This window comes from Thalia democratica, chromosome 6 (genome assembly GCF_965202585.1).
Source record: "Thalia democratica chromosome 6, ktThaDemo2.hap1.1, whole genome shotgun sequence".
In the NCBI taxonomy this organism is placed as follows: domain Eukaryota; kingdom Metazoa; phylum Chordata; class Thaliacea; order Salpida; family Salpidae; genus Thalia; species Thalia democratica.
In genome coordinates, this window is record NC_139170.1 from 29,424,909 (window position 1) to 29,496,997 (window position 72,089).

General features: G+C 26.9%; 5 protein-coding genes and 1 non-coding gene across 6 annotated transcripts; 3 read left to right on the top strand and 3 right to left on the bottom strand.

Moving 5' to 3' along the window:
• Positions 1–1,601: 1,601 nt before the first annotated feature.
• LOC145839525 (tyrosine-protein kinase JAK2-like) lies at positions 1,602–18,242 on the bottom strand. Its single transcript, XM_082947123.1, has 13 exons — positions 16,815–18,242; positions 16,189–16,376; positions 15,138–15,283; positions 14,703–14,840; positions 14,190–14,451; positions 12,417–12,549; positions 10,499–10,672; positions 9,591–9,794; positions 7,269–7,416; positions 6,139–6,304; positions 4,804–5,031; positions 3,502–3,636; positions 1,602–2,286 (listed from the first exon to the last, which is right to left on the bottom strand). Exons 1-13 carry the CDS (start codon positions 18,196–18,198, stop codon positions 2,143–2,145), a joined length of 3,450 nt encoding a protein of 1,149 aa, XP_082803249.1. The 5' UTR covers positions 18,199–18,242; the 3' UTR covers positions 1,602–2,142.
• Positions 18,243–28,112: 9,870 nt separating this feature from the next.
• On the top strand, positions 28,113–28,256 carry LOC145839648 (U4 spliceosomal RNA). Its single transcript, XR_014370089.1, has one exon. It is a non-coding gene; the product is annotated as a U4 spliceosomal RNA (small nuclear RNA).
• Positions 28,257–30,929: 2,673 nt separating this feature from the next.
• On the bottom strand, positions 30,930–31,867 carry LOC145838936 (histone H3.3 type 2-like). The gene is made up of 2 exons (XM_082946554.1): positions 31,831–31,867; positions 30,930–31,270 (listed from the first exon to the last, which is right to left on the bottom strand). Exons 1-2 carry the CDS (start codon positions 31,865–31,867, stop codon positions 30,930–30,932), a joined length of 378 nt encoding a protein of 125 aa, XP_082802680.1.
• A 1,614-nt stretch (positions 31,868–33,481) lies between these two features.
• LOC145838937 (histone H3.3C-like) lies at positions 33,482–33,925 on the top strand. Its single transcript, XM_082946555.1, has one exon. It carries the CDS (start codon positions 33,482–33,484, stop codon positions 33,923–33,925), a length of 444 nt encoding a protein of 147 aa, XP_082802681.1.
• Positions 33,926–49,613: 15,688 nt separating this feature from the next.
• On the top strand, positions 49,614–53,092 carry LOC145838566 (uncharacterized). The gene is made up of 6 exons (XM_082946184.1): positions 49,614–49,723; positions 49,949–50,135; positions 51,844–52,069; positions 52,225–52,556; positions 52,637–52,781; positions 52,907–53,092. Exons 1-6 carry the CDS (start codon positions 49,616–49,618, stop codon positions 53,037–53,039), a joined length of 1,131 nt encoding a protein of 376 aa, XP_082802310.1. The 5' UTR covers positions 49,614–49,615; the 3' UTR covers positions 53,040–53,092.
• Positions 53,093–60,284: 7,192 nt separating this feature from the next.
• On the bottom strand, positions 60,285–67,407 carry LOC145838570 (uncharacterized). Its single transcript, XM_082946186.1, has 4 exons — positions 67,310–67,407; positions 65,011–65,051; positions 64,815–64,929; positions 60,285–60,506 (listed from the first exon to the last, which is right to left on the bottom strand). Exons 1-4 carry the CDS (start codon positions 67,382–67,384, stop codon positions 60,378–60,380), a joined length of 360 nt encoding a protein of 119 aa, XP_082802312.1. The 5' UTR covers positions 67,385–67,407; the 3' UTR covers positions 60,285–60,377.
• Between the last annotated feature and the right edge of the window lie 4,682 nt (positions 67,408–72,089).

Consider the following 72,089-nt stretch of genomic DNA (forward strand, 5'->3'; position numbering starts at 1 on the left):
GTTGTTTTTTTTTATACTTAAAATTATTGTTTTACTAAAACGCATTTTTATTAGCTTTCAAGTGATAAAAAATTGTAGATCATAGTTATTAAAAAAACATTAGCTTTAAGTTGTTACAAGTGTAAACATTATTATTTTAAATAAATAAATTTTAGCTATAAATAGTATTTGAATAAGAATAAACTAAATTCTTTTTACTAATCTTATCTAGCATTAATTTATTTAAAAAAAAAGATATATTGCGTATGCATTAAAACAATTTGTGAGAGTAGATTTTAATACTAAACTTAATTTCAACTTAAGTCATTTAATTGATGATAAACTAAACTTTTTTTTATATAAAAAAACGAGCTAGTTCTAAAATTGTTACTGACGGTAATTAAATTATGATTTGCGAATAAATTGATTGTTAATGTTTTTAAGAGTACTGTCTAGCAGTATTGTTTTCAATAAACAAATTTTCTAGAAAAACAGTTTATTGATTTTTTTTACATCAACTAAAATCAAATGCTAAACAAAGAATTATAGTTTATACAAACTAGTAAGATATTTAAAAGCTTTTTTTTAGTTTTTGCTAATTAAAACTACAAAAGATTAAGTTTTTGTGATTATAAAAGATGTAGGCAAACTGCGGACTAAATCGACCTGCAAAGCAAAAGTATGCGGCCTTTTTGTAGCAAAAACTTACAAAAAAAACTCTAAACTTAATGTTTCTAATATCATTGCTTACCTTGTAGCATTTTCCTTTAAATAGTATTTTTATCTTGATTACTTAACTTATTTTAAATAATCGCCGTTCGCGAAGGACTATTTTTTATATAGGGGGGGCCCATGAGTATTTTTCCTGAAACATTGCCCGCTATTTACAGAAAGTTACCGACTCCTGGATTATAGCAACAACAAAAATTTGAAAAAGTAATCAATTAGTTGAAAACTAACGAGGTTTTTCTTTGTTAATTCGATAATACAGCTCTGCGAAGTTATTCTATTGGAAAGAACAACCTTTGAAAACTCCTTAGAACTGCGTTATTAGCTTTATATGGAGAATACGTTGTAAGTTTTCAACAAATTAAGTAATTTATAAGTTAGATTTTGTAAATTATCTAAATTAATTTTTTATCATAATTTTGTAAAAACAATATATTATTTTTTGTCAAAACGTAAAATAAATACTAGTATAAAAACTTTTATTAAGATACATTTAAAAGTTTAATAAGCTAAATTTACTTTATTCGCACTAAAAAAAATCCAAGTACTTTACAAACTGTTTTTTGTCGAGTGTCAACTTAAACAAGATTGTAATTTCATGTGACCTTAAAATAAAATGTTTATAATTGTTTTACAAAACACAATGCGGTCTCATGTAACAACAACAAAGTAGTTCAAGTAAAATAAATAATATCATACGTTTAGAATATTTATATTACACTTGATCTATGATTTAGAGCTTTAGAAAGCAAGAAAAAAAAACTAGTACTTAACTGTCAAAAAAAGCTAATAGTAAAGCCCGAAAAAACATTTTAAAATGAAGGCTTTAAAAAAATAAAATTTCGTTTCAAGTACATAAAAATAAAACATTAGGTGCGAATAACATTGAGGCTTCAAATAAAAGTTTTACAATAAAGTTTATATCAATAAACTTTTAAAACATGTACTTACATTTATATGGTCTTTTAAGCAAAACTAATAAAAACGAAAATCTTTTTTTAAACTGATTGTACAAAAATTGTCATACTTTAGGTAAATTTACATTTAATGAGATCATTAAATTAAATACCCTTGTAAAAGTTTATTACAATAGTATTTGATTAATTTAAAAACTTGTAACTAAACAAAAAGTTCATAAAAAGACATAATTGTTCAAATTGGAAAAATGACATGTTTACTGATGTAAATAAACAAAAAAATAAATTCATACAAAACTTATTTACAAAGTTTTATTCTATTGATTTTAGCTCAAAATATTTTAAGCACAAAACATTTTTTTGTGCTTATCTTCAGTATTTACTTTTTGTAAGCCAAAGATATTTTTTTTCTTTTTATAGATATTCAAACTACCTTAAACCACTTAAGACATAATATTTGAGAGCTCTAGGATGTTTCAGAAACATTAAGTCAAAATTTTGTTTTTCAAACAACCATTCAAATGAGGGACCTGAACTCGCGGAACTTGGACTGCAGCGTTCTGAAGGGCGCCCTTTTCTCAGGTTGGAAGTTCCAGCACTGGAGCATCAGTTCGTACACGCTGTCGCTGCAATCAACCGGCTGCTTCAACCGCAACCCTTCCTACAATATTGAAGTTTAAAATGAAAAGCAGTGTTCAAGTGATACATAGTTATAAAACTAAGATAAACCCATAAACTTCATGTAAACTAGAAACTATTTAAATTCTTCTACAATGAGTAAAAACTAGAATTTGAAAAAGTTTATCCAACAATTCTTTTATAAGTAGGCTGTCTAAATTTTTCAAAACGTTTAATGTTTTTATTATAGTTGTTCACAAATATATAGAAACTTTTAAACTAGTCAAGCACAAAATTTGCTTTAAGATAACAAAAGATAAAAAGAAATTAATGAACATTGTTGAAGTATAATAACTTTATGAAGTTTCACATCATATATTTTTCGCTAGAAACTGTGAAAAAACATGTGGTAAAAGTATTCTTTCTTAATATTTATAATTTATATTATCTTCAATGAATTCCAGTGGTACATTTTATAAAAAGATAAGTTTTTTTAATACATTTTTAGTTTTAAACACAGGGTTTTTTTTTAAGTTAGAAAAATCTTAAAGTTTTTGCATCTTATGATCAAAACTATAATACATCAATTAAAGGTAGTAGAAACTTGACTAAAACTAATTAATTTTTAGATTTTTTCTATAAAAAAAAATCAAATAAATTATAAGAAATTCAAACTTTGATTCCTAAATATACGGTTACACTGCAAAGAGGTTGTAACAAAAAAATTGGCAATTTAAAACTGTTCCAATTTTCGCTTAAAACTTTTATATACCTATAAAAATAAACTGAGTGAAAAATTTTTTGGTTCTATGTAATAAAATATAATAATAAAACTAAAATATTCAATTTTCTCAAATTGTCCTTCTAGTACAGGGGTCGGCAAACTGCGGCCCGCGGGCCACATTAAAATTTTTATTTAATTAGTTTAATATAATAATATTTTCGAAACACAAAAATAAAATTTTAGTGTTATATTTAAAGGATATTCTATCGCCTAATTTTTTTTTGTTCAAGAAAATTGTTTTTATTTATGTTTTTCAAAGCACATAAAAAAACGTTCCTTTTTGACCTGCCGACCCCTGTTCTAGTATGTCAATCGTTATTTGTTATTTTTTGACTTTATCTTAAATACTATATATAAAAATTCATTACACTTCCAAAAATCAACAAGTCTTTCTATAAATGTTGATTTTTTGAAATTATTATAAATTCATATATATAGTAGTTTACATAGTTTTAACAACAGCAACAACAGTACCTTTAGTTTGAAATAAAACTCGTGCAGCTGGATAGGGGTGTTTCTGATTCCCGGGTAGCAAGGACTGTCGCAGTAGCTGAACATTTCCCATACCAGGACTCCGTACGACCAAATGTCAGACTCCTTCTTGTAAACCTGAAACAAAAAGTTATATTTTTCAAACATTTGTAAAGTGTTTACGATCAAAAGCGTAAAAGTACTTTTGTAAACAAATAGCATAAGCACAAAACCAGTTTAAGCTTAAAGCGCTAGAAATGTATTTAAAACAGGGTTTCCAAAAGTGGGCCTAGTGGCCCCCTTTGGAGTCATGAGTAGCAAAGGGACAAAAGGGGGGCATGAGGTCATAGTTTGAAACTTACACTAGAAATTCTGGAGTTGATGATGAAATGCAAAAAAAAAAGGAGGTCTTAGGTGTTTTTAGTGGTAGTTTTTTGAGTAATCTTGTTGGAGGGGGCCATAGCTTTTTTAATTTCTTTAAAGGGGCCTTTTGATAAAAAAGTTTGGGAAACCCTCATTTAAAAGTTTTAAAAATCTAAAATGTTTTTATAAGAAAAAATCAAAACTTGTAAGCTCTTTCAATTTAATTTCTGTAACGATTAAGTTCTCTTAAAACAGAGTTACCACTCGTTTTGTCAAAATTTTTTCCAGGCTTTCCAAATTACTTCCAGTTTTTAAAAGTACACATTTTTGGGTCTACATTTAGTTTAAAGTTAAGTATAAGGTAAGAGACTTTGTTAAATAGTATTAAAATTTTATACTATTTAACAAAGTCTCTTACCTTAAACTTAACTTTAAACTAAAAATACTGTAAAGCTACTTTAAATATGTTTATTTAATAAAAAAATCTGATGATGACAAATTTTTTTTATTTATATGATAGATTTTTTGAGTCAAATCGAAATTTTCTTACTGAACATGTGAAAACTGTTAAAATTCCAGGTTTTTCCAGATTTTTTGTTGCCTAAATTGTCAAATTTCAGGTTTTTCCAAGATTCCAGGTAAAGTGGCAACCCTGTAAAAAGAAATTTATATGAAATCACTCAAAAATTAAACTTTTTCCCAACTAAAAGTATAACAAACTTCTTAATCAATGCATAAATTCTCCAATACTTAGCTCAGCTTTTAAAAAACTTAAATTTTCATTAAACATCGCAAGTAAACCTCTACAAGCCAAATTTCTCACACTTATAATTAGTTCACATTTGTGATTTTAACACTTAAAAATAATCATATACAGTCGACTTGAGCTGTAGAAAAAAGCACGACGATTATAAACAAACTCATTTCACTTCAAAAACGAACTTTTTTATTGTCAGTCAAGCATTCAGGCGCGTACCACAACACCGGAAACTGATCGGGGTTCCCCCTGTAGTAGTACTCGTTGTCGGGCAGCAGGCGGGAAAGTCCGAAGTCTGAAATTTTTATGTGCAGCTGATGAGTGACGTCGTCTTTCGCAAGCAAGATGTTCCTGAGCGCCAAATCTCTGTGCAGGATCTTGGCGTCCTGCAAGTACACCATGCCTTCCGCTATCTGCAGAAAAACTTCTCGTGTTTGAAATCTTTTTTAACGATGAAAAATCTGAAACCATGACAGTTATAAATGCGTGAACGCAGGATTAATATAAACGAGCTACAGTTCAATTATTATACACTGTCCGGTTGTGAAAGTATACTTTAAAGTTTGGTCAACAAGACAAATGTTTGAAAGTATAAACAAATTGAATATTAAAAAATTAAAAAAGTATAAAAAACTCTTTATTAAAGTTGTTTTAATTTGGTTTTAAGCTGTGTCAAAATGATAACGCGATAAATAAAAAAAACAAGTAGAACAAATGTCACTTTAATATTAATGTCTTCTTCTATCAGTGGATAGGTTAAAAGTAGAGCAGTTAGCTAAACATTTAAATTTAATTAAATTAAGTTAAGTTAAAAACAAAACAATAAAAATAGTTTGAAATAAAATTTCAACACAATACAGACAAAAATAATTAAAAAAACGACTGTGCTTTCACTGATAACTATATAGCGTTTAACAGAAAAAGTTAATGAAGCATAGAAAGAAATATTAAGTTTAATAAACGAAATATTTTTAAATTACAATTGTCACTTATCCCTACAAACTAAAAAATAAAATCATTATTTCAAATCTTTAATTATACATTAAATGATTATTTATAATTCAAAATTTATGTTTGAAAAATTAATTTTTTTACGATTTTAACAAACTAAAATGTAGTTTAACTTAATTTAATAACTTTAATTTAGGAATACAGAAACCAAAGAAAAGTACTAACTGGTTATACATATCAGTCTGACAAATTTACAGATATTCTTGACTGTACTTGAAAAATTTTCAATAACATAAAATATATAATACCATTTCTTTGTAATTAAAAGTTTACGTTCTTACTATTCCAACATACCTGGCTTATTATTGTAATATATATGCAATTTTAAATATTTTGTTTTTTCACATTTTGAACTAACCAGCCGATTTAAATTTTCACAAGAGCATATATCACATTCACTTAAAACTCAACAAAATTTACTCGAAGTTTATTCTATTGAGTTTTAGAGTTTTTACAAGAAAAGCTTGCTGCCAACCCTTAAACAAAGTAAAACAAAAAAAATTGCCAACCTGCTCGCAAAACTTGATGAAGTCGGTTTTCAAGTTTCTCAGCGGCGGGTACCGCGTCGTTCCGCTCTGCTGCCTCCGCTTCTGCTGCTTGATCCACTCGAACAGCGAGCCCTCGGGAAGGTACTCCAAAACTATCAGCTCCGACGGCGATGTTATGCCCTTCAGCCTGAAAAATAACAATTTGCGGTTTGATTTCAAAGAAAAGTAAACTTAGAGCAGCGGTTATTGACTTTTTTATACCCCTTTTTGGAAGGTTTTACCAAATTTACCACCAATATACAAAATATTGTTTAATTTTGAGGATTTTTGAATGTTAGCTAATTAAGTACAAAAAACCGTAAAATTTAAAGAATTCATTTATCTTGAAAAAAAAATTACGGTTACTAGCTTATAAATTAAAAAGAAAAATAATAAACATTAATTTACATAACTTCTAATAAAGATAATTTACCCCTTAAAACAAGAGAATTTACCTCCCAGGGTTTTATTTACCCCAGGTTAAGAACCGCTGATTTAGAGCTTTGAATAAAATTGATTTAGTTTTGATATGTTTTAAAAGGAAGTAGAAAAAAGGTTCAAAACTTTAATAAGATTTTAAAAATTCTTAGATTTAAGAGAGTTATTGTTTTAAAACTGTATATGTAGTCCTGAAGTTGAAACGTTTCTTTTGATGTTTTCATTTAAAACAAAATCAAAAATTGTTTTTTAAAATATAGGTGTGCACGAACTTTTTTTAACAATGAAGTGTACAGAAATTTTTAAATTTACCAATGACTTTAAAAAGTTAAAGAGAAAAAACAAATTGTTATATTTTATCACAGTCTTTGACACATAAAAATAAATAAAGTTTTTGATGGTGTATAAACAACTTGAAACATGTACATCGTAAAAATATACATCTAACATCACAGTAACAGAATAATAACTTTATTTTTCTTTCTAAATTGATTCAACATAAAAATACGTGTTTATTTTAGCTTAGCAAAGTTACTTTAAAAAAATAATGCTTTAGACAGCTTTGTTTTAATTATAGTTAGCTTAAAACATTATTCATTCATTCTAAATACACTTAACTTAGTAGACAGCATTAAGCTAATCAGCATAAAGTAGCAATCTCATTTTCGACCCACCTGACCACAAAGTCGTGGTCCAAAGACCTCATGGTTTCAATTTCGTTTCCGCTCCACTGCGTGTGGTTGTTCAGCGACTTGACGGCCACCAGCACGCTTTCCTCCTTGCCCTGCGCGTACTCGAACAAGTCCACGTGGCCGAAGTGACCTGCAACACAAAGTGTACAATCGTGTATGCAGTTGCAATAAAGTGTACAATGGCGCATGTAGATGCAATAAAGTGTACAATGGAGCATGTAGGTGCAACAAATTGTACAATGGCGCATGCAGTTGCAACAAAATAAACAATGGCGCATGTAGATGCAACAAAGTGTACAATGGCGCATGTAGATGCAACAAAGTGTACAATGGCGCATGTAGTTGCAACACAAAGTGTACAATCGTGTATGCAGTTGCAATAAAGTGTACAATGGCGCATGTAGATGCACTAGAGTGTACAATGCGCATGCAGGTGCAACAAATTGTACAATGGCGCATGCAGTGGCAACAAAGTTTACAATGGCGCATGCAGTTGCAACAAATTGTAAAATGGCGCATGCAGTTGCAACAAAATAAACAATGGCGCATGTAGATGCAACAAAGTGTACAATGGCGCATGTAGTTGCAACACAAAGTGTACAATCGTGTATGCAGTTGCAATAAAGTGTACAATGGCGCATGTAGATGCACTAGAGTGTACAATGCGCATGCAGGTGCAACAAATTGTACAATGGCGCATGTAGATGCAACAAAGTGTACAATGGTGCATGTAGATGCAACAAAGTGTACAATGGCGCATATAGATGCAACAAAGTGTACAATGGCGCATGTAGATGCAATAAAATGTACAATGGTGCATGTAGATGCAACAAAGTGTACAATGGTATATGTAGATGCAACAAAGTGTACAATGGTGTATGCAGTTGCAATTGGCAACCTCTTTATATTGTTAACATATTATTATGGTTACAGCAGGTAAAAATAAATACAAATAGAAGTCGCTCTTTATTTTTGAAGCTGTCGTAAAATTGAGGTAGTACTCTTCAAATATAATAATTATATAAAAAAGAAACATAAAGTATGACATATAATTTTTTTCAAGTTATCAACAAAATGTTATAAGTTTTAAAAGTGTGTCAACTGTCTTACTTTACAAAAAAATTACATTTAAAAGTGTTCATACGGTCAAAAAAGGTTAAGGGCATAAAGGAGGGGAGAAAATACTTTTTTTTTTAAATTTATCTCATTTTTACATAATGAATTAATTAAGTTAGCAGTTACTTTTTACCGTTTGTTAAAATTCGAAGTAACTTTTGAGATAAAAGCGATCAAAGTTAGATCGTTTTATAGGTTGTTTATGGGAGTTTCAAACTAAAAAGACAAAATAGAATATTTCACTAAAAATCTATCTCCTCCTTGAGTATTTGAGCAATTGTTTTAAAACTTTCTCAGAGTAATTTTTAACAAATTTTGAACAACTTGTCGGAAACAGATTTTTAGTTTTTGTTTGTTATAGAAAATGCACTTTTTTTTTTCAAAAATTCGCTTTCTACAAGTTGTTTGTAATATTAAAAAGAACATTTCCTGAAATTTTAAAGTAAAATTCTCTAAAATAAAGGAGGAGATCGAACTTTAGTGAATTTTTCAAAATTTTATGAAAATCAAACTTGAAAATTTTTGATTTCATACGATTATATCGGATTTTTGTTACAAAATTGGTTACATTTCAAAAGTTAACGGAACCTATTTTTTATTCTTTTAAATAAGCGCCAATGTTAAATTTGGTAAATAAGAAAGATGTTGGACTCCCCCACTATGTCCTTAAAATCAATCAAATAACTGTTTTAAAATAGGCTCAATAACACTATTTACCTCAAAATTAAGACACAAATAAAAAACCATAAGTATAAAAATAAGAACAGGAGATTTTTTTTAAAACAAAAAATAAAAAAATTGTTGTTGTAAAATATATTCACCATGTGTAGCAAGCGTTTAGGTTCTTTTAAATTTCGATGTAAAATGTTACAAATTTAGATCTGTGTTTAATAGAAGAAATTTAGTAAAACAATAAAAATTTTGAACAGTTAAAATTAAAAAACTTAATGTTAGTTTTAATCGTAATATGAATTAATTTGTAAGGAAGTAGCAATGATTTTTACGCGTAGTGTTAATGTCAAGTAAATCTAAAAATTTTAGATTTAATAACAGATTTGTCGGTTGTTTTAAAAATTTTTGCCTTTCAGTATAAAAAACTTTTGAAAATTTAATTTATGTTGAGCAACAGTTATTACAAAATTATTTACAAGTAGAACGATTTTTTGTAGTCAAAGGCAGAAAACACACCTTTTCCGAGCTTCTTCCTGAAGCTGAGGTTGTCCTCGTAGTAGGTGTCCAAGTCCAGCTTGAACGGCTGTACCAGCTCCTGCGCCTGCTTCTCGTTCAGCCGGTCGTCCACTTCCGACGCCGCCCCGCCCATTAGCGACCTCAGGTGGCGCAGGATGACGCGGAAGGGAGGCCGCTTCGGCGAGAACACCGACCAGCACTTTCCTGTTCAAATTAGCAGTTCAAACACCAATTTGTTTTAAACTCAATTAAGTAGAATTATTGTATCTTTTTTGTAATTTCGAACAGACAAATGAACACCGGCCGGCATTTTCCTGGGTGAAAACAATTTTGTGTGTTTTTTTTGTTTTGTTAACATACCGGTGAAAAACTTCATGCCAAAAAGCATTCTTAGAACTGCAAAGCTTTCAAGCAGCTTTTTCTAGGTGAACGTGTTTATGTGTTTTTATTTTTTACAAACTTGGTGAAATAAAATCGCATAAAATGCAAAAAAAACATTCTTAAATTACATTTACTTAAGTGAATGTGGTTTTATTTTAAAGTTCTGAGAAAACTTTCATGCCAAAAAGCATTCCAAGAATTTGAAAATTACAAAACTAATATTTTTACAAGTTTAAACCGACCAGCATTTTCCTGGGTAGAAATATAAAATGTTTTTTATTTACAAGTTTAAGAAAAATTTATGACAAAAAGCTTTCTTAGAATTGCATGGCTTAAACAAAAAATACTGTTTATTATAATTTTTCAAGCTTAAATAAACGAGTATATTAATAAGCCCTTACTGAAAACACCAATAAAAACCACAAAATACATTTAGTTCAACTGAGTTCGAGATGTACTGTTTCCATGTAAATTTTTTGTATGACTCACGACCATCAACTTATTTCTAATCATTTATTCCAACTAACTGAGCAGTTCGTGCAAACGGTCGAACTTCTTATCACTGAACACTTGCGGTGCGGGCAATATGTTGCAAGTGGTGTACTTGTGAGTCATGTCGGCGGTAAAGTTTCCGTTCCACTCCACCGACTTTCCCATGCCGCATATCTCATACACCGTCGTGGCGAAACTCCACCGGTCGGCTGTGATTTTTTTATTATTTGTAATTAACAACTATCTTTAGAACACAGGAGATTTGAACTTGACATTACATTTTTCTAACTAGTTAATGGTGGAACTACAATTAATTTAAATCCATTTTGAACCTTAAAGAAATAAATATTTAATCAATTATCAGTTTTAATTGTGGTTAATTCAATCCGTGTGGTCATAAGTCTTACAACTGCAAGCATTAAATTCTAAAATGTTTATGTAAACACCTGCCGTTAGTATATTAGAGAGCGTGAAGCTAGACGTCAAAAATATGTATAAATATTTACAATTAGATTAGCGAATATTGACACTCGAATGTTTGCTGAGTTTGATTAAAAAAGCAGAGTTAGAGGTTTAAGATATAAATTCTTTTTTATATTTCTAGCAGTTGTATATACTAATAGTATTTAAGATACTGTAGTGCATAGATCAAAAAATTGCTTTTTTTTTCAACCATATTTAAATTATGAGGTCATAAGTCTCTCGAATGCAGCCATATAACCTTAACAAATTGTTTATTTCAAACATATATAAATGCTATTTTGAAAGATAATAGTTAGATACCAAAAAATGTGTAAAGACAAAGGCTTAGCTTGGTTTTATTTTTAGAGTGCCGAAAATTTAAATTGTAGTAATTTAAAATGTTGTTTTTTAAACTTTTAGTAAGAAGTGTAAAATAAATTATCCTTTCTAGTAGTAGTATCACTAAAATTTTAGAAACGTTATACTATAAATCGATATATTACTATAAAGATCAAGTATAAAACTAATAAGTAAATCTTAAATAAGTAATAAAAATTTACTAACGCGTATATGTACAAATTTTATTTCTATTAACAGTCTAACTACGAGAAAAGTTAAAAACTAATTTAATCAAAAAAATTATTTTCCATAATTAGGTTTTAGAAATTATATTTTATAATTCTACTTTCAGTTTTGAGTAAAAACAAAACATAGAACATAGAAGTATCAACCATACCCATTAAATATTAACCTAATTCCTACATTTTGAACTTTCGCACACTTTTACTATTTATATAGTAAACAACAAAATAAAATCCTAATAGTATGTTTATTTTAGACGTGTGCTAAACTTGTTTAATAATATTTAGTGTTAATAAAACAGTTTAACTTACAAACTGTTAATACAACTAAAACGTCAAATAAAACTATAACTTTTAGTAAAAACAGAACGCATGCTTTATTTAATTAAGGTTTTTCAAAGGAGAAAAAAATTTAAAACTCAATTGTGTTCAATTTAAGTTTACTATATCAGTATTTGTCGTTCTTTGTTTTAAAACGAACAACTGTTTGTTTTAATTTTACTTAACTCTTTTTACAAATTTACAGTAAAAAATTACAATAACAGTGTATGCTAATAATGTATTAGATGTTGCAGACGAAAAAAAACATCATTAATAGAATAATTATGCAAAACAATTAGTAAACTAGATTTAGTGAGACCAGTTTAGCAGATTAAAATTTACACTAAAATTACCAAGATATGCTTTATAACAAAACAAGATAAAGTTTTAAAAAAATATATTTTGTACCTTAGTGACAGCACTTATGAAAATTTTATTTAAAAGAACTGCAACATCACTACTGCAAAAGTTTATTAGTCAAGTTACTTTTATATTAATTTCTTTTAATTAAACAAAGTGAACTCAAAGAAGTACATAATGAAAGTCAAACAAACATTAAAATATGGCCAACATGTACAACAAAACTGACCTGCAACAGTCGGGTAAGTGGCACTAGACACACTGATGTGGGGTTTGCCGGTCACAGCACAAAACTCGTACGCGAGCCACGGTGGTCTCAAGCAAGCTTCATACTTGTTGTCCTTGAATCTGCTCAAGCTTTCCTGTCAACAAAAGTAATAACAATCCACCATTGTCTGATAAATTACGACTGTAGATAGGTCAAAAAACATTTGTTATACTACTATTTGAATATGTTAGTACAATAATTATATAAAACAAGAGGCTGAATTTATAATCATTAACAACGTTCTCAAATAATTTTTCAGTGTGTTGTTTATGCGTTATTTTAAGTTTCGAGATATATAACCGTTTAGTTATTTAAGTAGAAATAAATATTACAGAATACGGTTTATTTTTGAAAGAGAAAGCAGTTTCTAAAATAAAATTTAAAGTTATAAAAAACGTTATACTATTTTTTTCCCGATTTGATTTTAAATTTTTGTTTTAATGAATACAATTTTAATTAAACTTGGTGTTTCTTTAGCCTGTTGAAAAAAAGTATCTATCAAAAAACAGGCAATTTTTTGAAACAAAGTTAAAAGAGTTGTAGATTTTAACAAAATGAAAGTTTACCACAGGTGACTGAAGGTTTTTATAATTAATAAACCAGATTTCATAAACAAATTTTTTCGCAGGCAGTTATTGTATTTATGTAAATGTAAACAAAAAAAGAAATACTTGCTTATCACTAAAGTTAACAATTATTTAGCAACATATTTTAATTAAGGCCATAGGGGGGGTAGAAGCCATTTTTTGACCAAAAATAACATATAGACTTATATTATAGTAAATTTCATAATCTTTCAGATGCTTTTTTTAGATTTTAAAAATATTAAGTAACTTTTTTTTTATGACCGGTTATATAAAGGGTTGTCTTTATAAAGGGTATATAAAGGGTAACTTTAAAGCCGTTTTTCTCGAGTTTTTAAAAACGGGCTTTAAAATCTATCTTCTCCTTCATTTTTCAAGCAATCTTCTTCAAATTTTCAGGAAACGTTCCTTACATTATGAGAAAAAAACGTTATTTGTAAATTTTAATAATTTAAAAAAAAAAAATTATGACAAAAAAAAAAAAAAAGTGATTTTTTATCAAAAAAAAATTTTTTTTTCAAAAAAAAGGTATTTTTACTTGAAATTTTTTGAAGTCACAAATAACGTTTTTTTGTTATTGTATAAAGAATAGACTGTGAAAGTTTGAAGAAGATTGCTTAAAAAATGAAGGAGGAGATAGATTTTGAATGCATTAGTCTTTTTTCGCCGTTTTAGTTTTTCCTTCCCCATAAGGAACCTGTTATGCGGCCCGACTTTGGTCGGTCATATCTCAAAAACTAATTCGAATTTTTAAAAACAGTAAAAAGCAACTTGAAGCTTAGTAAAAACTCTATAAAATAAGATCAACTTGTAAAAAACATGGCCTACCCCCCCTATGGCCTTAAATTAGTATTGAAAGAGTATTTGCTAAACCTTGTCAAAATACTTTTATAAACTTAGACTTTTGTGTAAAAGTGTTTAAAACTTAAAGTCACGTACCAAGTCAAATATATTCCGTTTCTAACCCTTTTAAAGATATTAAGTCGAAAACAACCAAAGTAATTCGCATCAAAAAAAAATCAAATAGTTTTTAAAAAGTCAAAATAAATGTTTTTGTCCACTTTGTGTTCCACAAGATTTAGTTTACATCAATCTAAGCTACTCTTCTACAAGCATATTATTATACACAGTTTTAGATAAAAGTTCGAACTTGTCTTGAGCAGATGGTGACGCCGGGGTCGGCCAGCTTGACGTGGGGGTGAGGCTTGGACTTCATCAGCAGCACGTTGGCGCCCTTGATGTTGCCGTGGCAATACCCGTGCTCCTCCAGGTAGGTGCAGGCGTGGGCGAGCTGCCACACCACGGTGAGGAACCACTCCTCGGTGAACTCCTCGTCCACGTTCTTCTGCTGGCGGATGCGCAGGAACGAGGCGATGCTGCCCACCGCCACGTGCTGCAGCACCATCATGTTTCTGTTGCGGGGATTTTTTGAAATGTTTGTTGTCGGAAGCGTTTGTGATATCAGGAGGAAAAATTAAAAATATGCTTACAATTTTTACGGCTGGTAAAAAGTTAACAATTTATAAGGTAAGGCAAGCTTTAAGTTTAACATAAAAATAAATGTTTTTTTTTTTACATACAACTCTTGTGAGAATCTTTTTAATCTAGTTTCACTCGTAACTCTTTTCAAAACTTTCAAACATTCAACAATCCGAAAACCGACCGAATGGTGCCAATGAACTTGACTATGTGGCTGGTGTCCACCTTGCTCAGCAAATTCCTCGACCTCTCGAACGAATCATCCACGCACTGCTTCATGCAGAAGTCCACGGACCCGTGTTGGTAGCCGTTCATCGCCTCCCTGCACGTTTTATTAAGTACTACTTTGTTTATTTAGCAATTAGCCTAATACTTATAGATAACGTTCTTTTTAATAAAAGAAAAAAAAATGCATTGTAACCATTGAAAAATATGGCCAAGAGTAAACAAACATTATTTACTTATCTATGTAAAAATTTTTTTATGCAAAATAAAAAGTTTCTATTATAAGATTGTTTATCATTAAGTTAGAATTACACTGAAAATGTTTGAAACTTGTTGCTTTAAAGTTGCAGGAAAAATATTTTTATTAAAACATTCCTCTGCATTTTTTCCAAACCTGTACATGGTCTCTTTGATCACCACCAGTTTCATGTCCGCCTTGCCCCTGTACAGCTTCACCTCGGTGAACCTGCCCCGGCCCAGGTAGCTGATTATGTTGTACTCCTTGATGGGCAGCAAGCGGACCGCGATGTTCTTGTCGGTCTGTGATTAAAACTACAGGATTACTTTTTATCTAAAATCGGGCGAAACTTGGAACCTATTTTGAGGGAGGTTCGATTCACAACAATTGTGTGTAAATAATGCTTGGAAGGGTTTGTTTGATATTAATATAAAAACTTGAAATTAAAATTGAACATAAATGATTTGGATAATTTGTATATAAAATCAAAAGTTGGCTTTTAAAAGTGCTTAAAATGAGTGTAAGCATCAACATTAGAAACTTTAAATTGATTCTTTTTGATTCAGACAAAACTAAAAAGTTAGCTTAAACTACAAGCTCATGAAAAGTATACACGTAAAAGTTTTTTTATTCAGTAGTATAAAACATACACCAATTTTAAATATAGTTTAGACGTGGTTCTTGGGCATCAAACCATCCTCAAAATGGCACTTAATGGCACGAAACTAGGGTGTATACAAAAATTTTTGAGTTATATAAGTAAAATATAAAAACTTCATTACAGTTTTCAAGTGTAAAATATATAAATCAGTGATTAAAACATAAACATTCTAAAGCAAATAAATTAAATCCAATTAAGAAAATCCGGTTTTATAAGACTTCGAACTGTTAAATATTGATTATAAGAGAAAATGTTGTGCCTAACTAGTCTTAGTGTATTTCTCTATAGTTATGTTTTTTTGAACTGAATTTTATTTGTTTTAAACACGCAAAACTTTTTTAATTTAAAAAAAATCTTGGGAAGTATAATAAACATGTAGATATATCAAAAAAAAGTTATGATCAGGTTTTTTAATTACATTCTCAAAAGAATTTAGTATACAAGCAAAAAAAAAACTCACCCAGATAAAATACTTAATCAAATATAATAACAACTCAGAATTCATAGATGTTAAAAAAATACTTAGACTTTAAAAATGGCTCATACCACACTTTTAGACTGATCCTCCGAACTTCGTCTTATAATTAAATTTGTTTTTTCCTTTATTCTTGGAGGAATTATATTTTGGGCTCTGAATGGAATAGGATCATGATCACCACTCAAACAGCTTTTTATTAAAGCCTCAACATTTTTGTATTCATGTGACGAATCCTCACCATATATACCTAAAAGTCCTAAAAAAAATTTTTGACATTCATAAGTTTTTAAATAACATTATAGATAAGCAACATTGTTATGTTCAGTTTACTATTTTATTTTACTTAAAGAGGTCACAATTTTTTGTCACCGGAACCCGGTTTTAAATAAAATATTTAATTTCCACTTCTTTATTTAACATTTATAAGCTAAATTATATAACACAGAAAACTAGTATGTTAGACAGAATTATACAAACAAAATTAAACACTTTATGTTTGTTTTGTTTTTAAGTCAAATATGTTTTGATTTTAAAATGTGTGAGATTTAATATAAATAAAAACTTACTTATTATGGGTAAAAACATACACAAAATAATAATAGTTATAAATAATGAAAAAACTAAAATTTCAACAAAAACAAAAAAAAAAAGAATATTTTAAAGGATATTTTTACTAAAAATTTATATAAATAACCTTTTTCATCTCGATCCAACTTGTAGTTTTTGACTTCAATATCTGAGTCAGTGCTCAAAACTGTATTTATGTAGTACTCATCATACTTTTGAGAGCTTTGACGCAGCAAGCAGTCTCCCACTCTCAACAGCCTTTCTTCCTTTAATATTTTTTCAGCAAACTCAAAATTAATAGGACCATGACAAGAAAGCTTTGCTAGGTTTTGCACGTGTGGGGGTGTCAGTTTTTCATTTAGGCAATAGTGCGAATCAACAAGCAGCCTGTAGTATCCGTCTACACAAGTAGCAAAGCTTTCTGCTTTCAGTTCATTTTCAAAATAGAAATCCTTCATGCCTCCTTTGAGTAGAACAATGGACACACAATGTTTACTTTCTTGATCATCATTTACTTTTTCACAAATATCCATGTCAGCTATTTCTTTAAAATCTATTTTCAAACTATCTTCATTACTTGTGTCATAAACCCCTTTGTCTCCGTTTATGAGAAGTTTAATGTTTTTACTTTCATGGCTAATATCAAAACTCTCACTTTGCTCACAACCAGGAACCAACTCTAAGTTTCTGAGATATTTTGTGTAAACAAACAGAGTATTGCGTTCCTGTAAAAACTCTGTAAATATGCTCTTGAAGTGTTTGATGTAGTGTTTGAACTGTAAACGAACTCTTTTTTTGTAAAAAAAGGACTCTGTTTTTATTGCTTGTTTTATGTTAATTGGCAATAGTTTTTTGAAGTTTACTTTGTTTTGGACTTTACTGAGAGTCCAATCCATTTCATGTGCTATTCTAACCATGTCTAACACTGCAACTCCAAGCTCTGGGCTTATGTCTGTCTTGCTAGTTATTTTACTTGACTTTGTAAACTTTCCATCAATGAAGTCTCTTCTTCTTTGGTTAAAATAGTAACTCAAAACGGTTTCGTTCATGACAAACTTGGTTGAATCATTTTGAGAAGTGTACCGGTAACAGTATTGAGATTTATCTCTTACAGAGAATTCACTTAAAAAAGAAAACCTTATTCTCAGTTCAAAATTTAGCTTGCCAAACTTGTTAAGTAAATTACCAAACCGAGAGAGCAGTGGTGGGTATCCGCCACTAGATGTTAGCATTAAACTAAACAAGCTTGAATAAACTGGAGAAACAGAACAGTCTTCTAAAACTTTTATAAAAACACTGTCTAAAAAATCATCTTTATCATAAACGTAATCAAGCTGTTTAGTGTTATCCAAAAGTTTGTTAAGCTTCGCTTCAACTTTTAAGCTTTCATAGTTGTTAGGGCCACCATTAGCAATCACACTGTTAGGAATGTAATGTACTTTCACACGTACTCTAACTTTTTCTTCTTCTAAAAGAACATTGTTTGAACATTCCAAACTTTTTTCATCCATTTTTTGCCATCAAGTATTTTATATTTAACTTAAACTATGCTTGTTATTCTGAAATTAAAATATGTTTATTAAAGTTGTTACTTATGTACTTAATATAAGAAAAAAATAATAATAGTACCATTTAAGTCAGTGTTAACTGCAAAATTTAAATTTGATAAAACTTTTTCTTAAAATTTTGCAAGCTTATTGTATAATAAAAATCTTTAAAAATTGCAAATAAAAATATTAAACAAAATAAGTTTGTAAAAGTATAAAAAGAATTTAAAAATATTTCAACCTAATTGAATGAACACTATTTCTCTGTGTCAAAATGATTACACAGTTCAATAAGAAAAATAAAAAATTAAGGCACTGAGGGTTTCAAATTGACCTATTTTGTATAATTTTATCTTAGCTACAAGATACTTTTACAAGACCACCAGATAGTATAAGCAAAAATTAGTACATCTAGTAAAAAAATTAATCAGCATGAGCTACATCACATTAGCCAGAGTCAGCCTATGGGTTTTGAAAGTTTGAAAAAATAAGTAGTAAGAACCAAATAAAGTCAACAACAATATTATTAGAGTTACCACTTAAAGGTGAGAGTGACAAAAAAACAAGCTAGAGCTTATGGGAAGCTTAAAATGTCAAAAATAGTAAAAAAGGCCAAAAACTAAATACTTTAGTATTTATAAAGCTTGAAATCATAAAAAAATATGTTATGATTAAAAATCACACTTAGTAGAAAAAAGCACTTTGAAAAAAAAAATTGTTTTTAAATCATAGAAACTAGTCCAAGATTAATAAAATACTCCTAACTAGCATGAGTTTTGCAAAAAAACTGAAATAACTTAAGTTATCTTGAGCTTTTATACGTTTTTTTCTAGTCAGAGTTAGCCTTTAAGTGTAGCATAGCAACTCAGGGTTACAATTTTGATAAGAGGAAGCAGTGGTCAATTTTTTTTTCACAGGACTTTTTAAGTTGTATACTTAATTAATTTATTATTCCAAGGCTAAAATTAAAATGTTAATTTGACTGTTGTTATTAATGTTCATTTAAATTTTAACTGCTTCTTTTAATTTAATTTCCATTTTTATCAAAAAACAATTTCAAATTAGGTTTTATTATTTGAAAAATTATGAGTTAATACTAAATGATTTTTTTGCTTCATATTTACTGCATTAATTCACTGTTATATAATGTACTATTTAAATTTTCAACAATTTTGGAGATTGAAATATAGTTTAAAAAAAGAACAAATATTTGGTATTTGGACGTAAGCTGCATGAAAGCTTTACATTTCTTAAACAGCTAATTAAGTTCTTTAACCCAAGTGGGAAAAGCAAGGTAGCTCAAAGAAGAGACACTTCATTAAAGATTTGTAAAAACTTAGATCCAATCAACCAGAGAGTTAGGGAGTTGCAGCAACTTTATTTTCATAATAAATACCTTCTGCAAATCTAGGTGGCGCTCACCTGCGAAAATTAAACATGAGTGAAGTGATAATTGAGTCCAAAAATGAGTACTGTGATCTGAAGTCCTTTCAGGAGCTTTTCTGTATGACTTGAATGTGAAATTGAGAAACTGATTTTTTCTGAATGATTTGTCTAATTTGTTAATAAATGTTGGGATGAGTTTGAGAGTATTTTTAGTGGGATGGTATTTGATCATGCTCCAGTCAAAACTCTAAGTAGAAAAGAACAAAAACTAAAAGCTAAACCATGGATAAAAAAAGGTGTAAGTATCTCAATTCGCTTTAAAAACTTAATGTTTAAGTTTGCCATTAAAGATAAAACAAAAAAAAATCTGTTGCTTTTAAAAAATATTAAAATATATTAAACAGAGTAATAGAATGTTCCATGAGACTTTATTATAAACAAGTAGTTAAAAAGAATAAACAAAATAGTAAAAAATTATGGAAAACTGTGAATATTATTGTTTCCACTAAATTTACCTCTAGTTGTAAAATTAAAGGTGTGCTTGATGAGTGTGGTAAAACTGTGAATGACAATGTGTAGGCAATCTAATGAATCAAAATTTCGTAAATATTGCTGACAAATTATTAAATGAGAGAAAAGATGTTGTTGATGTAAAGAATAATAAGTATTTATCTGAAAGAGTAAAAAATGATTTTGTCTTTTAATGAAATTTCTGATAGTGAGATTCTGAATTATATCAAAACTATGAATTCAAATAAAAGTGTGCATTCTGATGTCCCTAATATTCGTTTTGTGAAGCTCAGTGCAAAAATAATTTCTCTTTATCTTTCTAAATTGTACAATAAATGTGTCGAGTATGGTGTGTTTCCTGAGTCGCTTAAATTTGCTGAGTAATCCAAATTTATAAATCTGGTAAAAAAATGACATTAATAACTACTGACCTATTTCTCTTTTATCCCCATTTTCAAAAATTTGTGAGCTTTTAGTGTGTGAGAGATTAAAAAAAAATCTGTTTTGTTGAGTAAGGTACTACATGAGAATATGGGTTTTGAAAAAAAAAGTACAACTGAACTAACTTTGAATCAGATTGTTGGTGAGTTAAGGCCATAGGGGGGCCCAACACTTTTTTTACCAAAACTAACTTTTGCTTTTATATGAAAGCTAAAAGTACAAACTACAAGCCAGTTTTTATAGAATTCAAAAATATCATTTAACTTTTGAGATACTTTGTTGTTTTGAAAAAAGTTTTCTATACAAACATATGGACCACAATTTTTTTGGAATCAATTTTCTCAGAAATTTTAAAAATCATTAAAATCTATTTTCTCCTTCATTTTTCAAGTAATTTTCTTCAAATTTTCAGGAAATGTTACTTATATTAAAATTTATGAATAAAATGTTACTTATGAATTTTAATAGTATAAAAAAATAAAAATTTTATGTAAAAATATTAAAAAAAGTCTTTTTTTCAAAAAAAATATGATTTTGCAAAAAATTTTTGAGTCCAAAATAACGTTTTTTTTTTTGTTATTGTATAAATATTAGACTGTAAAAGTTTGAAGAAGATTGCTTAAAAAGTGTAGGAGGAGATAGATTTTAAATAAAATAGTCTTATTTTGTTGTTTTAGTTTTCCCTTCCCATAGGAAGCCTATTATGCGGCCCGACTTTGACTGGTCATATCTCAAAAAATTATTTGAATTTTTTTAAGGATAAAAAGCATCTTGAAGTTTAGAAACAACTTTATAAAATAAGATCAACTTGTAAAAAACTGTTAATTGAGGCTCGTGAGAAAAAATTAATAAATTGCTCTGTTTTTTGGATTTGCCTAAAGCATTTGTACAGTTAATCAAAAAATTTTAGTACAAAAACTTGAAAGTTATAATAAAAAAGTTTCAATGTTAAATTTACTAAAAAGCTATTTATAAGATAGAAGCCAATCAACTGTTATAAATAATGTTGTGTCTGAGAGTAAAATTTTGAGTGTTGGAATACCACAAGGTTTTTATTTGAGTCCATTGTTGTTTCTTGTATATTTTAATGATATTTTTCCTCAACTGAGATAAATATGAGATTGTTTGCTGATGATGCCTGCTTAAGTTACCAACACACAGTGGGCTGAAAACGGGGATCAAGCGGCCATTGACATAAAACTGTCATAAAAAGCACTATAATACAATTTAAAGTTACTTTTAGTGTTACAATAACAATAATGTTTGTTTTTATTTAAAAAATAGTTAAAATTTAATTTCTAATGAAACTTTAAAGAAAGAAACTTAAAAAAAAAAAGAAAAGAATAATTGGCTACCTCAAGAGAGTTACATTTACTCCCATTTTAGTTTAAATATGAATGAATTTTCAATATCAAGCCGGGTGAAACTATACTCTAAATACAGTTTATTTTTAATTTAAGGCTAATCTTTGTATATCAAAGTTTGTATTATTAATAATGTTACATTTGTACTAGTTTATCAAAAAAAAAACATAAAAATTTTGAACAATAAAAACATTTATTCGTTGCAAAACAGTGCAAAAAACAAAATAATTTAGCCTGTGATTAAAAAAGTACTTTAAATTTACTAGAAAATATAAGTCAAACAGTAAGTTCTTAAAACTTCTTTGAAATTAAGTTTCTAAAATAAATAAAACACTCTATTCAGTAACACTAAGCATATGTAACAACGTTTCCCATTCTGAACTACATGATGAAAATTTTCCATCTAGCTGCAAACAACTTTGCGCAGTATGTCCAACTTCTTTACAATAAGTGCAATTCAGTCTGTCTAAAGTGTTGTTAACATCGTAGTCACTCTTGTCCCATAATCGATTTAAACAGTCTGTTAAATTTTCATACTGAGAAGTTTTCCTTGAAAAGTTCATTCTGTTTTGTCTTAGAAACTTGTTGTTAGCTTCCAATCCATTTTTGGTGTAATTTAGCAAACCTCTACCGTTGTTTTGGTCAATTAGTTCAGCACTATGTGCAAGAACAGTATGCGCAGTTGGTGTAAAGAGAATCCATTTAACTGACATGACCAGCATCATTGTTTTTTGACATAAAACTGAGTATTTCTCTACATTAATCTTTCTGTTAGAATTGATGAGGCATAAAATAATGGAAACATACAAAATAATTTTGTCAATGTTTTCTTTTAAACTAACATCAGAAATATGCTTTGTCAGCAGAGTCCTATTATTGGTGTTTAGCAAAGTTTTGACTATGTTACCTGTTGTAGAAGTTCCACCATGGCCTGTGGGATCCGGTTTTTCAAGAGCAACATTTCTTCTACACATTTCTGAATTTTTCTTTTTGACTCAATTAAATTATTAACACCTTGACTTTTAGATATTTCTTCAAACTTCGATTCTGATCAATTAAAATGTCCAGCCACAGCATGATAACATATTTTATAGATCCATCCAAAAACTCTGAGGTAACTGTGAAGCGGATGTAAAGTCAAGTGCTCTTCATTTGTAATTGGTTTCTTAGTTACTCCCTGTCTAACCTTATAGTAATTTGGTTTTCGATTTGGCCATTTCTCTTCACATATTTGTTTTGTTTGTTCAAGAGAACGATCAACAGGAAATCCAGCTTTAACATAATCTAAAGTATTAATTGTTCCTTGCTATAACTACAAAGGCAACAGAAGGCACCTCCTATTTTTGACAAATACTAACTGTTCTCATCATTCTTGGAGCTTAAATGATCTGTAAACAAAAATAAGTGAATCTATACACATTTAGAACCTTCTAGAACTTACAAAATGGTCTTTTTTGTCATGGTGAAAAACCAGGGATAGGATATTATATCAATTTTTTTAACAGAAATATTGCTTGTAAAAACCTGAAAATAGTTATATTCCACATGATAGATTTGTCTGTAAATTTTTATATAGACTCCTTGTCATTTTTACTAAATTATTTAAAAAAAAATTATATTGGTTCTAAGGTGGCAAATTGAGAAAATTAACCCTAGAGAATACCCTAAATTGCCAGAAATCATCAATGAATTTTCGGCGAGAATAGAAGACTATTTAAATGAGAAATAATATACTTTTACATTTAAATATTTAAAGAATTTTGACTTTTTTCAATCACTAAACCCAAGAAATGAAAAAACTTAAAAAAAAGTATTTGTATAAAAGCTTTTAAGGTGTTTTTTAACAGTAGATGTAGACCTTAATTTTCACATAATTTAAGCATTTTTTGAGGCTTTTTTAAACTTAAAAAAAGCAAACTTTGGCTACATTTAAGCTTACATAACTTTTAGTATACTTTTAAGCAGAACAGAAACAAACCCAGTTTTTAAAAGACAAAACCCCGCTTAAACAATTAAATAAAAATCTTGCTTTAACTGTTTAGTTGCAAAAATAGTCAATGGCCACTTGCCAGCCCACTGTGCAACATAGTGATCCTGAGTTTTTAACTAAATTATTAATAAGAAATTTGTTAAAGTTGATAAATGGTTGTGTGCTAATAAACTTTTTATTTATTATTCAAAAAATAATTTTTTGCTTTTCAATAACACTTGAAAAAATTGTTAATGTAGTGTCGAGATAAATGTTTTTGTTATTGAGCAGAGTAACATTTGAGTTCTCTGAAACCAAAATTGTCTAGGAGTTGTTAAGCTTTGTCAAAATTGAGATATTATTTTGACACAATTACACTTAAAACGGTATATTATAGTTTTTTACCCGCATATCCAATATTGTATATCTGCTTGGGGTGGTGCTGCTGGCTGTTACTTAAATCCAATTGTTTGTATGCAAAAAAAAGAGTAATCAGGTATGTTTGTCGTGTGCCTGCCTTGACTACAACAAACCCTCTGTTTTAAAAAAATTTGTGTGCTAAAATTAGTTGATGTGTATAAATTGCAAGTTTGTAAATTGATACGTAATACTATAACAGGGTTTGATGTAGAGCACAATAAATTTACACTTGCTAGCTCTGTTCACTCACACAACACAAGATTTTCAAAGAAAATGAATTTATAACCGAAAGACATAGAACAAGACTAGGCCTAAACTGCTTTAGGTATTTGGGTCCCAAGTTTTAGTCTAGTGTCCCTGAAACTTTTATAAAGTTAAAAAAAGATTGTTTTAAATTTAGATAAAAACCTTTTTGATAAATTACTAAAAGGAGTAGATATAGAGTGCTTCTGCATGTATGTTTTGTTTGTGTTGAAATTTGATTCATGTTATATGGGCATCGGATTGTGATGTGTGGGCCTTTTATTTTATGAATGTCCTAGTAATGAAAGAGTGATTGTTATAAATTATTGAAATAAATTCTATTTTTTGAAAATTTATTTTATTTGTTATCTTCTTGTTACTTTGTTAGATTTAAGATTGTTTATTCTATTTATTTTATTTGTAATTGTTTAATATTATTTAATAAATTCTACGCATTTTTTTAGAACTTGAGGTAAAAGTTAATACAAATTTATCACATTTTATTATTTTTGAGTTTTATGTTAAGTTAATACTAACAAACTTATAAAATGCTTATTATTTATTGTTGATATATATTTTTTTTCTGATACAAATAGTATCTCTTTTTTCTTCTTACAGTATTTCTTTATTCTAGTTTTTTTGTTTTATAGAACGTAACACTTTGAATTAGACATTGGTTTACTTTAGTTTGCAACAGCTAGTTGTGAATTCACACTGATGGCAGTGTTTACATGATTGGATTGTTGATGTGTTTTTTATTGCAGCATCGGCGGATACTTACTTGGAGATCTGAGCTTTATGAATTTCCCAACTTTTGTGGATTTTGGTGTTGAGATTTTAACCTTGTGAGTGTTTGCTAATTGACTGTCACCAGGGTTTTTTTTCAATAAAGGGTGAGAATTAGATTTTATTTTTATTTTAGTTAGTTAAAAATAAAAGTTCAGCTTTTTTTTTTTTGTTTGTAGATAGATTTAGTTTTATTTTTAATTAAAAAGTAAATTTCTCTTGATATATTTAAAGATAGGGCAGGTGGAATAACCAATGATGAACTCAAACTCACTCGTTAAACCTTCAGAAACAATTATTGTTGCAGAGGGGAGAGTGAGTTCTGGTGTCTTTTCTACCTTTAAAAATAGAAAAAAATGATAATATAAAAGAAAAGTAATTAACAGTACATATATCAGATTTACCTTTCTTTAGATCAAAAAAACTGTTCTGAGTGACTTTAAACTATCTTGAGTCATCCTGATTTCTTTTAAATCTTTATAAAAGTTGTTTCTAACTTTTTAAAGTTAATAAGAAATCTAGGTTATAAAATTACAAAATATTAAAACTAAGTCAACTAAATCTCTTTCAAAATCTTGAAAAAAAATATGTCATTAAGTTATCAATAAATCCTAAAACTATTCTGAATTAGGGTGAGTTTAAAAACAAAATTCAAAAAATCCTGAGTTATCCAGATTCATCCTGAGATTTCCAAAAACTTCAGAATATCCTTAGTTTTCTTGTGTATCCTGAGTGTGTGGCAACCCTGATTTATTAATTTTCATAGTTGTAAGTGCTGTAGCTTTATAAAAGAAAAGGTATTTTGACCAGAACTCTACTCCTTTCAGAAGTACATGCCTAATGGCCTAGGGGTGTTAATGACAGTTTAGAAAACTCTTTAAGTTTAACATTGTAAGATCAGAACCCGGTTGTCAGCTCTATTGTGAAATGGAATAAAATAAATACAAGAATAAAACTTTTTGGTAATTGGCACTATACATTATGGGTATTTATGTGTTTTAGTTTGAATTTGTATTGAGAAAAAAAAGGTCTCAATTTATACACCACAAGAAATAAAGAAAAATGTGAACTCTCACAACTATGGTCAATGGATTGGTGTTGAGAAAAACCTTTTGGTCATCGAGCCTCACACCATATATGTGTAAATAACTTTGATAAGTTTTATTTAAAACTTTGATAAAATTTAATTTTATGTTAAATGTATGATTTTTTTTTAAACTTAAACTAATTAGAGAAATTAATTTTTAAAGAAAAAAATGGTATGCACTCTTTTTTAAACCAACTTTAGTAAATACAGTTGCATTATTAGTTATGTTAAACTTTGATGCTATATTAATAACCAAACTGTTTCAAAACTTAATAAAGTTTAACAAGTAAAGTATAAACTTACAAACAAATACTAGTCATGTTATTTTTGAAATAACAATCGTAAAAGTGTGGCCTGATGGTGTAGGCTTCTCATCTATGGCTTTAAAAACTCTCAGAATTGAAGTTACAAGACTGAAATTATGTGGTTAACATTTGTATAAAATATTTAAACTAGCTTTGTTTGTATAAAACAAACATAGATGTAGCTTTTAGACTTTAAAAAACAATTTTTTGTTCAGGTTTCCCTTTAAACTTTTTTATAAATACTTATGTTTTTTAATAAGCTTGGGACAATTAGTTTCATAAAAATATTTTAGTATAAATCCCCGTACTAAAAATTCCAAAATTTTTCACAGAAAAAATACTAGTGACAGTTCACAGTATGGCACTACTATAATTCTAGTTGCGAAAACTGACAACAAAGCTTATTCCCATAATATTGTCTAGCTCTAGCTTAAAGTGTTGGAAATTACGCTTGGTAAGTGTTTTAAAAAAGCATGAAACTTTTGTAACAAATTTTAGGAAAAAAAATTAAATAGTCTTTAAAAACTAGAATTAAAAATTAAGAAAAAGTGTTTATCAAAAGAAAGTTCAAGATGTTTAATTTTAGTTTCTTAATAATCTTATAATGTTTTTTTTAATAATTTTTTTGTTTTCGTTTAATATTTTACTTCATATCACACTTTAAGATGTCTACTTAAAGTATAAGTACGATTACTTTTTAAAGCAAAAGCCTGCAGTTTTTTTTTTTTAAGGGTGAAGAAAAATTTCTTCTCTGGTAAAACAATAGTTAAATAAAAATATGTAGATATAATTTTATTATTTAAAACATTAAACATAAAATATAGTTCACCAACACACCAGTAAAAAAGTACTTTTGTCAATTTTTATTATTAAAAAGGTTAGTTTTTCTTTTTCTCATCAGTTGTCTTTTTTTTCTGAAAATTAAAACATTGTTTGATTATAATATTACTAACAATGTTGAACTCTTTTTAAATTAGATTTTTAATTTTGGTTATTATATTGCAACGTGTTTATTTTGTCGACATGTTCTATTAGAAAACGTCAATAACAACTAATTTAATAAAATTTAGTATTTTCTAACTTTGTTACAGGTTAAAAAAAATGTTTTACCGTTTAACAAACAAACATACACATTTGTATCAATTAAGAAGTATGTATATAATAAATAAAAAAGTTTTTGAAATGATAAAATAATTAGATTAACTAAAAAAATAAACAATATACAACGACTTAAATATTTGCAAATCTTCTTTTATTGTGACATCATACGTTGCTAAAAACTCTCGTTTATAATGACGTCACAAAAAAATAAAGACAAATGATATACTTCATTAAATTTTTAAATCCTGACACCAACTGTAAGTATTATCTTTGCGCAGCGGCGATAACGTAACCAATGAGGTTTATCCGAGGTGCGTTTATTGCTAGTTGAAAACTATACCCAATACCCCACCCTTTGTCTGTGAAAAACCAGACTCTGAGGTAATTTCTGCAAGATGTCCACTGGACATCTTCATTTTGATTAATAGAAACATTTAGTTAAACCAGTAGTCTTCTCGGTTTGCAGCTATACATACTGGTAACGGGTTTAATTGCACAACGATATTTTTGCACGACAGTAAATAAAAATATATAAAATAAATTATTTAAAACCAAAAAAAAAACTACCGATCGAGGGTAATGGTTCGGGTTAACATTGATAGTAATAAAAATAATATTAAAACTAATAAAAAAATATATACAAAAAAAGTTCAACCTGTGCAAAAATGTCTCCGTTCAAAATTGTCTGCTCGTACAAAAGCGTCTTCGTGTAATTTTATTCCCTCGTGCAATTTTATACGCTCGTGCAAATTTAGTAGCTACCCGTACAGACTAGTGTGTGTAGGTAAGAGTTAACAAAAATGTTGGCAAATGTCTACAGATCCGAAGCCTGGACTTTCGTATGCCGTGAGAAGCTCAAGTTAACAAGGCAATAGCGAATGATTCGTGCTTGCATGTATAAACCGTTTAAAGGTTATGACTGACTGATGAGTCAAAGTCAGGACGAATTCGGTCTCAGTCTACCGAAGGCTTGTGTTCTGATGATCGAATTGGTATGACCAAACCTTGTTAACTTGAGCTTGTAAGTAAGAGTGTACAACTTTTTTAATTGGCGGCTCGGATTTACCAGATAGCTGTTTTAGCTTAAAAATTTTGAACGTTTGTTCATGAAGTTCATTTTAATTTGATTTGTATAAGAAGTTATCAAGCAAAAATGTACGTCGCGGGCCACAGAATTATGTTGACGGGCCAAATCTGGCCCCTGGACCGTGCGTTGCCATTTGCATAAAAACTATTTTACCTTGCCCAGGTGAATAAACAAAGTTTAAATAACGTTTTTTTTTGATTATTTTTATTAAAAAAACTACTTACAACAAAATTTGTAATTTTCAACTTCTTATTTATGTTATTAAGATTTTATAAACATATAAAAACGTTTTTATAATAATTTTCGTGCTTTTAATGTTCTAGTGTGCAAAAAAAAAACTTACAATAATTTAATGTGCACAGCTTTTAGTAGCAAATACAAGCCAAGAAAACCAAAAAAGTTTATTTTTTTATTTTTATGAAATATTCTGTGTAATTTAAACAACAACAATGAGTTTAAAACAGACCAATATCAAAAGTTAAACTTGTGATTGGAATAATAATAAGTTAATAAAATACTTTAAGTTCAGGATAAGCTTTTAAACATACTGTTTATAAAACTAAACTACTTATAACAAAAATTGCTACATATTTTTGTAGCAATTTGGGTCATCTTTAATAACTTCATTACTTAAATAACTGGTCAAGTAAAAAAACCCATAAGAGGTATAATTACTTTTTTTTAAACTTAGTATTTTATAAGTAGTCAAGATGTATAACATTTTATAAAAGTTTTACTTTAAATTGTAAGAGGTTGTAAAACTACAAACAATAACCTACTAAAATAATTTTATATTATCTATTCAGGCTATCGAACTAAAACAAAAATTTAAATGCTTAAGTTTTACTTTTTGTCATTACTATGTATTCAAGTAGTTTTTTGTAGTTCAATTAAAACGGTTTAATATTTAACTAAACTCAATACGATTGTAGTTCGATAAAATCAAAAAAAAAAACATCTTCATACCATAAAATCTTACGGGTTCAAGTGTTCTTGCACTGATATTATTGGAGTTCTTTACTTAGTAATTTTATTTGTGTCTTAAAAGGTTTATTTAGCTGATAATAAAACCTTTAAATAAAACCAACAAGCATCAAGTATAATAAAACTGTTTAAGCTACATCTTTTTCAATTTATTTAGTTTTTATACACTTTAAACGAGCAAGCGAAATTAGCTTTTTTTTACCTTAACTTCTAAATAAAAAACAATTGACTACCAATGATTATTTTCTTGATTTTATTAAAAAATTTGACTAATTTATTAGACAAAAAAAACTTAACAGTTATCGTTGTTTTGATAATATTATTGTGAGACATTTTTTAAAGTAACTATTATACTTTTAATAAATAAAATAAACATTTCTTAAGCATTTTTTATAAAAAACAATATTTTTGAACCGCATTTGTTAGAATACTCTTTAGCGGGTAACTGTAAACCCGAATACCTGTAGTGGTTAGTAAAAAAATAATTTAAACAAAAGCATTAAAAAAAAATTCAAGGTACTAGTAATTACTAATTAACACTAACTAGTTAAAATTTTTTGTAGTTTAATAACAACTGCAATTGTCTATAAAGCACTAAAGGCAAAATTATTAAGCAGTACTTACATTAAAATTGTTCCACGGATTTCATTATTTTGTATAGTAAACAAGTCTATACATATTTGATTACCAACCAAGCTGAGAAAAGTATCGATTGTTAACATAAGGTGGATATTTTTATTGCAATCTGCTCGAAGCTATTAAAACGTAAATATTTATTGGTTTTGAAAATCATATATTTTGTTAAGTAAGAAAAATAAAATATTCTTTTGACAATATTTATTCAACAAAACATAGAGCGCTTGTTCAAATAGCAACAAAATAAAAAACAGTCATAACAACAAAAATGCGTCAACTTCAACAAAAAAAAAATTAAAAACTATGAAACAAAACCTCAAACGTCAAACTCTTCAGATAAAACTTCAGCGGAATTTCACACGGAAATAACTTTCACTTAGGGGGATTCACCTCGAATGCGAAGGGCCAGCTGCATGTCCTTGGGCATGATGGTCACCCTCCTAGCGTGGATGGCGCAGAGGTTGGTGTCCTCGAAAAGCGCCACCAGGTAGGCCTCCGAAACCTCCTGCAGGGCACCGATAGCCGCAGACTGAAACCTCAGGTCGATCTTGAATGCCTGGGCGATCTCCTTGACGAGCCTCTGAAAAGGCAGTTTGCGGATGAGCAGCTCGCACGACTTTTGCAACTTTCTGATCTCGCGCAGGGCGACGGTACCGGGCCGGTAGCGGTGTGGTTTCTTCACGTGCAAAGAAGCAATTGACAAAGAGGATTTGGGAGCTAATAGATTACTAAATTAATTTTAAAACCTTATTGCACCTAACAAACTAACATCATTTAAAATTTAGTTGTAAATTCTACGGAAAATAATCTTAAGCAATGTATACAGCTTCATAGACCTATATTACAAATATGATTTTCATAAGTTAAAATATAGATAAAATTTCTGTATTAAAAATATCTGTTATCTTGTAAGGCAATATTTACATCTACCAGGTGATTAAATCTTAATAGTAATACTATTAACATTTTATTTTTGCGTTATATGCAATGATTTTTTTTTTAAAGGTTAAAGATATAGTTTTTAGTAAAAAACAACGTACAATAAATGCCAGATTTTTTAAGTCATAATACTTTTTTGTTCTGTTATAAAAATTATAAGTTAATAAGTTAATAGTCATAAATTATTATAAAACAACAACAACAACAACAACAACAACAAAAACAACAACAACAACAACAACAACAACAACAACAACAACAACAACAACTGTATAAATACAGTTGTTGTTATTTTTCTAGATGGTTTAAACAATCTAATACAGGGGTTAGCAAACTACAGCCCGCAATCCAAACGTTGCCCGTCAAGCAAAACATATTGACAAAAGTTTACAAATGTGCTCTTTTTTATGAGAAAACTGCTGCCTACTTTAAATTTATTTATTACACCTTTCGTCTATATAGAATCAAAGAAATTTGACTTAAGTTAATTTCTGTAAACATTTTTCCTATCCTCATTAAAGGTTGCCAACCCTTGCTCTAGTGTTTGAATAAAATCGAAATAGTTGACGGTGACATTTATTACACCTTTCATCTATATAAAATCAATTTTCTTTGATTTATAAAGATGAAAGGTGTAATAAATAAATACAAAGTAGGCAGCAGTTTTCTCATAAAAAAGAGCACATTTGTAAACTTTTGTCAATATGTTTTGCTTGACGTGCAACTTTTGGTTTGCGGGCCGTAGTTTGCTAACCCCTGTATTAGATTGTCCGAAATTATAACAAAAATAAGAACAATTGTAAATAATTAAGTGATACTTTTTATAAAAAAACAAAAAGTCACCTCTTTTCTTAAAAAAGCTAGCATTTTTTGTAACTGTTTTTTTAGTAAAAAACAATTTCTTAGAGCTTTTAAAAAAATATTTTACATTACATATAGCCAAAAATTAAAAAGTCAATGGTACTATTTTTATTCACCTGTTAAATTTGACTATTATCTAATAAGTTAAATTCGTACTTAAAATAAAGCCCTTCAAAGTTTGGTCATCGCTTATGACTGTTTTTCTGTAAAGTTTATATCTAAATTTAAAAGACTTTTATTGTTTAAACTTCAAGAAAAAATATTAAAAATTAATAGTGATAGTAAAAAAATAACTAAAGTAGACATACGTCAAAAATAGATTTTTATTGGTTAGAAGTTGTAAATTGTAATACATTTTGTTTAATAATATTTTTATTTTGTCTTAAAAGTATATATTCGTTGTATACTTTGAAACCTTTATCAAAAACATCACACTATTGAAGTACTAATTTAGTCAACCAATCAACAGTTTTTTTTTTTTCTTTTCTTAACTTAGACTTTAAATTTAAATATTAGAGGATTGTTTAAATAAAAGTATCCATTAGTCATTATTCAGTTTATAACAGTTTACAAGCTAGTTATAATGTTGCCTAATGTAATTTATTAAACACCAGTTTTTTGAAGCTTTTGAATTTTTTTATATATTTTAAAGTATGTTTTAAAATTTTAGTTATGCTTTGTGTTAGTCAAATAAATTTATCTATTCTTAGTCATCAGCACATTGAGACTTTTAGATTATTTGAGGTTCAATAAATTTAATAAAGTTAAAAGAAGATTGTATTTCGTAGGAAATGATGACACATGAACAGTTTATACATGAATTTAAACATAAAATTAAAAAGTTATATTAAATAGTATGAAATGGAAAACAATACAAGTTTTTTTGAGTCCATATTATTATGCTTTTAGTTGATTTTTTTGAGTTTTTCAAACTAGAATAAAATTTTGTTAATGCTTAAAGATATATTAATTGTATATTAGAAAAACTAAGCATTGGTATACAATCCGGAGAAATTTTCATGATAAATCATTAAATTTTACATATAGTTTTTACTTTTGTTGAATTTATTTAAATTATTTTATAAATCCATAAATTTCACAGGTACTTTTGAGTTAGTCCAGCACGTAATGGCCTGCACCAAGCAACCAGTAAAGACTACGGCACGAAAGACCGTCGGAAAGAAAGTTCCCGCCAAGAAAGTTGCTGCCAAACTGCCAAGCAAAATAGCTCCCAAATCCGCCCGAAAGTCAATTGCTTCTTTGCACGTGAAGAAACCACACCGCTACCGGCCCGGTACCGTCGCCCTGCGCGAGATCAGAAAGTTGCAAAAGTCGTGCGAGCTGCTCATCCGCAAACTGCCTTTTCAGAGGCTCGTCAAGGAGATCGCCCAGGCGTTCAAGATCGACCGGAGGTTTCAGTCTGCGGCTATCGGTGCCCTGCAGGAGGCTTCGGAGGCCTACCTGGTGGCGCTTTTCGAGAACAACAACCTGTGCGCCATCCACGTCAGGAGGGTGACCATCATTCCCAAGGACATGCAGCTGGCCCTTCGCATTCGAGGTGAATCCCCCTGAGTGAAAGTTATTTCCGTGTGAAATTCCGCTGAAGTTTTATCTGAAGAGTTTGACGTTTGAGGTTTTGTTTCATATTTTTTAATTTTTTAGTTTGTTGAAGTTTACGCATTTTTGTTGTTATGACTATTTTCTAATTATTTGCTATTTGAATTAGCGCTCTATGTTTTGTTGAATAAAATTTTGTCTAAAAAAAATCTTTTTATAGCTTAACAAAACTAGGATATTGAAACCAATAATAATACTTTTTAATATATTCGAGCGGAATGCAAACGAAATATCTAAGTTAACAATTAATTTTTTTTTATGTATAGACTTGCTTACTTTCAAGTAAATTTCCTGGAATCATTTTAAACAGTACTGCTTGATAACCTTACCTAAAGTGCTATGTAAGGCTATTGCAGTTGTTATTAATTTCAAATATATAATAAATTAAAATATTTAACTAGTTAATTCTAAACAGTAGTTGCTTCTGCCTTGTGACTTATTTGTTTTAATTTTTCTTAACTTTTTTCATATAAATCCCCACATTTATTTGAAAGCAGCTACATGCATAAGAGTTTTATCAAAAGCGACCCGCGAATAATTTATTATAAGGATATTGTTGAATGAATATATATTGTAATATATTTAAGAAATAGTTTTCCATGAACAGTTTTACAACAATATTAACAAAATTATAAAGAAACCTTAAATTGTTAGTCTTTAATTAATTTACCAATATAAGAAAATATTCATATCAATTTATATTTAACCAAATATTTCTTTTATTTAATAAAAAATAAGCCATTTTCGATTGCTTGTTTAAAGTGTATAAATACTGAATAAAATGAAGAAGAGGTAGCTCAAAACAGCTTTATTAACAACTATAATGCTTGTTAGTTTTACTTAACCGTTACATTATCAGCTAAATAAACCTTTTTAAGACAACAAAACTAATTTTATTAAAGAACTTAATTTAGTAATTATTAGTTTTTTTGTCTCAAAACATTTAAAGCTGTAATACAGTACGGTTTAAAGATGAAAATAATATTTGATTTTGTCCGATCGAAACGTAGTTAGTTTTATAAAGTATTAAAACGGTTTAATGAAAAAAACTACTTAAAACACATAATACAAACATAAAGTAAAACTTAAGCAATCAAATTTTTATTTTAGTTTGATGGTATGAGTGGCTAGTACAAAATTTACTTTATTAGTTTTTTGTTTTGTTTTTAGTTATAAACCCCACAAATTAACTCAGTATAAATAGTAAGGTTAATAGTTTGGAAACTATTGTAAACTTAAGTTAATTACTAGTATGATATGTAAAACTTTATATGAAAAAGGACTTTAAACCTTGTAAGTTAATACTTTTTTCTTTAAAATATTTTAGAAAAATATTAAATGGTACATAAATCTTTAATAAACGTTTCTAACAGTTTAAACCGTATTCATAATATTTAACAAAAAAGTGTAACATTTATTATTCACTTGTGCTAATTTTATGAGCAACATCAATATTAGTTGTTATAATTAATTTTATAATGAAAAATAAATAAATCTTTAAAGTATTTATTAGTTTAGTAAATTAAAAAACGTTCACTTTTACTAACTTGACGAATTTTAAAATAAATCGACACAAGTAGTTGTAAGAAAAATGATAAGATAATAAAAATAAATTTAAGAAAAAACCTACAAATTTTTAACTAAATTGGTAAAAGTCAGGAAAAAGTTTTAATTCAACATGCTATAATTTTTTTTTTTAATTGTGAAAAAAAATCACTAAACAAACTAATGAAAATCAGAATGAATTCTGCTATTATGACGACAAATTGGTAATTCAGATTAGGATCGTATTCGTATTATTTTAAAAACTAAAAAAAAAATACGTTGGTAAATTTTCAATGATTAAGCAACATTACAATATAAAAAAAAATATTTTTACAGTGAAATTCAATACTTACATTTAAAAAAGAGTATTTACTATTTTATAATTGAAAATAATAATACAAACGAAAAAAGTGTTATTTAACATTTGCTGTTACTTTTCCAATAAAAGTAATTTTAATTAACTAGTTTGATTAATCAAATAATAAAATAAAAAAAGCATGAACACTTTTTAGCTTTACAGAGGAAGTTTTAAAAACAACATTAAAAACTTACAGTTAAGTCTGTAATAGCTCAAAAAAAGTATAAAAATGTAAATTCGTGAATTCACTAAGAATTTAATTTTTACTTTTTTTTTTGAGTTTATTGTATTTTAGTACGCATGAGTTTTTATTCTAAAAAAAATGTTTTTATACCACTAAAAAATCATTATTTATATGTTAAGTTATTCTGACAAAAATATTTTTGCTTTTCCTATAACTTTTTTAATTAAAATGTTTTTGTTAAAAAAAACATTTCTTGTGTAGCTTGGAACGCTCAAATTAGATAAGTATGCGTAGCTTGATTACTACGGATATTTCTAAACATGAGGTCGTTTGACTCTATTCTTGAGTATCGATTATTTTACTGGGTTAAAAAATTAAATTCTATTTACTTACTCGTAGTAAAACGACAATATTTATCCCAAAACTTGTCAACCTGGTTTGATATTCAGAAAAGAGAAACTTCGAAAGTTTTATAAAACTAAATACTTAAAATTTTTAGTTGTTAAGTGCAAACGAGCTTTATGTTTCGTTTAGATTTTTCAATCATCTTTTTAAGTTTTACATATATTATAACATATTCTGAAACGTATTTATCAGTTTTTACTAGTAGTCTCGTGTTTTGTGCAAATAAAGGCAATTAGTATGTGACAATCTTTGACTTAATCAAAATAAATCTTAGGTTTTGATAAAAACAAACAGTTTTAGTTGTAGATGTATAAAAGATCGTTTTTTGTGAACGACTTCACATATAGTTTAATTATTATAAACAGTTTAAACAACTTTTTTCCACATCATATCATTCAGCTTTCAAATATAAACTTTTAAAGTTATTTTATAAGTCAAACAGTCAAAAGTAGTGTTTTTTTATAAAAAGTCTTGTTTTTATATTTAAACTTAATATTTTCAAACAAAGAATCTACATCGGATGAACTACTACTACTTGTTGCCAAGGATAGTAAACAGCTTTTGGGTAACTTCAATAATAAGTTGATCCGCTAAGTGGCGTCTTACACGTCGTTGGAGCTTGTGCTGGCCGGTGATCGAAACCTGAAATTTTATTAAGCTTATTAATGAAAGAATCTTCACAAGAAGAAGTTTCAGCTTTACGTTTACGGTCAATTGATAGGGTTGGTTTAGGACAACCAGAACTAGTACCAGGCTTACGCTTCAGTTTTATATTTAATTAATATTAATAATTAACATACCTGTTATCTCAATTATAACAGAATTAAAAAAATATAATGTAAAAAATATATAAAAAAATACTACATATTAATTTTTTGAACAAAGCTCAAGTAAAGTTAAAATCATTATTAAAATAAAAGTTATACTATTCTATCAGGCTGGATATTAAAATTAGTAAAAATTTATAAACAAATAACTCTTAAACTTAAATTTTTGAATAAAAACATTTATAATTAAAAAAAGCTATATTGAAAATTAAACCTCTTTCATAATTATAGGATTACTGACAAACTTAAATCTCAAAAGGAACTCTTTTATAATGTACATACAAAAGAGTAATAAAAATATATAAACTGTTATTGTCTGACAACAAAACAACATATAACCATTTCAATACTAATTTTCAGCTATTAGAACAGGGGTACTATTAATAAATTTAATGAACTCTCTGATTTGAGCATTGCAACGTTGAATACCAGTGGTTGACAGATATACAACAATTTAAATACCTGGTTTTCCTTACTATAAACTAACCAGAATACTTTACTAAATATATAAGAATTAAATAATAAACATGTTTTAAAATTCCATTTTTTGTTAAAATCAATTTCAAAATTTGTGGCCTGATGGTGAAGGTGTCTTGTTGACTCTGAGTTGAACATTGCAAGATCAAAACCCAGTGGTCAACAAATATACAAAATATAAAATAAATTAAGAATATATTTGCAGTGGTACATTCAAACAAAAACAAACTGAAAAATTTACAATAGTATAATACTAAATGCAGTTTAGTTAAAGTGACATTCACCACTTAATCACTATATTTACTACAAGAATGAGTAAAAATTTAATACAAATGCTTTTATATAAGCATACCAACACTTTTTCATATACTAGGTGTAATTATTTTTGATTTTCATGTTTTATCTATAAGCAGCTACTTCTAGCTTACACTTTTACAAATGAATTTGCATAATTTTAAAAGTGAGTTTTCAAACCGAGAGTTAGAATCCGTCCCGAGCTTGTGGGGACGGATTCTAACTCTCGGTTTGAAAACTCACTTTTAAAATTATGCAAATTCATTTGTAAAAATGCAAGCTAGAAGTAGCTGCTTATAGATAAAACATGAAAATCAAAAATAATTACACCTAGTATATGAAAAAGTGTTGGTATGCTTATATATAAGCATTTGTATTAAATTTTTACTCATTCTTGTAGTAAATATAGTGATTAAGTGGTGAATGTCACTTTAACTAAACTGCATTTAGTATTATACTATTGTAAATTTTTCAGTTTGTTTTTGTTTGAATGTACCACTGCAAATATATTCTTAATTTATTTTATATTTTGTATATTTGTTGACCACTGGGTTTTGATCTTGCAATGTTCAACTCAGAGTCAACAAGACACCTTCACCATCAGGCCACAAATTTTGAAATTGATTTTAACAAAAAATGGAATTTTAAAACATGTTTATTATTTAATTCTTATACATTTAGTAAAGTATTCTGGTTAGTTTATAGTAAGGAAAACCAGGTATTTAAATTGTTGTATATCTGTCAACCACTGGTATTCAACGTTGCAATGCTCAAATCAGAGAGTTCATTAAATTTATTAATAGTACCCCTGTTCTAATAGCTGAAAATTAGTATTGAAATGGTTATATGTTGTTTTGTTGTCAGACAATAACAGTTTATATATTTTTATTACTCTTTTGTATGTACATTATAAAAGAGTTCCTTTTGAGATTTAAGTTTGTCAGTAATCCTATAATTATGAAAGAGGTTTAATTTTCAATATAGCTTTTTTTAATTATAAATGTTTTTATTCAAAAATTTAAGTTTAAGAGTTATTTGTTTATAAATTTTTACTAATTTTAATATCCAGCCTGATAGAATAGTATAACTTTTATTTTAATAATGATTTTAACTTTACTTGAGCTTTGTTCAAAAAATTAATATGTAGTATTTTTTTATATATTTTTTACATTATATTTTTTTAATTCTGTTATAATTGAGATAACAGGTATGTTAATTATTAATATTAATTAAATATAAAACTGAAGCGTAAGCCTGGTACTAGTTCTGGTTGTCCTAAACCAACCCTATCAATTGACCGTAAACGTAAAGCTGAAACTTCTTCTTGTGAAGAAGTTCCAAATAAAGTTACAATTATTGAAAATTTATAATATTTATGGTATTCTATTTAATCTATTAATATAATTATTATTTATTTAACTTATTGTTTAAATATTAATTGTTTTGTAAAAAAGCAGCTGATTATAATAATAATTTGGTGGTAATTATTAGAATGATCAGATTGTAATTGTTTACTTTCTGTGTCAGTAAAAAATTGCTTGGGGCTTTGGGATTAATTGTTTTCCCACACTTTGTGGTTTTTAATTTTGAAATTTTAACCAAGCAATTATTTACAGAATGACATTCCCACCATGGGTTTCTTAGATGTTTTTTTTTGGATTTATTAATTAAGGGAGATTTATTGAAAAATATATATGATGAAGTCTTATTCTTGAATTAATTTATATTTATATGAAAGAAACCATGACAGCTGATATTTTTCAAAAAAAAATCTTTTATTATAGAAATGAACAATATTTTGTACTTATATGTTTTACAGATTTATACAAATTAGTTGTAATATAATACAAAAGGACATGACTAAAGCAACTCATGGAACACCAAGTACAGAAAGCATTTGCCATCTCAATTGCAGGGTTGCCACACACTCAGGGAACTCAGGGAATCTCAGGGAATTTTCAAACTGTAGAAAATCTCAGGGAAACTCAGGGAAGTTTTGATTTTTTCTCTAAATTTCAGGGAAGTTTTTGAAAATCTCAGGGAAATTTTTTTCTAGATCTAGAATGAGGTTTAGTTAATCCTGTTTCAATATTTTGTTCAAAAGTAGTAATTTTTATTATTTAAAAGTGGTTATTAAGAATTTTTTTAGCCTTGCGGCTAGTTCTTCAATATTCTTAGTATTAACATTGTAGTTTTTTTAAGTTTTTTGCTAAATCAAGGTAAAGTTTCTAACATTTTGTTCAAGTCATTTCACAATGAATGTAAGCTTTTTATATTTGCTATAATAAAAAAAATTAAAACAAGAATGACTGTTGGTTTGAACTTTTTAAGAAGGGCTGCTGTTTTAAATCCGGCATGTCTAATTGGAATGGGTAAAGACCGTTGTGTCAGAAACTTTACAAGGTTGGTCCAACAACTTGTCAGCATGAAGATACTAAAAGCAAAAGAGGGTGATGACAGCATTAATCAATACATTGATTTGTTAAGTTCTTCTAACACTCAAATACTTTTTGAAAATTTTCTTGGAAAAAGTCACAGTTTAGACACCTTTTATTTTGACACACTCGATATCCCAAGCAAGTATAAAGATTTAACAAGAGTCCTTGAGGCTGTTTTTGTGCTTCACAATGGCCAGGCAAGTGTTGAACGGGACTTTAGCTTAAATAAGGAAGTAATATCAACTAATATGGGAGAGATGACAATAAGGTCCCGAAGAATGATCAAAGATCATCTATATGCAAACAGTCTAGAACCAAGCACAGTTGAACTAAGTTCTGAATTGTTAAAATTTGTAAAATCTTCTAGGGCCCAATATTTGGCACATCTTGAGCAACAGCGCTTTGCTAAAAATGTTCCAAATAAAGGTGATGCTTTGAGCAAGTTAGAACAAAAAAGTAAACTTACAAAGCAACTCAAATGTTTGAATGAAGACTATGACAAATATACTGCAGATGCCAACAAACAGTCTGATTTAGAAGCAATGAAAGAATTATTAGCAAGAGGAATAGCTGCTAAGGACAACGCAAATAAACTTGAAAATAAAATTAAAACTATTGATTTAGAAATTGCATACTTAAAAAAACAGTATTAAGATTTTTTTATTAGGTAATGTGAAATTGTTTTAAAATCAAAGTTATGTTTTCAGTTATTTAAAATAGATGGTGTATGAACATCTAAAAGACATAAAAAAAAAGTTTAATTTTAGATTATTTTGTATCAGTTGTTAGGTACTAAGTTGTACTTTGATATGAGATATTTCTTTAGCTATTTCTTTAAACTTTCTTTTTGCAGGTTTTTTTACAAAAATGTTAAGCTTTTAAGTTTTATTTACTGCATTCGGAACAGTTACTAGGAAAGACATACAAGTCATAATGAAGTTATTATGTATGCATTTAAGTGAGTTCTTCATGTGAAATTACTATTATAGTATAATTAAATTTTGTCAATTAAAATGTCAAACAAATTAAACTTTATTCTTTTATGTAGAAAGTTAACTAACAAGTTTACACAAAGTTGTGCAAAAATTTAGTTTTTAATTTTTAATTGGTTTAAACCTTTTAAGATTGAGTTTTTGAAAACAGTTTTTTTCATAAATTTAGTGCAGAAGCATACACATACAACCTTCCTTTTATTATTAAAGAAGAAAAATGAGAAGGAGGTATTAATAATTTGTGTTAGAAGAGACATTTTTTTTTAAGATTTGAAAAATACTCAGGGAAACTCAGGGAAATTTAAGGTTACTCAGGGAAATTTTTGGTCACTCAGGGAAGATTTTTTGGCTCAAAGAGTGGCAACCCTGCAATTGGGCAGGGAGCCTATAGAAGCAGATCCTTGACCATCTCTACCGGTCGCTCCTCCTTGTAGCAACGAAACAACTAAAATACAACAGACTGAAAATGGATAATGAATTTTGGAGCATGCCCAATAAGTACCTGCTAACTGCAGATGGTTGACTGAGGTTGAAATTAACATAGGATCAAAAGTTATTATCTTATTTATAAATAATATAAAAAATAATTTTCTAAAAAAGTGTATGATAATTATGAATGATAAATTTTAGTTCATTTATTTTAATCATTTTGTTTAGCATCAGAAAGATTCATAATTTAATTTTTTAATGTTTATTTTGAAAAATTTACTGAATTGCTTATAAGTCTTAGTTTTAAATGAACATATCTACTTTGTTATTTTTATCTTTAGCAATAAATCAATTTAAAGATTTTGATTTAAGTGTTCTTTTTTAAAAGTCAAGTTAATATTAAGTACAATTTCATCAATTTTTTTTTTGTTGGAAATATGTACATTAAATTGTTTTTAAAAATAATAAAATTGTTTAGTTATTTTATGAACATTGGAGATTACATATCAAAAATATTTTATTTATTTTGTGAATATAATTTAAATTTAACATAATACATTTTTAAACTTGAAATGCAAGCTTTTTTTATGGTCATACAGGAGTCTAACACTTTTTTTTAATATAAAATAATATTGGTTATAATATGCAAACTTCAACTGTAAACTACAACACATTTTAAGAAAAAGGTTTTCTTTATTTTATTAATACAAGTTACTTTTATTTTTTCAAGTTGTTATGTTTTTTTATTTTATTATGTTGTGGTTGATTTGATCGCTCATATTTCAAAAGTTATTTTGAATTTTCTCAAGCTGTTAAAAACTTTTGGTACTTAAGTTAAAGCTCTTAAGATATAATATACCATAAGTGGATCCCCCACCCCTATTTTTTAAATTTATAAAATATAATTCATATTTTTAAAAGTCACAATTCTATCTTGTTACATTTTTATGTTAAACAAAACCGAATTGTATAATGGACTCATAAAATTAAAAAAAATTATTAAATATTTTATAAATCCTCCAAAAAATAATTTAAGGACATAGGGGAACTAAAACAGTTTTATCAAATTTTGTCTTACTTTTTACTTAATCAGATAAGCTACATCTTACATTTTACCGCTTGTTAAATTCAAAGTAACTATAGAGATACTACTCACAGAGCATTCTACTGTTTTCTAATGTAATGCACAAACTAAAAGAGAAAAAATAGACTTTTTCACTAAAAATCTATCTCATTTAGTTTTTGACCAGTTGTTTTAAAAAAATTTCAGAATAATTGTTATAATTAAAAAAAATTGTATGTAACAGATTTTTAAACTTTTTAAACAACTGTTTTTTTTTTAAATAAACATTTTTTTTTCAATTTTGGCTACAAATTATTTTTTCACTTTTTTTTAATCTGCTTCCTTCAAGTTCTTTGTAATATTGAAAAGGATTTTTTCTAAAATTTTGAATAAAAATGTTTTAAAAATTAAGAAGATAAATTTTCAGTATATTTTTTAAATTTCAAGAAAATTTACCTTAAAACTTTTCAATTCTGTACGGTTGTATCGGAATTATTTTACAAAAATTGTTATACCTCAAAATTTAGTTGATTTTTCAAATTCGGACAACTCTAATTCTGACAAATAAAATTGTCTAAAAAAAATTGAAAGGGACACTACTAAAAAAGTAATGTATATTTGTCAAATTGTAAAAAATACATATGTTGTAGGTCCTATTAAATGTATAGGGGGGGGGGGGGGGGGTAAACACCCTTTTTTGGTTTTTGATCTTATTTTATATAGTCTTACTAGGCTAAAAAATGCTTTTTACAGATTTAAAAAATTTAAAATAGTTTTTGAGATACAGCCGGTCAAAGTCGGAGCCGACAATAGGTTCCTTATGGGAGGCGCAAACTAGCAAAAATAGACTATTTCACTAAAATTCTATCTTCTCCTACGTTTTTTGAGATAACTACCTAAAACTTTCAGGAAATGTTCCATGATATATTTAGAAAATTCTGTCGGAAGGAACTTAAAAAATATAAAAAAATTACACAAAAAAAAAACAAAAAAAACAGTTTTTTTTTTTGTTTTCTTGTTATAAAATTTTTGTATTTTAATTTGAAAAAAATTCTGTTCCAACAGAATTTTCTAAATACTGCAAGGAACATTTCCTGAAAATTTGAGGTAGTTATCTCAAAAAACGTAGGAGGAGATAGATTTTTAGTGATTTCTAGTTATTTGCCGTTTTAGTTTGCGCCTCCCATAAGGATCCTATTGTTGCCTCTGACTTTGACCGGCTATATCTCAATAATTATTTTGAATTTTTTAAATCTGTAAAAAGCATCTTGTAGCTTAGTAAAAATTATATAAAATAAGATCAAAAACCAAAAAAGGGTGTTTACCCCCTCCCCCCTATGCCCTTAATATCTGCAGGCCATTTTTTTTTTAAACATTAAAAACTGGCCTGTAGATATTAATAAGATCTACATATAAGAGTTTTTTTTCCATTAATAACCCAGTTGAATTGTGTTGATAGGTTAAAACACAGAAACATAGGTTGGTACAATAAAAGAAGATAACTGTATAACTTGTTTTTATTTATATTCCAGTGAACTTATTTCACTACGATCTTTTATTAGCAAACGACTGAATATATATTTCGAACAGTTAAGATCTACATATGTACTTTTTATTTTTTTCAAACTTAAATTAGTTATTGAGATAGAGTCTTTCATATATTTTTTTAAGAATTTGAATTGTCCGAAATTAAGTTGTCCGAATATAAATTGTCATGTAAACAATAATAGGCACTTTTATTAAATTTTTCAAATGTTAGATCTTTCCTATGTCCTTATTCTAACATTTTAAATATTAAACTGTTAAGAGCAAAGTAATGGAAAATAGTAGGTACTGAGGTAGACAAGACACATCTAAAAGAATTATATCTAGTATTTTAAAATACTTTTTACAACTAGTTATATTATAAATCGTTAATTTTTACAAAAAACTAGTTTTTGAAAAAATAAATACAAAATTTCTACCTTTTCCTATGTAAATCGTTTCTCAACCATTGATCTAGATGTCAAAATTTTGAAAGAAAAGCCAGTTAAGACTGTAAAAAAATTAAAAGCGTTTTTTTTATATAAAGCTGCAAGCTATAAATTTAAGTTTTATGGTTTTCATTCATACAAATAGTATGATGTGTAGAAAGGCTGACCTTAGATTAATGTATTTATAGTTATTTTTACCATTATTATAAGTTGTTCAAATAAAAATTATAAAATTAAATGTAAAAAGTGTAATTGTTAACAGTAATTCAAATATTTTTATGTTTTTACTCATACTATGAATAAGTTTTTACAAAATCTTTGAAAACAAACTAGAAATTCGTAGGTTTTCAGTTAAATTCGTCATTATAATGAATTAGCCTAGCTTGTATCTTATATGCTTAGTGTACTAGGCTGGTTAATAAACAACCTATATAGTTTCAGTTATAGTAAACGTGCTAAGATAGAAAAAATATATTAGTAAAAGTTTCTTTTTAGTAAATTTTACACCGTAAATGAAATTTTCACGGTTTTGCTCTATTAAAAACCAGTTTTATTTAACTAACTTTATAATTCAAAAGAAATTTGTAAACTTTTTTTAGTTGAAACAATTGATAAAAAGCAATTTTATTAATTAATCTTATTAAATAACGTAAATACCGATGTTTATAATTAAAATTTTGTGCTATAATCAAAATTCAAATTTTTAAACGTTAATTTCTTTTTTTAATTTAAAAGTTAGTTTTAAGTCAAAAAGTTTGCTTTAGAACAATTATCGTTGATTTAAATTTAGTTAGACTATTCTAATTTCAAATTCAAACTTAGAACTATTTTATAAAAATTAGTGATTATACAATTAAAATTACAATTTTTTGTTTATTATCAAATTAAGTTTAATCAAAAAAACTAGCTAAAAACTTATAAAATAGTTAAAAGTTAATACTTTATTACATTTTTGTAACTACTAATTAACTGATCGAGTTTGTTAACGTCAAATACTTTTTTTGGTAAAAAATTACTTTAAACTATAAAGTTTGCTTAAGAACAATTATCGTTGATTTAAAATTATTAAGACGATTACGACTTTACTTTCTATATCAAAAATAAAAATATTCTATATTACTTAAGATATTAATTTTATTTAGTTTATATTAAATTAAACTAGTTCTAAAAAATTAACAAAAATGTTAAAAAATTGTTAAGAGTGAAGACTTTATTATAATTATACAATTATTAATTATCTGATCAATTATGTTAAAATTAGCTTAACGATTTATAACACATACATTGATCAGATAGAAAATATAGTTATTTTATTTATTGTGGTACTTCTTTTAGTCTATAAATGGTTTGTTTGAAGTTTATTGAAACCAACTATCGTTGTGAACAGTGAGTTTTGATATGAGTGAAATTTACAAACCGAGGGTTAGAATCCTTCCCGAGCTTGTGCGTAATGTACAAAAAAAAAATTAGTAGATGAGTGTGAATAACCCTGAAGTAATCGTGTCAAAAATTGTTTTTTAAGTTATAAGAGTCGCTTATGTTTTTTTAGCGCATTTTAAGCCAACATTTTACAATTTTCAACTTTTATTTTATACATGAATACAGTTCTATATGGTTTGAACTTAGTATTATTATACACGAAGCTTATAAGGGAGTATAAGATTCAAGCTAATTATCGACTTAACTAATCGTGAAGACAGATGTGGTAATTTTTGATACTTTAAGAATCTAAATTAATTACAGTAAACTACCGCTTAAGTACGCAAATTGAACCCGACCAAAAAGTGCGTACTTAGCACGGGTGGTGCGTACTTTTTGACGACATAGTATAATATGAAATTTAGTTGTTTGTTTTCTTTCTTACAACTAGCCACCAAATAATTAAGCCAAACAAACAAGTCTTTTTATTTAAAATAACATTTAATACATAATTCTAATTTGTAAAATTTTTTTATAAATCTTGAAATGATTTATTTTTTCTATAAAAAGTTTCTACATAATTAATACATACATTTAATATAGAAAGTCAATGTCAGTCAATGATTAAAAAAAAATATTAAGCTACATTTTGTTTTGTTAGAGGAAAAGTACCAAACTACATTTTGTTTACCAAACATTTTCAAAACATCGATGTATGTACATTTAAATTAATTTATGACTTAACTATTTTGTATTTGTAGGTTTTTTTAACTTTGTCATCTATATTTATTTTATAGCATTACAGCTCAAATATCATTATTCTTTTTACTTTTCTGCAACTACTACATAAGTATTTAGTTTATTAACATTTAATAACAGGATTGTCACAATCTCAGATTACTTTAGACTACTCAGGATTACTCACCCTAGTTTAAAAGTTGTGAAAGTCTCAGGCTAACTCAGCAGGTTGGCCATTCTACCTGGAAACATAAAATAATCTGGAAAAACTTGATGATTAAAAATTTAGGCAAAAAAACTGGAATTTCTTATAAGTTCTAGTATAACATCCTTTACTTTGTCTTTCTGGATAAGTGCGTACTTAAGGCGTGATGCGTACCAAAAAAAGTGCGTACTTAAGCGGTAGTATACTGTATATAGAATTTTTTTTTACCTGATAAGCTTTTTTGGCTGCCGTATGTTGTAAAAACCACAAAAAATTATTAGATTCATATTAAGTATTAATTCTGTTAAAATTAGTATAAAATTAATACATGAGAAGCTTAGAATCATATAGTATTTTAGTATGACAATTATTTGTATTTATGTAGGGAATTTCGATAGAATTTAGTTTTAAGTATTTTCATTAACAGTTTAGAAATATTTTATAAAAAAGTGTTTGTATATTTGTGCAAAAAAAGTCTTAACAAAAGGAAGTAAATGATTCATCAAATTACTTCGTTTAGCTAACATTTTAACACTTGTATGCTACTTTGTGTTACGATTCGAAACACTTTACGTTTATATCTTGATTTTTTTTTTACTGAATAAAAAATTGTGCTTAAATTTCACGATTATAAAGTTTTTACCTTAAAAACTTTAGTGCAATCAATAATATATAAAACTACTTGTTCAACTTCGCAACAGTAAAGCATTCAATGTAAATAATTTAAAAATTGTAACTTTATAGCCATGTAGTCAAACAAATATATTTAATTAAAATTAAAACTGTTATAGGGAACTGAAAGTAAGGATAAAACAGTTTTACCAATAAGAGAACTTTTCAATATCGTTTTAAAAATAAACAATCGGTTCCAATTTACAGTACTAAAAAAAAGCATACTTTCTTATTTTTTTTATAAATGTTACATTTTACTGTCCAAAAAGATTTTTAAATTGTTTTTATAAAATGGTCATGGCTATAGCTGTTTATTTACGAAAAGGCAATAGATACGTATTTCTGATGTTTAACTTAAGTTTATTATTATTATAACTTTAAATAATATTTAAGTTTTTCTGTGTAATTAATATTACTACCAAACCAAAAAAGTAAGATTAAACAAACTTTTATTATTAAACTTTAAAGTTAGTTTTTAGAATTTTAGTCATGGTTTATAAAACTAATTTTTGAAACTTATCTGAACAATTTGTAATTTAGTTAAAAGTACAAATTTAGTATATTAAAAGTAATTTAGTGTAAAAGTTTTTTCTTTAACTTCACCTTAATAATTTAAAGCCAAGGTGTAGTTAACAAGTAAATAATAAAATTTTAATTAATGTTTAATTTACAATAAAAATTGAAATCAGTTTAGTTGATTTATAAAAGTATAAATGTACGTATTAAGTTAAATACTTTTTATTTTGTACAGTATTGTACGACTTTAAAGTTACTTGGAAAAATATATAATTGTAAGCAATAATAAAAAACTTTTTAATAAAAAAAAATTAAGAGTTTGATGTTTATTAAGTTTTTGTATGAAACTAACGAAAATGTCCGTATATCTTTATTTCGCAAAAGCTTTTATTTTAATTTTTAGTTGAAATTATTTAAAAGTGATAAAAGTTAAGCTAAAACGTTGGTCTACGAGTACATACGTGTAGATCATAGTATATACGTATATTAATACACGTAAACACATACATTGATTCTGTCAAACGTAAACAAGGAAGTAGGTGACTCAACTTCCTTATGTACGGCTTATATTTTCAGTACTTGGCTGACACCCACTACACTTGGTCGGGTTTCAAGAGAGCACAGTGTAGGTTAAGTTGTCTTAAGAATGTAAGTTAATTTATAGGAGTAGTTCTGTCTGAATACTTTTAAAGTGTTGTTAGTAAATTAAAAGCTAAATAACAAATATCAGTTTATAGGCCAATGTTTGTTTCTTAATTTATTTACAAATACAAATACAAAAAAAAAGGGTAAATAAAACTGTAAATTCTAAGAAAACTATTACAACTAAAACTACATCTTTTAAATTAGAACTTTTCTTGAATTTCAGTATGAACTCATGTTAATTATTGAACTAAAAACTAATATAAAAAATTAATTCTTTAGAATATCATAAGTATATAAAAAAAATAAGGTTATGTTTCATCTAATTAATTACAGTATCTTTGACAACACCTTGTTTATTATTATTGTTATTAATTTAAAAGGTTATTAACAATAGAACTTACATTCAAGGTGGTCTAATTTGTTAAATACTATTAAAAATATAATTGAAAAACATTACAGTCAAATATGTTACAAAGTAAAACTAAAATGGCGCTTTTCTTGTTTTGCGCTTTCGCCGTGGTGAATTTTATCATCGCCAGCCCGGTAGCTGACAATAAAAAAGAAAACAATGCTGTTAGTTTTTCATTTACAATATGAAAATAAAAACTGTTTTATAAATTGTTCAGACAAGTTACAAAAGTTAGTTTTATAAACCAAAACTAAATTTAAAGTTTCAGCTAAATAAAAGACGTAAGATTTTTAAGTAAAACTCGGAAATTGTTTGCCCTACGATTTGTTATAAAAAGTTTTACGAGCTTAAAAACAAAACAAAAATTTATTATAAAAGTTTTTTTTCAGAGCATCTCTTCGAATTATGACGTCACAAGAATTGAAGTGACAAACAGGGGTAATTCAGACAGTTCGGCAACGATTTCAGTGTTTTTGAACGAACAAACGGATCTGATACGTTTTGAGGCGGAAAAGGAAGACTCGGATCACTTGAAGCGCGCATCGAGAGCAGTGATGGATCCGATCAGTTATGCAGGTGAGTTGAAACTTCTTGAATAAACAGCTCTTTTGTGCTAAGTTGGTTTTAAACAGATTACATAAGTAGTATAGCTTTTATATACACAAAGTGTACTCTAAACAAATTTGCTCCTTTTAATATAAAATTTAAACAAACAGTGAAGTGAAACACTAATTTTTTTGAATTTTAATTATCATAATGTCAGTAAATTGAATTTGATCAAATTAATTTCGTAGTAGGGTCGTGCAACGTATTTTTATAAATTCTATCGTATTGTGCAAATTAAAGAAGTTAAGCTTTTAAATAACATATATTTTGAAATGTGCCTTTAACTTGATTAATATATTACAACAATGGTTATTAAATATTTTTTAAGTGAATCTTTGCTTTTGAAATTTTATTTGTGAAGTATATACTTAGTTAAAACGTTTCACGCAAAAGACTTGTTTTAGTAAATCTGATTTCTGATTAAATAAGTTTCCCACCACTATTTTATTGATACATAGAGTAAAAGGTGTTTTTTAGTTATAGGTATCAAAAAGAAGTAAGTAACATAAGACAGCTTTACTAGAGTTTCTCATAAGTAAATCTACCAAGCATCAATTTTATATTGTTAGAAAAATGTCATATTTCAAAATAATAAAAAACGTTTTCGTGATAAATTGCGTTAAATTAAACTTATCATAAGGTGCTAACATCATTAAGAAATAAAACTTTTATAATTTATTATTTTTTAGCGAAAAAATAGTTTTTGGAATTTGTTATGTTAGAGAAATCATATGTCAACTTATTTTTAAATATTTAAACAATAGCAAACTATATAATTTTGTTACTTTCTTAATAAATTTGATTTAAAAGGAATAATTCCGAATTTTCAAAAATTATATTTGTTAGAGAAAGCATTTAATAAAACCTGAAGTCAAAGCAACACACTATGAGTTAGTAATAAAATTTGTAAACTTCTTTCATTTACCAAATTACAATTTTAGTTCTGACGTCATTTACATTGTTACGTCACCATCAAAATGTTAAACAAAACTTTTAAGCATTTTTACAGTAGCTTTCAATTATAACTTATTTACATTTTAAAAACTTGTAATAAGTAATAGCTTTAAAGTCTATAAAATTTAGACTAAAATAATATAGTTAAACTTTTTTAAAAAGTTATTTTTTTTAAACTTTAACACAAACTTTGGTGATTTTTTTATTGATTTTATATTCAAAGACTGTTTTAAAAGTATATTTAAGTTTATAAAGTGTTTAGTTTCTTTTTATTAATACATATAACTTAAATTTTAGCTTAAAAAATAACTTGCTTGTAACATACTGTTTAGCACTAAAGTTTATGATAAGTTTTGAAAATTAAATTTTATGTTTTGATTTATTCGCTTCCGCTATCCAGACATTTGTCTAATGATACAGTTTAAACGAAATCAAAAAACTTAAATAGTTTTTATTAACACACATTATGAATACATTTGTGATCAATATAATTACTTTTAAACTAATTTACTAATGTTTACATGAAATCATTATTTGAGAAACGCAATTTAAAAAACATTTTTTTACACCAACCTGCTAGTTAACACATGTTAAATGTTGGCTTGTTAAAAAAATACTTACTAAAAAAGTTTTTTAATCAATCAACAACAAAAAGAAGTATTTTTACGCGCAAACACAACTTGAATTTTTTTTAATAAACAAAAACTGTCTTCAACTCACACAGGCGACGATTACGACGTCGAGCACGAAGCCGCCATGACGTCACTGAGCATCGGAAGCGGCGACGCGGGAAGCTTCGAGTTCACGTACCAGTCTTTCGGAGGATCGGCGAAGAAGCGAACGAACAACTTCCTCGTCACCGTCGACGTGGAGAACTGCCACGGCGCCGAAGTTGTCTTTTCCTCGGCAAACTTCAACGTTTCAAGTTACCCGCCGAACTCGAGACACTTGTGAGTTTGCGAGCTTTCCTCCAGTGGTTGCATGTTCACAAAAACTCGCTAGTGCTTGTTTTGCAATAAAAACTTCATCTGACCTTGAATTTGTTATTTGCTTTATTTCAAGAAGTGCTAGAAGAATGCGTAAAATGTTTTTGTTTTTTTTTCAGCTATTTGTTCAGATGCGACCAAAATTACAACTTCAATCTGAACGTGACGAATTTTAATGTGGAGCAGGGAATGGACACGTTAACAGTTTACGCCATTTCCCCGCAACTGTCAAAAACCGTCGTTAGCGAAGTTAAAGCGGTAGGTCATGTACATACGCACACTAACCAACTGGTAGTTGAGTTCAGGTCCGACTGCGACACTTCACTCGACGGATTCAGAGGCGTTTTGACGACGGTTAAGTCAAAAGATAACCAAAATCTTTCAACCAGTTCAATGACAACTAGCCCAGTACCAACAACAAAAGTTTACGAAACAACTCAAAATTCTACTAGTTAGTGACATTTTGCATTAAAATTTTATTCAAACAAGTAAGCAAGTATTGTTAAACTTTTAATGGAAAACCTTATTTAGAACAAGTCTACTGGACAAAGTTCTTCGACAGAGATAACCCGAGCGGTGTAGGTGACTGGGAACTTCTCAGTGATTTGAAAAAAGAGTATCCTGGACAAATATGTGATAGTCCGATCGATGTAGAAGGTCAACTAACTGACGGAAGGTAACTTTGAAATTAATTTTTTACGACGTTTTCTTTTATACAATTTGATCGTTATACATTAACTAAGTTTTAATTTAAACATAAAATATTATATCCACTAATACTTAAATTAATAAAAATTGCAGCCCGATTTCAGCATCAGGAAACTATGTAGTAATGAACCCCACAACTGGTTTGTATTGCCAAAACGCTCAGCAGAAGGACCAACCTACAAAATACTGCAAAGACTTTAAAGTTCGCTTTTTGTGTATTGCGTGAACTAACTGACATTGACAAAATCGCTTTAATTTCGTCAGTTACAAATAAAATAGTTTAACTACATGTTGTTTTTATTTATAACGAAATTATTACTTTTAGTTAGATTAAAAACTATTTTTTTTAGAGTGTTTTGAAGTTATTAATTATATAGTTTAGTGATATTTGCAAATCAAATAAAAAGAATTAAATAAAATAAAATATATTACTTATATTTATTAAATAATTTAATAAATCCTTAAAAAAACCATTCATAATTATTAATTATTTTTTATGAAAACACATACCACACTTTCTAAGGGCTGTGAGTTAGCATAACTATTAGTTCATTCTATTAAAATATTCTCTAGCTGTTGGTATCTTTTTTAAGTTGCAACACCTCTTTAAAGTATTGATTTATATGCAACGACATAGTTGTTGTGTGACATATTTTTATTAGTTTTCATAGATTTCACATAAACACTTAATGAATTTGGTGATAACAATTGGGAGTTTTTTATAAATTAAAATCAACTAGTCAGGAAAGGTTACTTATTTACTTATAGCAAAAAACAAACCTGTAACAAATATTCGTTATTGATAAAAAACACATTTTTTTGCGAAATAACTGATCTGGTTCAATTTTTTTTAGCAAAACACTTCTTTAAAATTTCTCATTATGCTAGTTTAGTGACATCGTACACCAATAAATTTATTGTAAAGTTGCATGATTATAAGAAACACAAACAAATAAAACAGAAAAAACAAAAAAAAATGTTTAAAACTTAAGAACTTTAACTTACAACAAAAAACAAACTATGTTCTAATTCTAGTACATAGAGCAAACTCGATTTTAATGATTAAGTGACTAATAAAACGTTTTTAATCAAGCTGGAGATACTTAGTTAAAATAAATAATAAGTATATATAGTATAAAATATTTATTTAATTATATAAAAACTATAATTCAAACAGCTGTTTCACACATTGAAATGTAAAATTTCATGTGATCGTCAGTGAGTTACAGTTACAGTTAAATAATATAGTATAAAATATATATATAGTTATTTGTCTTAAGTAAAAAAAGATTGCTCAATTTACTGAAATGTAAAGAGCTTATTTAAATCGAGGTGTGCAAATAAAATAATTTATTTACATCCCGGTTTCGGTGAAAAAAAAGCGATCTCTTCAAGTAAAATTAAATATTAAAATGCTGTAAAATATTTAAAAAGCAGTTTACTATTTTATTTTACATGAAGAGGTCGCAATTTTTTGTCACCGAAATCGGGTTGTAAAAAAATATTTAATTTCCACACCTCTATTTAATATAAAAAAATTCATTTATTGATATAAGGCTAAAATTTCTTAAACCGGTTAATTTAGTCAAATAAATATTGAAAAGAGTTTGTTGGTTTACACATTTTAGTTAATTATTTTTCAAAGAAATGAAATAAAATCCGTTGTTAAAACTAATTATGCAATCTTCAAACATAGTAAACAGCATCAATAAATTTATATAAAATAAAAGCACATAAACTATAGAGATAAGATCAGAAATAGTTAATTAAAAGCTAAAAATGAAGATTTCAAGACTTATTTAAAGAAGTTTACGCTTCAACGAAAGCTATATCAACTTAACCTTGGCAACCAGCTAATTTCTGATACTCTGTTTTAACAATTCTAAAAGCTAATTTGTTCTACTTTGCAGTTTTTCGCCTAGAACATTGGTACAATGCAGGGACGTAGTTTGGTACGTTTCTGCAAATCTGCAGAAACGTATACTTATGTGCGAAATAATAATATCCTAGGAGATAATTTTGACATTTACTCTTTAGCATTTTAGTGTCGTAAAAATTAAACCAATTAACTACATTCAATAAAGGGGGTGTGGAGCAAAATAAATTGCCTTTTATACAGTTACCACTTGTATGTCAATATTCTATTTTTGATGTAGTAACATTAAATTCAGTAACATTAGAGGTAGTTTAAATTGCTGTGTTCCCGCAAGGACGTTATCACGCGTCATTTAAGATGTTTTAATTTTGTAGATTCGTAACTTTTTTGAGCTAGCTACGTCCCTGTTCTGTACAATTGCACTACTGCGTGTTATGTCCTAAGATAGTTTGAAAGTTCTTATGAACGTTGGTTTATAAGATAGGCCACTTAACTACATTAAACTTTTATTAGTCTACGTACAGGATAGAGTGCTAAGTTAGCAAGATTGTTATAAGTTACAGCTATTTCTTGTTGTTTATATAGTCTTGCATTCCTTACATGTTGCAATCCTTCAATAAATTATACAAAGAATGATATACTTGAGTACAATAAAAACTAGTATTTTCAATCTAAACCCGACATCAAAATTTAAACGCAATTATCAAATAACTAACTTAAAACAGCACTATAAATGAAAATCGAACAGAGAAAATCAACTTAGTTTTACTGCAAAGCTTTTGCGGCTGGTCACTTTTTCAAAACTCAACTCTGCAAAGTTGCCATCTTCCACCATTATACTGTAAATAGTATAACATTTAGAACCGCTAAGCTCGGGGTAACTTTGATTAAAATAGCCTCGCTTTGAAAACTAATTTAATTAAAAAATAGGCTTAAATTTACATGTATGGTATATGAACTGTGAGAACTCAACGTTTATAAAGTTTTATTATAATTACTTACATACAGATAGCTTCAGTTTTAATATCTAAAACACCTATGCACGTTTGCCATAGATCAAGCTGTAAAAAAATCCAGACTTTTTTTTAACATTTCTGACTTTTCTTTATCAAATTATTAATTTAAACTTATTTTTAAATACATAATCAAACACTTGAATCTATATAAAGCTTTCAGTATAAAATTTGTAACAAATAAATTCAGTTATTCTACAAAAGATTAAAAATAAGTAAACTTAAACATAGCATATATCTTTCTTATTTTTCAAATTTAAACAACTTTAAAAAAATTATAAAGAAGTTAAGTATACACATAAACTTATTACATAAAATACTGAACTTAGTGCTGGAGAAGACGTTTAAAGGTATCCGTGGTGTGCGACTCGATAAACGGAAGGTTTTTTCGTGCATCAGGTTCTAGGACCAAATAACTTGAGCTCCTTTTCTGTCGTTCAATAAAGTATACTAGTGCTTAATTATAAAGGACTTAATTATTTTTATTCTAAAATTCTGCAAGATAAACTTTTGTGTATATAACACAATTTTACTATGAATGTGTCCTTGACACAGATCATCAATACTAAAAAGCATCAAAAACTGCTTGTTCAGTAGGGTATCTGTTCAATATATTTTTAGAAAAACTTTACAATTAAAAGTTTTTTTTTTAATTTTTACCAGGTGAAGACATTGGAAAATAAGTAATTTTGTATTTTTCTAGAGAATATTGCAGTTTTAGTCTGAATTTAAAGGGTTTTTAATTATTTTTTTTACCATTTGAAGGCTTTGGAAAATAGGAATTTTGTTAATTCAAACAGACAAAGTCTGACCTTTTTTAAAGTTTAGTCAAGTTTTCTGAATTTTTTTCAAAAACTCCTTTTTTTCTGACTTTTGCCTTTTTTTTTTTAATTTTCCTGACTTCGTGGCAACCCTGCCTATGTATAAAACTACGAAACATCCAATCCAGATGGCTACATGATAATTCAAATTCCTAAAATACATTTAGGAGCCCAAGTCTCAAAAAGTAGTATATAGTTTTCAAAAAACTTTACCGATAGAGAATTCTCAAAATTTACTATATTTGAAAAATATTCAAATTTTAAAGTTGATCGTTTACTAATGTAAATCCTAGCGAAACAAGTGTTTCCTCAGAGTTTTTATTTTGTTCCAGTGATCCTTTGAAACATGTGTTGGTTTAATAAAGAAAGAGTGCTGTTTAAATTTGTTTTTATTACTTTTTTAAACTTATTTTCATCATATCTCGAAAAACATCTAAAGTTTTGATATTAATTAGAGTTATAAACGCATTTTTACTTTTATCAAATCTTTATTACTTTTTCAGTTGTAGATCAACTTTAGTTTTGTTTATAAACTTGAATTGTCTGACTTGAAAAGTCGTGCACCCAATCTTGATAGTAAAACAACATAGCACAGTTTAATAAACAATATTACTGTTTTAACAAACACGATTTATACTAGTAAGTTGCTTAGTAGTTACTTGAGAATGAAATATCAAGTAAAATAATTCGAAGTTTAATTCAGGACTCTTTATTTATTTTTACATAAAGACTCTGAATAAAGGTATGCTAATGTGTTAAATTTTGTTGTTTCTTGTGTTTGTTGGTTATATTTTTAAGTTTCATGTACATTAAAAAAGTAGTGTTGTTTTTACTTCTAAACGATTTTCAGCTTTTATTAGTGTGATATTGTAACAGAATATTCAAGTTGCATTTGATTACTGTTTGCATTTGACTGGAAGTTTTGAGCTTAAATCATTGTTCATTCAAGCGGTTAGGAGAAAGCTCGCAAGGTCAAGTTTTATACTGATGCAAGTTTAATACAGTTGACAAAAGGAGAAATAAAATGCAGACAAAAAATTGGTCATGTAATGTTGCAAAAAGTTAAGAACGCTGCTGTATAAACCAGCCACAGAAAGTAGTGGGAGATTCTAGCCACAGCCTGCTGCAGTAAAAATGTTATTCATGTTGAATAGACACTTATGTTGTTTTCTTATGTTATTTAAAATATTTGTTTAAATATATTACTTTATATTAGTTTTTATTTAAATCCTAATTAGTTGAATCTTATTTCGTTTTAAAACATTCTTAAAGAATGTTCCTGTTAGATTGATTCGTGTGTAAAGTTTTGACCACATTTAAGGTAGTTTATAAAGTATGATATTTTTTTATATTTTTATTAGTGTTCGCAATTGTTCTTTAATACAACATGTTTATTCATTTTCATGCCTAGTTTTATATAGAGTAGCCCTATGTATTATTGAGTATCATTATTTATTAAAGGTACCTACATCCATAGGTTACAATATTTTATATATCAATATTTAACTAAATATATTTCAGTAAAAAAGAATTAAATTTACTTACAAGCACATACAATGTAGATTTATAACTTCTACACATAATTACATTGTGCTTATACAGTACTATGTTTATACCATAAACCTTATTTAAAGAAAAATTACAACCTCTCATTTACAATTTGAGTTATTTATTCCAGTTTATTTTGTTGCTCTTATAGAAAAGGCAACCAGAAAATTGTTTAGCTTAAAACATTGTTTACAAACAGACAGTGTGTAGCTTGATGACTGGGAGGTCTTTTTAACACCAATCCAACTACCATATTGTTGAGCATTCACATTTTACACGGTTGACAAAAGTTTTTGGAAAATTTCAATAAGTTGATGTTTCTTTTCCAGTATAGACTAAATTAAAATGAAAATATTGCTTAAATAGTATAACAACATTGAAAAGATACTGTTAAGCTACTTCAAGTTTGTTTAAAAAAAATTATGATTATTCGTACCTAATCGAAATTTCATCATTTTACAAGTAAAATTATAAGTTTTTTAGTAATTTTATTCAAAAATCTGTTTTATTCAAAAATGTTCAAATTCCAGATTTTTTAGCTTACCTGTTTCTATATAAAAAAATTAATTAGTTCTTTTATAGTTATTAACAGCAATAGTTTTGTTCTAACAAATAAGGAGAATTAATTTAACTGATCAATAAATTTAAATGATGATAAATAAAGCTTTCTTACATGAGATATGTAAGTTAATAACACCTTAATAGGTTTATTTTACTTGTTGGTTTATTTGTGATAGGATATAATTCAAGAAACTTTACCTAGCTGTACTATACACGGAACCCGTGTTTATTTTGAAATGTATTCAGTAGAACAGAAAAAATTCTAAAAATAAGCGAACTGATTTCACTTTATTTCTTATAACTTTTTATATAATAAATATATTTTGGTAAAGAGCTTGCAAAAATTTACAAATTAAGTCTTAATTTTTAAACGTTTTTGTGTTAGAAATGAAATTTGAAACTCTATGTAAGCACCTGAATAGAATTAACTGTTTTTTTTTATTTGAAAGAATTTGAAAATGTTACGTTTTTGAACGACAAAAAAAGCTCAAAATGTTTGGTCTGAGGACCTGGTGCACGAGCCAGGCTTCAAGGATACAGTTAAAGGTATTGTATAGGAATAAATTATTTGCAGTTTATTGATTACTCTAATGTTTGACAATTTAAAAAATTAATACCATTGTTACACTTAATAAAAGGTCTAAATTTGACTGGATAACTGGCAATGCTAACTTATAAAAGACTTTTTTAAATATATCTAAAACTATTTATATAATCAAAAAGATGAAAAAATTATCATTCTGTAAAAACAAAAATAAATTCCAATTTAAATACCAACGGGGGTAAGTTGTCAAAACTAACTAAAAAAACTGAATCTACTAACCAGGGTTGCCACTCGTTTTTTCAAAATTTTTTCCAGGTTTTCCAAATTTTTTCCAGGTTTTTAAAAGTACACATTTTTGGGTCTATTTTTAGTTTTAAGCTAAATTATATATAAGAAACTGTTTTAAATAGTATAAAAACATTGAAAAGATACTGTAAAGTTAATTTATATTTGATTTTCAATAAAAAAATTTTGATGATGACAAAAAATCTTAAATATATGATAGATTTTTTGTTTCAAATTGAAGTTTTACTACTATAAATAGTAAATTATTAAAAATTCCAGGTTTTTTGATCAAAATTCTAGGTTTTTATCAAAATTTATCAAATTCCAGGTTTTTCCAGGTTATTTTTTGCCTAAGTTGTCGAATTCCAGGTTTCCAGGTAAAGTGGCAACCCTGACTAACAGTCTTTTTATCTAATACTATCATGGGATATAAGTGTTTAATACTAACACAATACACTCTATAAATATATAACTATAGATGTTATCACTAATTATGTGAACATGTAAGTATTTTATAAAGTGTATTGTGTAAAAGACCCCAAATCTAACAGGCTTTCATATATATATATAAGTTACAACTTTAAGTGAACTGAAATATATAAGAAAAGTAATATAGTTTTAGTTAGAGTGGCTTTTAATTAACTATATTATTGTTTAATAGCCTGATGTTGGTTTATCAAAAAAAAAATAAACTAATTTTTTTATTATTGTAATTCGATAAACATTAAGAAACTTTAACGACTCTGTACTACAAAAATCAGCAATTATTTTTCTCTGTTACAGTTTATTTATTTTTGCTGTGAATAAAAAATTAACAATCGTCTACACTATTACCAAATTGCTTTATTTATAATCATGAAAAAAAAAACGGGAAGTGAATTACAAGATACGAGTGAAAACGTTCAACCAACGCGATTTAAGAGTCGGCGGTGAGAATCTTGTAGAGGCCGTAAGCGGCGGTGCTGAAAGTGACTCCGTACAAACCCACCAGCACCAGCTGCCTCCTCTTCAGCACCTCGGCAGTCGGTCCGTACTTCACTTCTCTCTGTTCGAACAAACTCGGTAAAGCGATCACGTTGAGCACTTTGTAGGAAACAAGCGAAATTTTATCATGTAAAAACAGCTTTCAAGGTGTTTTTAAAAATTAGTAAGATTCTTTTGTATTGCATTAGAATTTGCACAATTAAAAGTAAAAAATAATTTAAAGACAATGTGAAAGAAAATTATCAAAAAAATTGTAAATAAAAAAGTATAGTAAGTTTAAAATTCCTCTTTAACTATTAAAAAATCAAGACAAACTATTATGGGCATAGGGGGGTAAACACCCTTTTTTGGTTTTTGATCTTATTTTATATAGTTTTTACTAAGCTACAACATGCTTTTTACAGAATTAAAAAATTCAAAATAATTTTTGAGATATAGCCGGTCAAAGTCGGAGGCAACAATAGGATCCTTATAGGAGGCGCAAACTAAAACGGCAAATAACTAGAAATCACTAAAAATCTATCTCCTCCGACGTTTTTTGAGATAAATACCTCAAATTTTCAGGAAATGTTCCTTGCAGTATTTAGAAAATTCTGTCGGAAGGAATTTTGAAAAATTATTAAAAAAAAATTTTATAATAAAAAAAAAAAATTTTTTTTTTGTTTGTTTTTTATATAATTTTTTTAATTTTTATTTTTTTTAAAATTCCTTCCGACAGAATTTTCTAAAAATATTAAGTAACACTTCCTGAAATTTTGAGGTAGTTTTCTCAAAAAACGTAGGAGAAGATAGATTTTTAGTGAAATAGTCTATTTTTGCCGTTTTAGTTTGCGCCTCCCATAAGAAACCTATTGTCGGCTCCGACTTTGACCGGCTATATCTCAAAAATTATTTTGAATTTTTTAAATCTGTAAAAAGCATCTTGTAGCTTAGTAAAAACTATATAAAATAAGATCAAAAACCAAAAAAGGGTGTTTACCCCCCCCCCCCTATGCCCTTATTGTATAATAAAACAGAACCTTACAAGATTACAATTTAAAAACTAAAAAATTAAAATGCACAAACTATTATAAACGAATTCTATCGACGCATTTACTTTTCTAAATATAATCTTTTTACAGAACTATAAACATTATTTAGGTAAATTATTAATTACAAACTTTACAGACACTAGAAGTATATAAACTACATATAATTTTTCAATGCTATTGAATACTAGGAAAAATAAAATTAATTGCAGTACAAAATTGTTCATTCTACCTAAATGTTCAACAAAGTGATATATCAAACCTTGAACAAATTATAGAAACTAAAATTTTTGCGGTTACAACAACGTCTGTTATTTACAACGAAGAAATTAACGTTTGCAAAATTTTCTTTAAAAATAAAAACCATAACATATAACTATTTATTTTTTTAGTCTGTTTTGAGAAAAAATAATTTAGTTGCATTTACGGTTGATATAAATAAAAACTGGTACAAACTATAATCAATGTTAAATAATTTCTGGTTTAGTAATAGAAATGTATACAATTTAATAAAACAACAGGGTACTTGAACCAGGTTTTTCGAAAGGTGCACATATGCACAACTATCTAATAAAAATAAATTTTTAAATGACAAGATAATTTCTAGATATAACTAATATAACATGTTAATTACCTTTTTATTTTTTGTAAACTATTAATAACAAATTAAATATAAAATATTAGTTACAAAATGTTATTTTTAGACAGATAAGTAAGTAGTTACATGGCTTTAAAAGTAGTACAACAATACATGGGTCCTTATTTTAAGACAACTGCAAAAATAAAATTGTCTTAGTTAATAAAAAACAATAATAACTTCTTACAACTTTTGGTAAATAGAAAAATATTATTATTGGTATTCTTAATTTTATTTCTTATCAATTTTTACACAAATAATTATTTTCAGGTGTTTTTAAGATTATTTACAAGAACATTGTTACAAAAATTTTAGATACTAGTTATAACATTCGTGAGATATCTTTACAGTTTTTAAAAATTAATACATAAGTCTAGTTATTTTTAATTAACTATTTTGTTTACTAGAAATTAGTAAATTAATAATTAGAAATAAATCAGTAGAGTTAGTGAAAATTTGTTTTTGCCTTTTATGAACTCAGCAAACTTTATTTAAACTAATATATTTTACTAGATTTTTGAATCAAAAACATCGAGAAATCAGCAATTATCAAATAATTCAAAGAATTTATTTTTTCTTACAAATACAGTAAAACTTAAACCAATTTTTTTTTTTTATTGGTCAGTAATAAAAAAAATCATAAAACTCATGATTCTTTTTTTATTACACTAACACATGTTTCTGTGTGTTAACGGAATTACACACGTCAACGGAGCTCTGTAAAAAAATAAATACCGTAAGGAAAGAGTTGAAGCTAAAGGAGGTGTATACATATTTCTAATGATAAAAATAATTGCTATAGATTTTATAGGCTAAAGGTTAAGGCCATAGGGGGGTTAGCTATGTTTTTTACAAGTTGGTGTTATTTTATAGAGTTTTTTCTAAGCTTTAAGATCTTTTTTATGGTTTTAAAAAATTCGAATTAAATTTTGAGATATGATCGGTCAAATTCGGGCCGCATAATAGGTTCATTATGGGAAGGGAAAACTAAAACAGCGAAAAAAGACTATTTTGGTTAAAATCTATCTCCTCCTACATTTTTCAAGCAATCTTCTTCAAACTTTCACAGTCCAATCTTTATACAACAACAACAACAACAACAACAACAAAAAAACGTTACTTGTGATTCAAAAAAAAGTTTAATTAAAAATATATTTAAAAAAAAGACTTTTTTTTTGTCAATAAATTTTTAAATGTTCAAGTTTAAAAATTCTTAAGTAACGTTTTTTTCTTATAATGTAAGGAACATTTCCTGAAAATTTGAAGGAAGAGATATATTTTTAGTGATTTTTAAAACTTCCGAGAAAATTGACCCTGAAAAATTTGCGGTCCATACATTTGTATCAGAAACTTTTTACAAAAATTAAAATCTCAAAAGTTAAATGATATTTTTGATTCCATAAAAACTGGCTTGTAGTTTGTACTACTTAAAGCTTTCATATAGAAGCCAAAGTTAATTTTTGTAAAATAAAGTGTTTTATCCCCCCTATGACCTAAATAATAGATAAAAAACGTAATTTTAAATCCGACTGTTATAAAACTATATAATATTTGTAACTATTAAGTCTAAATTAAATAAATTAAAGTAAAAATACAAAACTAAATAACAAATTAAATATAAATTACTTACATAAAATTAAGAAATATTAATTTTAAGTATTTACTGGTTACTAATCATTGAAAAAATATCTAATAATCAGTCACAATATTAACAGCTTAAAAGTTACAAACAGTATATAGTAAGTAGTACATATATATATATTATGACAGTCGGATTTAACTTTAAGTATTTATCTATTATTAACCATTAAAAATCTATAGCAATTATTTTTATTTTTAGACACATGTGTACATCTACTTTAGCTTCAACTCTTTCCTTACAGTATTTATCTATTTACAGAGCTCCTTTGAAGTTTGTTGATCCGTTAACACACAGAAACATGTGTTAGTTTAATAAAAAAAAAGGATACTGTATAGTCTGTTATTATTATACATCCCAGTGAACTTGTTTCGCAAGCATCTCTTGTTAAAAAATGCTTAAATTTATATTTTTGAATAGTTAAAACTCATAATCATGATTTCAAAGTCTTATTTGAAGATGAAACCATTTTATGACTTGTGCATTGAAATTAATACAAATTAATTATTTTTAAAGATTGATTTTTTTAAATTTGATATTACTTTAAACATGGCTGCCAAAGGTTTTGGAAGTATTTTTTTGGTACATTTTAGTATAAATTTAAGTTTAAAGTGAAAACTGTATTAAAAAGTATTGAAACATTGAAAAGATATTGTAATACTATTTTTTAAAAAATTTATAACAAATATTGAAAAAAATATATGACAGATTTTATGCAATTTATCAAAATTCTATTACTTACATGAAAAAGTTTTTGTTAAATCCAGTTTTTTCCTGGTTTTTTAGTGATCTTTGTTCTAAGTTTCAGGTGTAAAAGGACTTTAAGTTTTTTGGCAAACCTTAAAGGACCAAAGAATTTCTAGCATCAACAAGTTTAATTAGGGCAATTTTTTATCAAAAAATAATTGTTAAGCCATATAATCTTATTTTTAGTATTTATCTGACTCTATAAACACCGTCATATAACTTGAAAAACTTTAAGTTTATTACATAATCAACCAAGGAACATAAAAGTGCATTTCTTCTTTCATTGCACAACAAAGGGTACAACAACAAAAAACAAACCAATGCGGCGTCCTGGCCAGCAACGAGCTTCGGGTAGAAAACTTTGGCTTCCTCCCTGGTGTGCACCACCCAAGCTCCCTTTCCCTGGTACTTCTCAGAAGCGGCAGCTGGCTTACTGCGAGGTTGAAAGAAAATAATTTACACGATTTATTTTTAAAACAATCTATTACTTTTGGAACAATCCAAAAAAACTTACTTTTCTCCATACACAACTGTTGAACCTTGAACAACTGCTCTCTGCAAAATATAAAATGTTTGTGTTAAAAATATTTTAAAACATGTCATTTTATACAGGGCTAGCAATGAATTTTCTAAATTAATCTGACATAATCTGACCTTTTTTTTTTAATTTTGTCTTCCTGACTTCCTGACTATTCCTGACTTATGTTACTATATGTTACTAAATAAAATTATGTGAAACTTTTTTTATTCAAGTTATTATTATGTATTAAAGTCACTACTTCCCAAAAAAAAAAAGTAAACAGTAGTGTGTGCTTGGAAACTAGTTTAAACTTAAGTTACCACTTCAGTCAATAAATTCAAGTAATACAGATATAAAGATATTTACTTTAAAATGGTTGGCCATTAAGAAAAAAAAATTAAACTTCTACTATCAGAAAGCTTCTTGAACAAATCTGTGGAGATGTGTTACTATTTAAACATACAGAAATGTACATAAATTTCAATAAAGCAAGTTCTTTTAAAGTTGTTGTTATAAATAAAACTAAATTAAGTTCTATAGAATAATGATAAAACATACTACAAGCAACTAAAGTTTAAAATTTAGAGGGGTGCAAAACAATAAACAAATATTCTAATTTATAGCTGAAATACTTATCTTGGTAATATCATAATTCTTTTAAATGTGTAGACTGCACTTTAGTTTGCATTTTTAACACACTCCAATTTTAATGTTTTGTTTGTTTTAACATATCATTATTTGATATTAACATAATCATATAAATATTTCAATAAAATAAAAACATTCTAGGTCCAACATTTTATTTTTAAAAAATCTAACTATTTATTAACTACTTCTTTATATTAATTTTTTTTTATACTCAACGTCATTGAGTAAAGTTAAAAACACAGCATTTTTATCACTAATTTAGGACAATAATTTTCTCAAGCTAGTTAAAATAACTGAAGTTAAAAAAATAATTTTTGTTTCACTCAAAACATGCAGAACAAACTGGGGAAATGCAAATTCAAGTTACAGACTGTAAACTATTAAACTGATACAAAAATTGGACCTGAAAAGAATACTTTTTAATAGTTTTCATCTAGAAATATGGAACAATTTTTGAAATTAAGATCTGCCCAGATCCAAAAAATTAGTAAAGAAAGTTGAATCTATCCAACTCTAGATATTGGATAGTTACAATATGATTTTTTTTTCTTATAATGTAAAGAGCACTTTGTCAAAATTTGAGGTTTGTTGCTTAAGAAGTATGAGTGTAAACAATTTTTTAGATATTTTATCAAGTTATTTAGCAAACAAAATATCTTAATGCCTTGGTATAGGAAACTTTTTGCAAAACTGATAAGATATCAATATTTGATTAAAACGTTTATTTTCTACAATAATCATTCTACAATAATTAATTTGAGCTTAGAAACAATGGCCAAAGCTAATTTAGTAACATGAAATGTTGTACCTCCCTCCAGGGTTTTAAATTTATATTTTCTAAAACTTGAAAACTGATCAAAAACTGTATGAGAAAATAAATGCTTAGTGAAATAATCTTTGTTTTTGTTTTTCCTTTTAATTGATTTTAAAGAACATATTGAATTCACTAGTTTTGATGCCTCATAAATTAAAAATAATTTTTTTCAAGCTGTAAAAAGTAACCATTAAGTAAGTTAGAAATCTACATATTAAGATAAATTTGTCAAAAATAGAATAGTCACCCTCTCTTAATTGTATTAATCAAAAACTCACCTCATTAAAAACCGATCACTTTTTGATTTTTGATCAAAATACATGAGTTTTTACTAAATAATAAAACAGATCATCAATTTCTAGGATAATTTTGTAGACTTGAAAAAATATACTAAAAATAACTTTTAAATGCTTCATCAAATACAAAACATACCATTAAAAAAAGGTATCTACTTATAATTTTTACTATTAAAATGTGTCCAAAATAAGATAAAAACAGAGTTGCTTCTTTGAAGTAGAATAGCATGAGTAAAACAAATTAGTCTGAACTTATTAGTTAGGATTAATTAATAAATTAACTATTTTAGTTGTTTTAACCACCAATTACACAATTTAAATAATAAACAAGTTAAAACTATGCAAAAAGATCATAAACTATTAACTCAAATTAATATAATCGAAATTTATATTATTAATAAGTAAGAATTAAATAAAATTACAAAGTAGAATTAAATAAAAATACAAAATAGTTTCGCAAATAAAAAATAAAAAACATTTTAAAAAAATATAAAAATTTTAATTACCATGGACTTGAATTAACAACATAACTAACTTTTGATTTGTCTGCATTTACTAGTTGTTCAGAAAAAGTATAGGAACCACCGAGAAGTGCATTTGTAAATTTCATTATTTATGTTTTATTTATGCACTGCAAAATAAGAATTTAATTTTTGGCAAACATAATCACAGTATGGTTGATTTTTGAACTAATAAAATGTTTTAATAGTTAACTTAAGTTATTTCAAGTTTACATAAATAAAAACAAGCTTTAAAAAAATTAAAAAAATTCTCATATCTAGTTTTTATTTCTTCTAATAACTAAATTATTAAAAAACTATGCAAGTTAAACATATGAAATAATTTAAAATTGTATTTCCTTAAATCATACATTATAATAAAATGTTATTTTATTTTAGAAAACCAGATTATTTTTATAAATTATTATATTTTTTTATTTTTACTTGTAAATTATCAGTTTTTAATTATTATGTGACACATAACCTTTAAAAACAAATACCTTAGATTTATTCTCAAAAAGTACATAATTTTAGAAAATTTGGATTTTTTTATTTGAAAACTGTATGTAACCTAATTTTTAAAGCATTTTTTAAAACTTTTGTAAAAACATACATATAAGTATTATAATTTTATTAATTGTACAAAATATTATTAGACATTTAAACAAAAATTAAATAAAAAACTAAGATTTTTTACCTTTTTTTCTGATAATTTTAAGATGATAACAAAAAATAATGGTGAACTGCTTTAACTAAGGGTATAGGGGTTGTTAATTACTCTTTTACAAGTTGACTGTATTTTTTTAAAGTTTCAATGGTTACAAGGTAGTTTTTAAAGATGTTTTAACTTCAAAACTGTTAAGATATAGCCAGTTGAATTGAGTGTACAATATGTTCTTTACGGAATGAGATACCCAAAGAATCAAAAAAGTAGAAATCACTTAAAATATATTTCCTCCTACATCTTTAGAGATAAGTAACTTAAACTTTTAGGAATAGTATTTTAAGTAGTTAGAAAAAGCTGTTTTTTTTTCAGTAAAACTTTTATTTTAAAAATAATGAAAAAAAAATTTTTGGCATTTTGTTCATAAAATTTATATTTTTAAATTTTACAAAAAACCATTATGATAAAAAATTTTAAATATTGCAAGCAACATTTAATTAAAACTAGAGCTATTTGTCTCAAAAAATGTTGTAGAAGATAGAATTTAAGTTATATCTATTTTGTGATGTTTTAGTTTTCTCATTCCATAAGGAACATATGGTACTCTCCTACAATAACTAGCTATATCTCAAAAATTATTTTGATTTTTTTAAATGTCTAAAAAGAAACATAAGCTTATTTAAAACTTTACAAAATTGAACTAAACTTTAGAAAAAAGTGATTTAGTATTGAGCAAAAATTTTTTTGTATTACATACATCTATAAAAAATCTCAATAAAAAAAAATTTTTTTAAGTCAGAACTATAAATATTGTATCCAGCAACAGTTAACAAAATAATTACAAGACCAGTTCAAGTAAACTGACACACCAAGACAATTTAAGGGCATAGAGGGGGTAAACACCCTTTTTTGGTTTTTGATCTTATTTTATATAGTTTTTACTAAGCTACAAAATGCATTTTACAAATTTAAAAAATTCAAAATAGTTTTTGAGATATAGCCGGTCAAAGTCGGAGGCAACGATAGGATCCTTATGGAAAGCGCAAACTAAAACTGCAAAAATTGACTATTTCACTAAAAATCTATCTTCTCCTACGTTTTTTGAGATAACTACCTCAAATTTTCAGGAAATAATCCTTGATATATTTAGAAAATTCTGACGGAAAAAATTTTTTTTTAATTAAAAAATAAAAAATATATATAAAAAATAAACAAAAAAAACAGTTTTTTTGGTATAAAATTAATATTTTTCAATTTTTTCAATTCTGTTCCAACAGAATTTTTCAAATATAGCAAGGAACAGTTCCTGAAAATTTGAGGTAGTTATCTCAAAAAACGTAGGAGGAGATAGATTTTTAGTGATTTCTAGTTATTTGCCGTTTTAGTTTGCACCTCCCATAAGGATCCTATTGTTGCCTCCGACTTTGACCGGCTATATCTCAAAAACTATTTTGATTTTTTTAAATCTGTAAAAAGCATCTTTTAGCTTAGTAAAAACTATATAAAATAAGATCAAAAACAAAAACAAAAGGATGTTTACCCCTCCCCCTATGCCCTTAAATTATTGCTTTGGACAAAAATTATATTGCCTAGTTGTAAAACAAACTTGTAATATTTTAACATTTAATGTTCTATTATAAACTTTATATATTAAAATATGTGCTGGGAATGAAACGCAAAACAATTAATATTAAAACTAATAAATAACTAGGTAGCAAAAAAAATAAAAGTAATTAGTGCTTAAATAACATAGTGTAAAATAAAATAGTGCTACAATAATAAAACTTTTGAGCTGTTTTTTATCTGACTTATTTTTTAATAAATCTAGATATTAAGTAATTCATCATTGTAATAGTGTATTTGATCTTGTTAAGTTGAAGGCTATCTATATACTTTTAGAGAAACCAGAATTGTGCAAACAAAAATAATTTGATTACAAAGTGTCTTTATTTAGTTAAATTATCCATTTTGTTTCCATTAGTAGTATTTTAGTTTCATTAATTATTACCATACACTGATTGTTTAAGGGCATAGGGGGTCCAACATTTTTTTTTACTAAAAATAACATATGACCTTATATGAAAGCTTAAAGTACAAACTACAAGCCAGTTTTTATAGAATTTAAAAATCTTATTTAACTTTTGAGATATTGTAATTTTTATAAAAAGTTTCCAATACAACGTATGAACCGCAAATTTTATGGGGTCAATTTTCTCAGAAATTTAAAAAATCACTAAAAACCTATCTCCTCCTTTATTTTTTGAGCTAGAAACCTCAAACTTTCAGGAAACATTCCTTTTGTAATTTAGAAGACTTTGAATGTTGAAATTTTGAAAATATTAAAAATTTTACATAAAAAAACAAAAAATTGGTGGTTTTTTTTAACAAAAAACTTTATTTTTCAAAATTAAAAAAATTCCTGCATTCAATCTCTTTAAAATTTAGTAATACACTTTCTGTGTAAATTTGAAGAAGATTCCTTAAAAAATGAAGGAGAAGATAGATTTTTAGTGAAATGGTCTTTTTTTGCATTTTTAGTTTGCACCTTCCATTAGGAACCTATTGAGGTCACCGACTTTGATCACTCAAATCTTAATAAATACTTTGAATTTGTTTAAGTGGTTTAAAATGTCTGATAGCTCAGATAAAACTCTATAAAATAAGATCTACTTGTAAAAATCAAGGTGGACCCCATATGCCCTTAATGCGCTAATTACTTTGTTAGTTTTAACTTTCTTTGTTTTTAGTGAAAAAAATATTCATAATTTTATTTTTTGTTCTACTGTTAGTTTCTGATGAAAAGAAGAGAAATACAAATTAAACTGACAAAATAAAATTTAGAGTGTTTTATACTTGTTAGTATTTATTATAACATTATAAATTTTAATTCAAATAGGAGCTATTTAAAATTATTTTTTAATTAAAAAACATGAATTTAAATAAAGTTGTTTGTTATTAAATAGAACAGCATTATTTAAATACTACTGGGCCTTTTTTTAAGTAATCATTATGTTTATTTTACATATTTAGGCACTTTTTATATTTAGATAATTTTTAAGCTTTTCTCAAGGATGCCACTTTACAAATCAAACAACTATAAAAATAACAGTTTACAATCAAGATAAAAAAAGTAGTAAAAATTAAAAACTTAAAAAACTTTACTGTACTTTTATGGCAAAACAACATTGATTATATTATTAAGTATTTTTTGCAACACTTTTAAAAAATCTGTCATATATATTTTTTAATGTTTCTAGTCAATCTATTTTCTTTTTTTATCTACTATTTGTCTGAAGTAAAATATATTTCTGAATTTACTGTTAAGTAAAAAGCTTATTTAAATAATATTTATATTCTTTAAGGGTTATGAAATTTTTACTTAATATTTTTTCAAAAATTTACTAATACAGATTCTTATAATATTAAAATAAAAGTTTTTAGAAAATTTAAGGTATTAAAGTGGAAAATGTAGGAGAAATATACTTTTAGTGTATTGTTATAGAACTCTTTTAGTTTTCTCCCAAATTAAGAACCTGCTGTACTCATAAACTTAAGACTAAATATATCTCAAAATTGTTTATAATTTTAAAAAGCTGTAAAAAGTAGCTTGTATCTTCTGAAAACTTTACTAAATAAGATCAAGTTATAAAAAAAAATATTTTTGCCCATATTCAAGTTTAAATATTATAAAAAATTGTAAAAATGACAAAAAAAACATATCTAGGAGAAAAAATAATAATTTATAAAGACAAGCATGAAACTTAGAGAAAAAAATTTAAGGAATTCTTAAGCTTTATACTGGCTTGAGTGTTACAACCCTGATTTACCTTTAAATGAAAAAAAAACAATTTAAACATATTGTTTCTATTAACTTTTATTTTGTAACTGAAAAACTTATCTTTAAACCAGTATACATGAACAATTTAGTATGTAACAATTATACCTTTGTGTGCACAAGGAAATCTTAGATATTAAATAAAAAATTTAAATATGTTCATGATCACTTATATTGTATTTTTCAGTTAATTTTTCATAGCAGTAATAGGCACATAACTATGAAAAATATGACTCGAGAATGAATTTTTTAGTGTTAAAATTTCAAATTAAATTAATAACTGTACACAAAATTTTTAATTGTAAATTATTAGGCA

Excerpts from the sequence above, each read along its gene's own strand:
- LOC145839525 (XM_082947123.1), bottom strand. The coding sequence starts at position 18,198 with ATGGATGAAAAAAGTTTGGAATGTTCAAACAATGTTCTTTTAGAAGAA. Across the intron at positions 12,550-14,189 it reads TCACCATCTGCTCAAGACAA|GAAAGCTTGAGCAGATTCAA; the intron begins GTTCGAACTTTT and ends TTTTGTTGACAG. Across the intron at positions 7,417-9,590 it reads CAGGAAGAAGCTCGGAAAAG|GTCACTTCGGCCACGTGGAC; the intron begins GTGTGTTTTCTG and ends TTTGTGTTGCAG.
- LOC145838936 (XM_082946554.1), bottom strand. The coding sequence starts at position 31,867 with ATGTTTTGCTTGACGGGCAACGTTTGGATTGCGGGCT. Across the intron at positions 31,271-31,830 it reads CAACGTTTGGATTGCGGGCT|CTCCCAAATCCTCTTTGTCA; the intron begins GTAGTTTGCTAA and ends GTAATCTATTAG.
- LOC145838937 (XM_082946555.1), top strand. The coding sequence starts at position 33,482 with ATGGCCTGCACCAAGCAACCAGTAAAGACTACGGCACGAAAGACCGTC.
- LOC145838566 (XM_082946184.1), top strand. The coding sequence starts at position 49,616 with ATGTTACAAAGTAAAACTAAAATGGCGCTTTTCTTGTTTTGCGCTTTC. Across the intron at positions 50,136-51,843 it reads GGATCCGATCAGTTATGCAG|GCGACGATTACGACGTCGAG; the intron begins GTGAGTTGAAAC and ends CAACTCACACAG. Across the intron at positions 52,557-52,636 it reads AACAACTCAAAATTCTACTA|AACAAGTCTACTGGACAAAG; the intron begins GTTAGTGACATT and ends AACCTTATTTAG.
- LOC145838570 (XM_082946186.1), bottom strand. The coding sequence starts at position 67,384 with ATGAAATTTACAAATGCACTTCTCGGTGGTTCCTATACTTTTTCTGAA. Across the intron at positions 64,930-65,010 it reads ACAGTTGTGTATGGAGAAAA|TAAGCCAGCTGCCGCTTCTG; the intron begins GTAAGTTTTTTT and ends TCAACCTCGCAG. Across the intron at positions 60,507-64,814 it reads CTGGCCAGGACGCCGCATTG|AGAGAAGTGAAGTACGGACC; the intron begins GTTTGTTTTTTG and ends TTGTTCGAACAG.